The sequence below is a fragment of the Corylus avellana genome, chromosome 1, assembly GCF_965113065.1.
Source record: "Corylus avellana chromosome 1, dhCorAvel1.hap1.2, whole genome shotgun sequence".
Lineage (NCBI taxonomy): Eukaryota > Viridiplantae > Streptophyta > Magnoliopsida > Fagales > Betulaceae > Corylus > Corylus avellana.
In genome coordinates this window covers 46,211,709-46,279,708 of record NC_142490.1, presented here as the reverse complement: position 1 = coordinate 46,279,708, position 68,000 = coordinate 46,211,709, and the positions used below count along the sequence as shown (strand labels likewise).

General features: G+C 37.4%; 11 protein-coding genes, 1 non-coding gene and 1 pseudogene across 13 annotated transcripts; 5 read left to right on the top strand and 8 right to left on the bottom strand.

Moving 5' to 3' along the window:
* Positions 1-3,079: 3,079 nt before the first annotated feature.
* LOC132170110 (putative F-box protein At4g22030) lies at positions 3,080-4,336 on the top strand. The gene has a single exon (XM_059581014.2). The coding sequence runs from the start codon at positions 3,626-3,628 to the stop codon at positions 4,334-4,336; it is 711 nt and encodes a 236-aa protein (XP_059436997.2). The 5' UTR covers positions 3,080-3,625.
* LOC148589948 (putative F-box protein At4g22030 pseudogene) lies at positions 3,083-3,553 on the top strand (annotated as a pseudogene).
* A 1,528-nt stretch (positions 4,337-5,864) lies between the features above and the next one.
* LOC132172141 (dihydrolipoyllysine-residue succinyltransferase component of 2-oxoglutarate dehydrogenase complex 2, mitochondrial) lies at positions 5,865-10,868 on the top strand. Its single transcript, XM_059583591.2, has 15 exons — positions 5,865-5,939; positions 6,050-6,122; positions 6,220-6,297; positions 7,270-7,330; positions 7,430-7,457; positions 7,670-7,740; positions 7,845-7,919; positions 8,055-8,110; positions 8,207-8,251; positions 8,374-8,664; positions 8,801-8,895; positions 9,175-9,265; positions 9,378-9,488; positions 9,840-10,034; positions 10,506-10,868. The coding sequence occupies exons 2-15, from the start codon at positions 6,072-6,074 to the stop codon at positions 10,695-10,697; spliced, it is 1,440 nt and encodes a 479-aa protein (XP_059439574.2). The 5' UTR covers positions 5,865-5,939; positions 6,050-6,071; the 3' UTR covers positions 10,698-10,868.
* An 879-nt stretch (positions 10,869-11,747) lies between these two features.
* Positions 11,748-15,256, bottom strand: LOC132172457 (Glycine cleavage T-protein family). The gene is made up of 4 exons (XM_059583966.2): positions 15,046-15,256; positions 13,478-14,056; positions 12,612-12,730; positions 11,748-12,427 (listed from the first exon to the last, which is right to left on the bottom strand). Exons 2-4 carry the CDS (start codon positions 14,036-14,038, stop codon positions 11,881-11,883), a joined length of 1,227 nt encoding a protein of 408 aa, XP_059439949.1. The 5' UTR covers positions 14,039-14,056; positions 15,046-15,256; the 3' UTR covers positions 11,748-11,880.
* A 1,795-nt stretch (positions 15,257-17,051) lies between these two features.
* Positions 17,052-20,296, top strand: LOC132170928 (orotidine 5'-phosphate decarboxylase). The gene is made up of 8 exons (XM_059582088.2): positions 17,052-17,153; positions 17,238-17,290; positions 17,659-17,899; positions 18,007-18,135; positions 18,224-18,382; positions 18,694-18,866; positions 19,260-19,365; positions 20,024-20,296. The coding sequence occupies exons 3-8, from the start codon at positions 17,681-17,683 to the stop codon at positions 20,051-20,053; spliced, it is 816 nt and encodes a 271-aa protein (XP_059438071.2). The 5' UTR covers positions 17,052-17,153; positions 17,238-17,290; positions 17,659-17,680; the 3' UTR covers positions 20,054-20,296.
* Positions 20,297-20,375: 79 nt separating this feature from the next.
* Positions 20,376-24,823, bottom strand: LOC132170927 (U3 small nucleolar RNA-associated-like protein). Its single transcript, XM_059582087.2, has 6 exons — positions 24,336-24,823; positions 23,096-23,758; positions 22,471-22,920; positions 21,522-21,694; positions 21,146-21,329; positions 20,376-20,577 (listed from the first exon to the last, which is right to left on the bottom strand). Exons 1-6 carry the CDS (start codon positions 24,738-24,740, stop codon positions 20,485-20,487), a joined length of 1,968 nt encoding a protein of 655 aa, XP_059438070.1. The 5' UTR covers positions 24,741-24,823; the 3' UTR covers positions 20,376-20,484.
* Positions 24,824-29,370: 4,547 nt separating this feature from the next.
* Positions 29,371-30,070, bottom strand: LOC132170109 (uncharacterized). The gene has a single exon (XM_088512420.1). It carries the CDS (start codon positions 30,055-30,057, stop codon positions 29,605-29,607), a length of 453 nt encoding a protein of 150 aa, XP_088368546.1. The 5' UTR covers positions 30,058-30,070; the 3' UTR covers positions 29,371-29,604.
* Positions 30,071-32,347: 2,277 nt separating this feature from the next.
* Positions 32,348-34,739, bottom strand: LOC132172771 (uncharacterized). Its single transcript, XM_059584342.2, has 6 exons — positions 34,474-34,739; positions 34,265-34,341; positions 34,152-34,188; positions 33,777-33,978; positions 33,481-33,622; positions 32,348-32,629 (listed from the first exon to the last, which is right to left on the bottom strand). The coding sequence occupies exons 1-6, from the start codon at positions 34,736-34,738 to the stop codon at positions 32,420-32,422; spliced, it is 933 nt and encodes a 310-aa protein (XP_059440325.2). The 5' UTR covers position 34,739; the 3' UTR covers positions 32,348-32,419.
* A 1,839-nt stretch (positions 34,740-36,578) lies between these two features.
* LOC132170768 (L-ascorbate oxidase homolog) lies at positions 36,579-41,055 on the bottom strand. The gene is made up of 8 exons (XM_059581868.2): positions 40,689-41,055; positions 40,384-40,493; positions 38,936-39,206; positions 38,745-38,847; positions 38,145-38,490; positions 37,458-37,826; positions 37,279-37,357; positions 36,579-37,093 (listed from the first exon to the last, which is right to left on the bottom strand). The coding sequence occupies exons 1-8, from the start codon at positions 40,827-40,829 to the stop codon at positions 36,881-36,883; spliced, it is 1,632 nt and encodes a 543-aa protein (XP_059437851.1). The 5' UTR covers positions 40,830-41,055; the 3' UTR covers positions 36,579-36,880.
* Positions 41,056-43,124: 2,069 nt separating this feature from the next.
* On the top strand, positions 43,125-43,197 carry TRNAF-GAA (transfer RNA phenylalanine (anticodon GAA)). The gene has a single exon. It is a non-coding gene; the product is annotated as a tRNA-Phe (tRNA).
* A 4,842-nt stretch (positions 43,198-48,039) lies between these two features.
* Positions 48,040-50,508, bottom strand: LOC132171287 (endonuclease/exonuclease/phosphatase family protein). The gene is made up of 4 exons (XM_059582571.2): positions 49,968-50,508; positions 49,193-49,338; positions 49,013-49,123; positions 48,040-48,717 (listed from the first exon to the last, which is right to left on the bottom strand). Exons 1-4 carry the CDS (start codon positions 50,458-50,460, stop codon positions 48,133-48,135), a joined length of 1,335 nt encoding a protein of 444 aa, XP_059438554.2. The 5' UTR covers positions 50,461-50,508; the 3' UTR covers positions 48,040-48,132.
* Positions 50,509-56,278: 5,770 nt separating this feature from the next.
* On the bottom strand, positions 56,279-62,263 carry LOC132171080 (uncharacterized). 2 transcript variants are annotated; one of them, XM_059582295.2, is made up of 6 exons: positions 62,171-62,263; positions 60,564-61,633; positions 60,088-60,270; positions 57,480-57,625; positions 57,288-57,398; positions 56,279-56,997 (listed from the first exon to the last, which is right to left on the bottom strand). In XM_059582295.2, exons 2-6 carry the CDS (start codon positions 61,579-61,581, stop codon positions 56,416-56,418), a joined length of 2,040 nt encoding a protein of 679 aa, XP_059438278.2. In that variant the 5' UTR covers positions 61,582-61,633; positions 62,171-62,263; the 3' UTR covers positions 56,279-56,415. The 2 variants fall into 2 exon arrangements, with proteins under 2 accessions (XP_059438278.2, XP_059438279.2); XM_059582296.2 differs by having other exon boundaries at positions 60,088-60,252.
* A 742-nt stretch (positions 62,264-63,005) lies between these two features.
* LOC132171337 (O-Glycosyl hydrolases family 17 protein) lies at positions 63,006-66,819 on the bottom strand. The gene is made up of 4 exons (XM_059582629.2): positions 66,430-66,819; positions 65,017-66,333; positions 63,548-63,575; positions 63,006-63,261 (listed from the first exon to the last, which is right to left on the bottom strand). Exons 1-4 carry the CDS (start codon positions 66,494-66,496, stop codon positions 63,075-63,077), a joined length of 1,599 nt encoding a protein of 532 aa, XP_059438612.2. The 5' UTR covers positions 66,497-66,819; the 3' UTR covers positions 63,006-63,074.
* Positions 66,820-68,000: the final 1,181 nt, after the last annotated feature.

The following is a 68,000-nucleotide window of genomic DNA, read 5'->3' as shown; positions in this document are numbered from 1 at the left end:
ATTATGTGTAGTGTTCGTGTCAGATTCTCGGTTTACAGGTTAAATTGTCAGCCCTAATTATATTGCATCAATAATGTTTTTTTATTTTTTTAAATTAGAACAGAAAAATTATAATGGAGGGTCTTTTTCATTGTATAGCCCACAGACCTAGCAATAGGAGGAAATCTATGGAATTGCTTCAAGATATAGAAATTAAAGTGACCTATGTAATCAATGCATGGGCCAAGAATTGGGAAAGATGTTCAGGTTGTTCCTAAGGTATAAATTTTTATCCAATCACTCTCAAAGATGTTCAAATTTTAATCGAATCACTTTCAAATTTTATCGATTTACTCTCTAAGGTTTAATTGTTATTAAATAAATCATTTTGTTAAATTTTTAACTGTATTGCCATATCATATTCAATTAGAAAGTGATACGTGTCTCATTTAATTAAAAATAAAAAGAAAAGAAAAAATTATAAGAATAAATATAAAACCAAAAAAAAAATACATAAAAAAAAAAAAACAATTATAGATCGAGGTGGTAATGACATGGTAGCTAGCATAGTTAGAAATTGAGGAAACTTCACTAAAGACCCCCAAATTTTCACCCATTTTGAAATACCCCCCTGAACTTCAAAATCTCTTAATTTAGTTCCTTGAACTTTCAATTGCTCTCAATTTGGACCCTTCCGTTAATTTAGCTGTTAAAAATTCAAAAAAAGACCAAAATATTCCTGATTTTTGTTTTTTTTTTGTTTTTTTTTTTAAATAAAAAAACGTTTTAGAAGTTGAAATTTTATACAAAAGTCAGGGGTATAAACGTCACGTGACGTTTAAAATTTGACGGAGGGGTCCAAATTGAAAGTAATTGAAAATTCAGGGGACTAAATTAAGATATTTTGAAATTCATGAGGGGTATTTCAAAACGGGTGAAAGTTTGGAGGTCCTTAGTGAAGTTTTCCTTTAGAAATTTAACCAAATGTAGACATGCAGAATAATTTATTTGATAACAATTGAACTCTTATGGAGTAAATTGCTACAATTCAAACCTTAAAAGACCTTGACTACTGACCAATTTGAGACAAATTAAGGGCAACATGTGCAGAGAATCAGAAATAATGGGACAAACACGCTAGTCCATGGTAAGAACCGGATTTTACACGACAATGTGAGGGAGTCTCCCTTATTTATAAAATTATCAAGCTAGCCAATAAGACAAGTTCTTGGTGCAGTTCCATGGTTAATGGGATTCGGATCTCCTCCCATTACTAGAAAAATGAGTTTCTCATTTTTTTGAAATCTTAGCCATCATTTGCGTCTAATGGTCTAAGATATGCCACGTATCCACCAATATCAAAACCCAAAAACAAACCGAACCACATTTGATTATATCCAATCTAAATTAAAAAATTAATTAATTAATTTTTAGGAAAAATATAAAAAAAGCACTCCAAACTACCAGCCGTTTTTGATTTAGCCCCCTAATGTTCCAAAAGTGATAAAGTAGCCCCTAAACTACCAAATTATTGCATTTTAGCCACTCCGTTAGTCAAAACCGTTAGTTTGGACGGAAACTGCAAAATGACGTCTTTTTATTATGGGTAAGTTACTACAATGCCCTTTTATGAAGAAAAAAAATTTGGAAAAAATATAAAAAAGCCCTCTAAACTACCAGCCATTTTCATTTTAGCCCCTAATGTTCAGAAAGTGATAAAGTAGCCCCCCCAACAAAACGACGACGTTTTGCAGTTTCCGTCCAAACTGACGGTTTTGACTAACGGAGTGGCCAAAATATAATAGTTTGGTAGTTTGAGGGACTACTTTATCACTTTTGAAACATTAAGGGCTTAAATTAAAAACGGCTAGTAGTTTGAAGGACTTTTTTATATTTTTCCCTTAATTTTTTTAAAACAAAATTAAGAAGACAATCCTCCAAGGAGGAGAAGCCACCCCAGAGGGAGGTGGGGGCTGCTCGCCGCCACCCCCGCCCATTTGGGATGGTGCGCGGCCACCATGGATGGGTGGAAGGCCACCCCCATGGCCAAGTATAGGGGAGGCCTCGCGCCACCCCCAACCACCAATGGGGGTGGCTTCTACATATCTTAGACACCTAGATGTAAATAATGCCTAGGATTTCAAAGGTGAACATCACTTTTACAAATTTCTCAATTAATGCTATGTCTTCATAAAAAGGTTTGAAGTGTCGGGAGATTTCATATAAGCGATTTGAAGATGTTGTGGGCTCTGATATTAGTGTTTGGTGGTATTGGGCCTTTCTCAACTCCAAAAGCTAACTTAAAAGGTAAGTCTTTCTCCCACACTTAGAAACTGACCACCAAACCCTTCCACAACCGATGTAGGATAATCTCAACAGTAGCCTTATGTGAGAGTTTGTCTGAATTCAACCTATTCAGTGAGGTGTTTGAGCAAGCAACCCGAGTACCTGCACTATTGTATGGAATTTGGATCCAAAGAACCACAAGTATAAAATCTGAAGATGGAATCTATCTCAAATTGAAATGGGAGCTTAAAAGATTATATCCAAATGTCCTAGTCTACCGTAGCAAGCAGCAAGGCCGGAACTACAGTATGGCAAGCCCCTCTAAGCCATCCAAAACAAATTAATTATAAATAAACCTTTAAAAATTAATTTTTATTCCTTATATATATATATATATATATATATATATATATTTAATTTTATTCCCCAAACTAAAAATCTTAAATCCCCCCTTGCAGGTGTAATACTTGATCTTGATTTAACATGGGCGTACGAGTTTTACTACGTCGCTTGGTCTCCGTTGCAGGTGTAATACTTGATCTTGGTTTAACATGCGCGTACAGTTTTACTGCGTCGCATGAGAGGCCCAAGACAAGCGAGTAAAAGTTTAAAATTGAAAATTATGAATACGGAATGGGTCCGGACACTCACTAGGCCGAGTCAAACCACTCAGCCGGTCAATGTTTTCCTTATCTGACCGCTTCATTTGAGTTGCAGTTGGATGCTACAAATAAGACTCAACCTGCCTCCCTACCTCCATTCTCAACCTTCCCACTTTCCCCCTACACAAGAAAAGCTCAGAGAAAACATCAATCAAATGGCTTCAAGTACTCTCCGATTATCTTCATCATCTTCTTGTTCCAGGCAAATCAATGCTGCTATTCATGTCCCTAAACTTCCTAAAGTGATCGCTTGCTTCTCAGTTCCAAAAATACCAACGAGAAAGCTGGTTCAGGAATTGAATAAAAGGGATGGATTCACGGGCATAGTCCCGGTAGAAAAGATCACTACCACATCAACTGATAACAAAATTGCGACTACCCAACTATATGCCATCTTAGAGGCCGCGGCTGACAGGGTGGAGATGCACGCCAACATGGGAAAACAGCGTGAAAACTGGAATACCCTTCTTCTCAACTCCGTCAACATGATAACCCTCACTGCTGCCACCATGGCCGGTGCTGCAGCCATTGGTGGAGCCGGAATGCCCCTTTTGGCTTTGAAACTGTCGTCCACGCTCTTGTATTCTGCAGCCACTGGGATGTTGCTTGTGATGAATAAAATTTAGCCTTCACAGCTTGCAGAGGAGCAACGCAATGCTACAAGATTGTTCAAGCAGATCCAGACCCAAATCCAAACTATGATGGCTCTCGGGACTCCAATGGAAAAAGATGTGGAGGGCGTGATGGAAAAGGTTTTGGCCGTCGACAAAGCATACCCACTTCCCTTGCTAGGAGCCATGCTTGACAAATTCCCTGCAAAGTTTGAGCCATCTGTTTGGTGGCCTTCAAATCAGCAACTCCAGAAGAAAAACAAGTCCTCTCAAGGAAAGCAACGAGATGAGAAGAAGAATGGGTGGAGTGAGGAAATGGAAGTAGAAATGCGAGAGATCGTCGAGGTGGTGAAGAGAAAGGACATTGAGGACTACGAAAGGCTAGGCAACTTGGTGTTGAAGATCAACAAGATTTTAGCCATTGCAGGTCCATTGCTCACTGCCATTGCAGCCGTCGGATCTGCTTTTGTTGGTAGCGGCTCTTGGGCTGCAATAGTAACGGTGGCTGCCGGGGCTTTAGGTAGCATGGTTAATGCATTCGAGCATGGTGGCCAAATTGGGATGGTGTTTGAGATGTACAGAAACTGCGCTGGCTTCTTTCAGCTACTCTCAGAATCCATTGAAGCCACACTTGATGAAAGAGATACGGAGAAAAGAGAAAACGGGAAGTTGTTTGAAATGAATGTGGCTTTGAAGCTGGGGAGAAGCTTGTCACAGCTCAGAGAATTGGCCAGAAAGTCAGCTTCTTCACGTATGGATGGAACCGCCATAGATGAATTCGCTAGCAAGCTCTTTTAATTTAAGATTTGGTGCATAGCGATTCTTTAATTCTTTGACTATTTATACAACCAATTGTTTGTACAATCTAGCTCTAAGAATGACAAAGACAAATGTTGATTCTGATCAAATTTTATCTTAGCAACTTCTTCGAAAGCCAAAAGGAGTGTCCAAAGGAATATAAATTTTCCTTTTAGTTTCTTGCATATAATATATGAACAGGGATATTGTATATTGATTGGTTGAATACTCGGAATTCAAGACATGTGGTCCGGATTTGATAGCTTAGATTATTTAAATTTACATCGAGTGGTTGGAATTGGGCCAATTGGCCCTGGGATTGGAAGTCAGCTCAATTGAAAACTCAGTTTGTCACTCAATTGTGGTACCTTAGGCTGTTGGATATTCTATTTATATGGTTAGAATATTACTTTCTTATCTAATTAAATTTTCTTTTATTTGTTCATTTAAATTTTTGGAAATTACTTATTTAACATGGTAATATAATAGTATAGGCACTTCTTATTTCTTTGATTAAACATATATTAAAAAACGGATCGTTACTCAAATTACCTCTTCAAGCCTCGTGCCAAAGACTTGTTCCTTTTCGTCATCTTGTCCCAATGACTTGAATAAACTAAAAATTCTAACAAACTTGTATGAGTTCGAATCATGTTTCAAAAGCTTGTAAATCTTAAATGAAGTTTGGATTGGTACACTTTTACCTCACGAAGAATAAGTAAGACAGTTCAATTAAAAAATACTTGAGATACTCTAACCCGGCCATGATACCATTTACCAAAGGTCCATTTCGCCTCGGCCTACTTCCGGCCCCATTGGTCTTTAAGCTGTGTTTGCCAAAGTATCTCAAAAAAAATTCAATTATTCCTCTTAAAATTAACTTTAACATTCTTATTTTTTACATCATATCAGTCACTTTTTATTACTATTCAAATAAAAAAATCATTACAAAACAAAATTTTTTGACTTTTTCATATAAAACATTCTTACTTTTTTTTTTTTTCCTCAAATCAATCAAATCTGCTACAGTTTCAATTCATTTCATTTTTCAAGTCCTTTGCCAAACACACCCTTAGGCGTAAGGAGATTTATTTACCCCTCGAGTAGGGTTGTACTTGTGACCAACAATGGGCGAGGACTAATACTAATGGGTTAACTCCCATCCTAAGAGAGTTACCGACCGGTAACTCGTCTTCATAGCTTTCTATTTATCTTAAGAATCCGTCGTTAACTTAAGTATCAAAGTGTTTTTTTGATGACACTCTTAACAAGTCATCTTTGCTGGTTTCTTGTCTCTTCGCAGTCGATATGTCTCTTTAATTAGTTGAACTACCGGCGGCAAGCGATCAACTGTACAAACTCACGTAAAAGTCCATAATTTATGAAAAAGAGATACATATAGTTATTCACATTTTTTAATAATACACTAAAAATTACTCTTGAATTCAAAATTCAATAATAATATTCATTTAAAATCTAATTGTAATTTTTATTCTCACGTTAAAAAATATGCAGTTAGGAGTTAAAAACACATATTCCCTCCTTGTTGTCTGTTAATCAGTGAACGAAAAGCCACCAAAACATTCCACCTTCTCCTCCGCAGGTCCAATCTCTCTCTCGATCTATAAACACAGTTATATCAGATCTGTACAAAAGAGCTAAGCAAAGTTTCTGATTACGAATTCAATTGATTTGTTGTGACAAATGTGTTAGGGAAATTGATACGAGCAATATTATGTGGGCGATCATAAGGCGAAAAGTTGCCAGCGGAGGCGCCTCTGCTTCGGTGAAACTTCTGCTATACACTAATATGGTTCTTTTTCCAGAGCTTTTTCAGTATCGTCGTCTTCTTCTATATTTGTGCGCTTCTTTTTTCCGTTTAGGTTTTCGAACGGTCGTTGCTGGTGGCTCGGCCTGCAACCGCGCAAGCGACGCGTAGCTACACTGCCACAGTCAAAGAGGTAGCTCTGGAATTCGATTAGTCTCTGTGAATTTCATTTGTTTCTTTTAGCAAAAATGAGATTAGGTGACTACTTAGGATTAGCACTCAGATATTTGATAATGTGATATCAAATGCAAAATGGAATTGCCTGCACTTGACCTCCGTGTGGTTTTGTAATGTTCTTTTCGACCTGAGCTTCTGTTTTGTTGTGCTATCGAACACCTCGATCGGGAAAATGGTAAAATCCTAACCATTGGTTTTGATTGAACGGTTCAGATATTACCACCTCAGAATTTGTTGAATTACCGGTGGTCTTAAAAGCTTAAGCCTATAAGAAATAATGAATTTAACTATTTAATTAATGTTCTACTTCTCCCCTTCACTTGTGTGCTTAAACTCCCCTTCAATAAGTCTAGAATTAGGGTTCGAATTCAGGACTTTTACTATGTTACCATGATAAATCTCCAGTTATCAACTTATCCCAAAAGTTTAAGCTACTAAGAAGTAGTGAAATTAATTAATAAATTAACATTCTAATAGAATTTACTACCTTGAGAAGATCTTTAGTTTTTCTTTAATTCATTGTTAAACAATAAGTTGTGTGCTGAATTTGCAAAGTCTGAGCCATTTAAAAAAGAATAATGGTTAGGATTTTAGGAAGTCCACTGAGAGTTACCCTAGAAAATAAGGGGATGCTAATGCATAACGTGCTAATCCCAAGCTTCAACTGATCTTTGATTTTACATCGCTGGTTGGGAGTATTATTTAGTAAGTTGTTTGCCAACCACGTGAGATCTTAGGTTTATCGGTCAGTGCACTGTCTGATGAAAGCAAGTTTATATACATTCTCATAGATTCCTTAGAGAAATTCTCTTGTCCTCTTTCTCATTGTTTTCTGGAATCGTGTTTAAATTTAATATGATGGTGTGCTTTGCTGTCATTCTGAAGCAGAACTTCTTACCTTGTTGTATTTTTACAAACATTTGTGCAGCCATTGCTTCTTGGAAGAGGCTCAAGAATTGTAGGCAATGCTGTTCGCCGTAGTTGTCTAGGTAATCAGACTTTCAGTGACTGTTTAGGCATGTCATGTTGGGATAAAAGATTATTTTGGATAACTGAGTGCCTCTTTTATTGATCCTTTTGAATTGCAGCTTGTCCGGTTAGTTCAAAGACAGCAAGGTCAGCGACTCTTCCTTACTTGCTGCCCCTGACACGTTTTGAAGGGAAATCTGGGATTTATGTCTTTTTTGTTATTTTCTAAGCCTATGCTGTAAAGGAAAGGATCGGAAAAAGAAGGAAGTCATATGTGCTGTAGTTGGAGCAAGTTTGACTTCTCCTTTTCAATCAACTTTTCTGTATCTTATTTCCCTAACATTTTTCATGGTGTATAGGGAAGTTGTGTCATTTCTTCAAACAGATTCTCCTATCTATATGCAGTATAGGTCATTTTCTTCCAATAATGGTACGATATCTTCATGATCTTCTGGGGCATTTTCCTGAATTTGATGCATGTTGGTGTATATTATTGGATATTCTTTAACACAAATGCTCTATCTGTTTACCAAGGTGATCTGGTTGATGCCGTAGTGCCCTTCATGGGTGAATCCATCACTGATGGGACTCTAGCAAAATTTTTAAAGCGTATGTCGTCCTAGTTGACTGTATTTGAATTCCTTTTTCTTTTCGAAAATTTATCTTTTGTGCCTATTTGTGAATAGATTATGACACATATACTCAAATCTCTTATGTGACTTATTGTTGATAAATTGAGAGCAGAACCTGGTGATCATGTAGAGGTTGATGAGCCTATTGCCCAGATAGAAACTGATAAGGTACTTAGTGAAATGGCACTAATATAAGTTTTCCAGTTCTGAACCATTATCAAATCTTTTGATCAGTTCTAACTATTTTACGTATAATACAAATAGGTTACAATTGATGTGGCTAGTCCTGAGGCTGGTGTTCTCCAAAAGGTAATCAGATGGGATGCAGTATGTAATGATTAGAAGCTAGAATACACTATGAATGTGCCTCTCCTTTCTGGTTACATAGGTATTTTGAATTTGTAATGTTCATCTTTGCATTTTTTCTATAGTTTATTGCCAAAGAAGGTGAAACAGTGGAACCAGGTACCAAGATAGCTGTTATCTCAAAGTCTGGTGGAGATGTATCACATGTTGCTCCATCAGAGAAATTGCCTAGCAAGGCTGCTTCTAAGCCATCTGCAGAAAAGAAAAAGGCAGACAAGGATAAACCTAAGGAAGAAACCTCTCCTCCTAAGCCTAAAGCTGAAACTTCTCCTCCTAAGCCTAAAGCTCCTTCTCCACCACGCCCTAAACCTTCAGTAACTGAACCTCAACTTCCTCCCAAAGAAAGGGAAAGAAGAGTAAGTTTTGGAGATCTTCCCTTATCCATCTATTAGTTTATCTTAAGCGGTTCCTTTAAAAGTTTAGTTTAAGTTTTACTTTCATAGGTCTTTTTCCTTATTCAGTTTTTGTTGTTTGCAACTTATATAATTGTAGGTTCCAATGACAAGACTGAGGAAACGTGTTGCAACTCGTTTGAAAGACTCTCAGAACACTTTCGCTATGCTGACTACTTTCAATGAAGTAGATATGTAAGCTTTTTGTCCCAAACTTTAAATCAGTGTGGCTGATTTTTGCACTTCATCGACCCAAGTACCTGTATTTCTACAGAACCAATCCCTGTGACTAAGATGTCTGATGTCTGTGTGTGTAGTCTAAATGTAACCGTAAATTTGTTATCAACATAATGTGCTGATTTGGAATAAAATTTCTTCCTTTAGTTAGGCTGCTTAATATTTATCAGAGTATTTGAAATAATTATGACACATTGCCTTATATATTCCCCTTCACCAATGTGCTATGCAAATCAGGACTAATCTGATGAAGCTCCGCTCTGATTATAAAGATGCTTTTGTTGAGAAGCATGGGGTGAAGTTAGGACTTATGTCAGGATTTATTAAAGTATGTTTTATCATATGCAGTTATTCAGTACCTTTCCATGTACAGATACAAACACATCTACGTGCATGTTCATAAACATTGATTTCCAGTGTTGTTGCTTGTCCTGTTCCAGGCTGCTGTAAGTGGGCTCCAGAATCAGCCAATTATCAATGCTGTCATTGACGGGGATGACATCATTTATAGAGATTATATTGATATCAGTATTGCTGTTGGCACACCAAAGGTCCGTCTCTATTCCAATCATTTCAAGTATGCAGTGACTTGAGAATGGAGTGTTTGGATGTGTTCTGATAATTGAATTCGGTCCATTGACAGTTGCAGAGCCTGGAACTTATATTAGCGGGGCTAAGGCTTCATACTATAGAATTTCTTTTTTTGACATAAGGCCAACATGAACTATTTCTGGAGTAATGGAATAAAATTTTTAACCAAACTCTTGATGCAAAAACAAATATTTTATTACATATTGGTTGTATCTAAAAAGAATGCTTAGCAATAATTGAGATACATATTTTATTCAAGTTGCATTGGTTTTATCTAAATCGGGTCACTTCCACTGAGTTCTGTTTTCTAGGGCCTTGTTGTTCCGGTTATCCGCAATGCTGAGAAAATGAACTTTGCTGATATCGAGAAGGAGATCAACACCCTTGCAAAGAAGGCAAATGATGGCTCTATATCAATTGATGAGATGGCTGGAGGCTCATTCACAATATCTAACGGGGGCGTCTATGGAAGCCTTCTAAGTACCCCAATCATTAATCCCCCTCAGGTATGATACTGCATATACCCGTACTGCTTACATTTTGTTTTGATGATAAGGGGAATTCTCCTTGTGCATCTGCGTGCACAAACACATTAACATGTTGTAGACAACCTCTTAAAATCAGCTGAGTGGAGGCTTGGCCATCTCACATCCTTATTCTAGGGGACTTGCTACCCGTTGGTCACTTCGGAGTTTTTGGCTCGATTCTGTATCAACAAAGATATCAGATATAGTTCCTGGAAATATTAAACTATAGTCATATTTGGGGTACAAGGATTAATACATGATTCATGCCAGTTCCTTGGTGACTTAACTACTCATGTATGTTAACGTTTATACATGTTCAGAAAATGAGTCATGAGATGGTTCCACTAGTGAACATTTCCATTACTTTATCCTGCAGATGCTTCTCTTGTATTCCTTTTACTAATATCTAATCTCTTCACCTATTGTTGATTTACTTTTCTTTTTTGGCAGTCGGCCATCCTGGGCATGCACTCAATTGTGAACCGTCCGATGGTGGTTGGTGGGGAAGTTGTTTCCAGGCCGATGATGTACATTGCCCTAACATATGACCATCGACTAATTGATGGAAGAGAGGCAGTCTTCTTCTTGCGTCGTATTAAAGATGTGGTGGAGGACCCTCGGAGGTTGCTTCTTGATATATGAGGACACCATTGGTTACCTTTCTAATGTCCTTTTTCCTGTCATGCTGTGGTCAGTTTTGGCGAAGCATTAGGATAAGCCTCTAACATCTTGCAAGAGCGGCCTGTTTGCATATGCAAGACTTTGTTATATTATATTCCTTGGTTGAGTTTAACTTTCTTGTTTGGGGCCTCACTTCTCTCTATCTCTCGGATTTCTCCCCCCCTCACATGCCACCATTGGTTATAACTTCCTTTTATCTTTTAAATTCTCAAAAAAAAAAAAAAAAAATGAAGTCGAGGGTAGTTCGAGCAGTCAATTTGAGACTAAATCTTGGCTTACTTTTCATGGAAGGAGTGGGCGTCCCAAGCACGATAACTGGTTGGGTTCAAAAAACTGTAAATGAAGCGTATCAAGTGGGGGTGTTGATAGTGTCAAAACCCTTGGTGGAACTGTGAGCTGAAATCTGATAAAAGTAAGAACCATAGTGAGTGTTGCTGGGGTTAGTTTTTACTACAAGTCTTTTAAAAATTGACATGACAATTCATGTGACATTATTACATTAGTTAAAGAAACTTATTACGTCAATCACTAGATAATTAAGTTTGATTTTTGTTGATGTGACAGTGTCACGTGAATCATTACTTGATTGTGTCTGATCTCTGATGTGATAATATCATGTGGACTGACACATTAATTTGTAATAGAATTACAGCATCACAAATATGTTCCAAAGAATGTATAATAAAAGGACAAGAGTCACTTGAAATCAATGGCCAATAGCCCGTTGGTGGGTTATGTCAAATTATTATGGATGAGCTTATATCTTTAGTAAACAAGGGATTCATTATGTAAGATTAAAACAATCCATCATTATCTTAAGGGATAAGGATCTTCTCTATTTCAAGTGAAATATGAAAATGAATTATTTTATGATCAAGATTTATTTTGTTGCATTTAATGGTTTATATAACGTCTCAGATGAAATAGAGAGGGTCTAATCCATTTCTATCCCAAGTGCACTCAACACATTCCAAATAAGAGTTTTGGTAACTACGAAATTTCATAAAGCAATGAAAAAAACATATAGTATTACATTTCAACTCGGACTTCTTGCAAATAGAAAGTGGAAATTAAAATCGACCAGCAGTCAAAGTTTAGCAAAAACATGTCACAAGATGAACAAATTAGAAATTTCTGGAGTTAATTAGGTTGGCTTGTAGTATTTTGTTGGTACAAAAGGCATTTTCGTGACAACCCCATCGTAGGTCTTTCCTCGAATCACAATCTTAACTTTGGTGCCGGCCTTGTGTGATCCAGATTTCACATACCCCATTGCTATGTTCTTCTTTAGGCAGGGACTAAATCCCCCACTGGTCACTTCCCCAATGCCCTTTCCTTTATCATCCTGAATTTCACAGTGGCTTCTGGGAGGCGGTCCGGAGGAGAAAAACCCGGCACGTCTCACCGGCGGACCGTCTGCAAGTTGCTTGAGTATCACTTCAGCACCTAGGAAACCACCTTCGGCCCTTCTTCTCTTTCCTATGGCCCATGTGAGTCCTGCCTCAACAGGAGTTACATGTTGTTCCATGTCGTTACCGTATAAACAGAGCCCGGCTTCAAGTCGCAGACTGTCTCTGGCACCCAGACCTGTCAACCTTACCTTCCCTTCAGATTTCTCCAAGATTGCTTTGGCAAGATCCACCCCATGCTCAGAAGGAACTGAGATTTCAAAACCATCTTCTCCGGTGTACCTGAAAATCAGAACTTAATCAGGCTTCACCTCATGTTCTCAGTCAACAGAAAAATGCATACAAGCCCTGTGGCAGTCACTAGCTAAAAATTCCAAAAGGAAACTTAGCATTTACTCTCACCATGCAAAATTGTTATTTTTGTTGAGAGAGAGAGAGAGAAAAAAAAAAAACAGAAGCAGCATACCCTGTCCTAGTTAGAAAGCAGTGTGCTCCATTGATGTCCAATATACGGAAGTCCCCAAAGTACACCTTGCTCAAGTCATCTTTCGTCAGGTGCTGAAGAGTTGGGGCAGCCAGAGGACCCTGCACCAGAGAAATTAAAGGAAAACTCTGTATAAATTATACATGCTACTCAATAGAATGGTAAACCAGCTAAAGAAGCAGTGTCTTTTATTCAGAGAGAGTGCAAGCATAAGCACATTTCCTTCCAGAAATCAAAGCAATATGGTTTCAATGACTTATATAGGCAGATATAATCCAAGTTTCAATTGATCAAACCCATTATCTTTCAGCTATTGTGATATAATAGTTCTCTTGCAAATTTTATTTTTTATTTTCATATAATTAAGGACAAATGAAAAAAGGAAGAGAAAAAGAAGAAGGAACAAAGGAAAAACACACATAGCACAAGGCAAGAACAACGTACAGGGTACACTTCTGGTGAAGAAGCCAGCCCATGTAATAAAGAGAAATACAACATGTACCAAAAGAAAATAAGTCTTTGCAGTCTCCTTGAACGTTATATCTAAATAGAGTCTTTTACTCCCACTATCACATTTGATGTGACTTTTAAAATCATTTATTAAATCAAAATTCAATAATGATTCATTCCAAATTCAATGGTGATTTTAAAAATTACATCAGAGAATGTGAAAGTGAGAGTGTGTATAGCATTACTTTAATACATAAAAGAAACCTCAGTAATTGAAGAAACGGAAAGCATTAAACTTGCAGCAGCTGAGATACGCATTCCAAGGTAAGAAAACAATCAAATCCAAGGCAAAAAAACTAAGACACGGGAAAACATTGAAAAGAAAATCTAGGACTGACCTGGAGAGCTAGAAGAGATCTCTCATCATGGATGTGCCATGAGACATCCCCACCTTTGGCCTTGAATGCCTTCATATGCTCCTCAATGTGAGCCAGATCCTTATCCCTACACCCTGCATTGACGACCAGGTATATGTGATCATCCTTGACCTTGGTGATCACTGAATCATCAATTGCTCCTCCCTTCTCATTTGTAAAGACAGTTAGTGTCCCAGTTCCATGGGCAAGCCCAGCTACATCAGCAATGACAAGCTTTTCAAGGAAAGTTACACAATCCTTCCCCTTGAGGCTCAACCCACACATATGGGAGACATCAAAAAGTCCACCATGCTGCCTACAATTCAGAGTAGAGTCCATGATTGAGTCCTTGTATTGGATGGGCATGCTCCATCCAGCAAATGGAACCATCTTCCCGCCATGTGCGACATGGAAGTCATGAAGAACCGTCTTCTTTAGCTCTGCTTCTGCAGAAAAGTATCGGCGAGCTACAGTCTTCTTATCAGCCTGTGCAAGACGCCGGGTTATTGATTGCCCAAGTTGCCACAAACCCCCTCCTCTCATCTTCTCAACAGAAAATGCCTGACCAATAGAATTAGAGGAAGTTTATTATTAAAGCTTCCCAACAGAAACCAAACAATCACATATATTTCTTATTGTCAGAATAAAGCAAGATATTGCCACTTTAGTTTCAAACATTTGTGCAAAAAATTGATACTATATTAATAAAAAGATTGATGATTCCACATCTCATTTTTTTTTTGATAAGTAAAAAAATAATAATAATAATTTTGTATGGCAAGATACTATTAGCAGACCTTTAATAATTGATGATTCCACATCTCATGAAAAACAATAATCAGAAAATTCCTGCTTGTCACTTAGTGTGAGACACAGAAAATATGTTCTAAAAACTAAGCCACCAATGAGAACCAAAAATAACAAAAAGAAAATAAAAGAAAATGGCCAAAAGTTCCAAAGTGGAAATTAAATCAATGTATCGCCCTCTATACGGCATTTGCACAGACAAGTTAGTAGCATTGTGTTGAAACGTGGCCATAATCACCATAATGATATCATATAGAAATAAGATCAGTTTCTAAAATCACGTATGAAAACTTGTCATATATACACTGCTATTAAAAATAAAAGATCTAATTTCAAACGCTATGAATACACCATTTTTCGAATTAACTTCCACAAAACATTCCAAGGCCATGTACATGAAAACATCAAGAAAATCTTCTCCCAAACCCTTGCTCAATATAATCTCATATAATTGTCATTGGGAAGCTCACTTGGGCTATCTTAATGAAGTGAAAACCACGAAAAAATGCCGCTGATATCATACAATCCAACACAGATAAAGAAACAATGAGATTCCTTTCAAACACTAGAATCTCAAACAGTCTTCTAGATCTCAATAATGTTTCTCCACAACACACAGATCTCCTGATATCTCTTATAAAAAGAATACAACATTGAAGCAGAGATGCTTAATGAACAAACCCATATGACATTGAATTACAAAGAAAGAAAGAAACAAAGATATAGACTTGGAAAGCACTTACCGATATGGGTGTTCTTCTTCGTCCTCTGTTATCCTAAGAACCAGCAAATCTGAGAGCCCAAAAGAGCAGCTCTTGCTCGTAATAAAAGGGCTGCCTTTTATATATACGCCTCTGTTTTATCTTATTTATAATATCGATAAAATAATTAAAACAAAGAAAAATGGGAAAAAAATTAAGCGGGTCGGTGGGTAAAAGAAGTGGGTGGAGGAAAGGGTTTCTCTTCGAAGTGGAGACAGCCAACAAAATCCCATCGTTATTGAGTGGTAGTATCACTACCAGACAACTACACCTCATCTCTCTTTTGTTCAACTTTCTTAGACGTACCATGATACCATGCTTTCTTTTTTTTTTTTTTTTTTTTTGGTAAATGTGAAATCTCTTCGAGACAGAGCTACTTTGTCACTTCATCACTATTGGGATAAACTCGAAATACACAATCTCGTCCACAAGAACCATGTTTTGGTTTAGGGAGAACTCGAACAACCAATCTCATAATAAATACTGTTGTTTTTATATTTATAATCTCTAAAGGACTTAATTTTTATTTCATTTTATTAAGTTGTATGCTGAGATGATCTTGTATGTCAGAATATTGTCCAAGGTTACCGTGGGATGAAACATTGACATTGAAGTTTTCATATAAAAGCTTAGTTTATAGATACGGGGCGGACAAAATTTTTCTTCAAATTGAGTTAGAAACAATTATCTAACTTAGTTTATTAAATTAATATTTATTTTTAAAATATGTAAAAATCACATTTTATAAAGACAAGTATCAATTGAATAGATTGAATTAAATGAAATTCTTCTTACCCAATTAAAAAAAAAAAAAAAAATGCTTTGTTCAATTGAGCAATTGAAGTTGTATATGGTCAAATGGGGAGTGTGTTGTAGCCATGGAGCCGACTGCCGAGGTAGGAGATCAGAGCTGGTGACAGACGACCAACAAGTTTGTTGAGAGATCGCTGTGGAGGGCAGAGAAGGAAACATAGTAGTTGTTTTGGTTTGAGTTGGTGAAATGCTATTGGCAGATTAATATTGGCTATTGTGTGGGAAGTGACTGGAGGGAAGAGGGATTGTAGTTGGTGGCAGATAAATAGATAATAGCCTTTCATTTTTATGGTTTATTTTCTTTTATAATAAATATTTTTCCTTTAAATTAAATTGAATTTTGTTCTTAACTCATTTTATTAGTTTAAAATATGTCTTTAGAGCATATGATTTTTGCTTTAAGGACAGATATTATGTAGTTTGTTAATTCTATTAAAGACTAAATTAGAGAAATAACCTGATTTTTTTTTATAAAAAAGAAAAAAAAGAAATCCTTATTGGTATATGGGTTTTGCCAGGTGCATTATATACGAACCTCATATAACAAATAATAAAAAGTAACACAACTGTTATTATGATAAACATAAACATTATTAAATTCTTGAGTACTTTACTATCAGAAACGAAACTAAAAAGGGCTTGAAATCATAACTTTTGATATATATGATAATCCATCTACAATAAGGGGATGAAGGGTACCATGGTCCCTCGCGCCGGCCCGTCCCTACTTATAGTTTCAAGTATCATATTTCTAAAAGTATAAATGTTTGGATATATTACATTCCTTATGCCAAATACCAAAATCTCTAATGCAACATCAAGAAATTTACCATTTAGGCTAATTACCATCGGAATAATATTATATACTATATTTGTATTAGTTATTGGAATAGTTGTTGTTAAAAAAATATAAAATTAAAGAATAATAAACACTATCACATCAACGCAAAAGAATGTTAGAATGAAAGCGGGACGGGATATAATATATAACATTCTCTTAATACCCACGTGTATTTTATTCTCTTTTCGATCGGGCCGGGCCTGAACCTTGTTTGTAGAGTAGTCTTGGGCCCATCATAGTTAAGCTAGTCTGCATAAGCAAAACAACCCCCACGTCCACTGGATTTCATATCACAGTCGTAGGCAGCCAGGAAAAAACATAAAATAATTTCCCAAAACAAAAAGTTTTGGGCTTATTAAGATTCAAAAGCAAAGAATCTTCGGAGCCATTCAAAAGCGAAGAATCTCTGGAGCCATTCAAAAAATTGGTGGTTTCAGTGAGTGCCACAACCTTCCAAGACTCTATTTTTCAATCCCTATTGCTAATTATTGTTCTTTATACTGCTCTTCGGTTCCTGCAGGTTCTTGGGTCAGTTCTTTTCTTTCCAAATGAGCTCATCCATACCCTGAAAAGGTTAGTCATATACACACCTTTGTTTTCTTCTTCTTTTTTTGGTGTAAGCAAAAAAATAACAGAAAAACGCAACTTTTATTGCAAGATTGACTGCATATGATGTAACCCAGTTGATTAGTTTAAATTTTGTGAATTGGGTCATCATAAAAATAAAGTCTTTGTTCATTTTTCCTCTTTTGGTATTTCAAAAGGATCAAATAGTTGAATTAAGTTTAAGAGACTCCAAAGGAAATTGAATGCCACACTTGGAACAATAAGTTTGGGAGATTTCTTGAAATTTTCTAAAATGGAAATTCTTTGCTTTTCGAAAACTATTTGATATATCTAACCCTTGTATTCATTCTGGTATTTGCTTCGTATTTTTGAAGGTTATATTATCATGGTTCAACCATGCTGATCATGTATGCTCCGGGAGCTATAACATTATATGAGGCATCTCCGTGCAAGATTACCCATGTGAATTCCTTGGTTAATACGACCACTATCTGTCCCAGACAATTAAGAAATCCATGTAATAATGCACTCCATACTTCCTCACATTTTTGGGAAGGCCGTGATCAATTTAAGACCCATCATGTCTTGCACCACGTAGCTTCAAAGAGATGGCTGGTATTTAATCAGTGTTGCAACTGCTGGCTGAATTGATTCATTTTAACGTTTAAGTTTGTGGGGTTTTAGTTAAGTGCTTGATATATTTACTGTCTTATCTATCATAGTGCCGGTTGCATGATTCAATTTCGGCAGATGATGATGATGATGAGTACCGCTCCTCACGCAACATAGCAATCAGTTTGTTGAAGCGATTCAAGAATGCTGTTGACCGGGGAGGAGGTGACAACCTAAAAGTATATTCATTGGTTTTTGGTTGGTATTTTATTTATTCTGTTACTTTATTGTCTTGTTCCAAATAACGCTTTTAGTTAACTGTACCAGGAGTTCATCAGTGCTGGGGTGAATGCGTATGCACTGGGCTGTACTGATGAAGGATTAAGGAAAGAACTTAATGATATGAAGGATTCAGGTGTCGAAATTGAAGCAATGCAGAGTTATGGTGGAACCACCAGTTTGAAATCCAAGATTATCTCGGAAGAGGTAAGTCACTTCTGCCTAGTTGAACTTGAACTATTTGCCAGGGTACGACTGTTGAGCATAATTGATTTCACAAGTTATATTATTGTCCAAGGAATATAGTTGTGAAGTTTGTTAGTGCTCTATTCAATTATATCTGAAGCAAAGGGGTTCATCTTTGTAGACTGTGCACTACAGAAGCATTTAACATTGATAAACTTATTCATGAATTAGTATATTTCTAGACGCAGACTACATTTAACATCTTAGTTGGGCACCTGATTTGCTGAATCGTCTGGGAACTGGAATCTCATTTTTTCTATTTCACAATGTAGGTTGATGAGTGCATTCTGTGGTTGAGTATTATATTCATCACCATCTTGTGTACACCGCAACCAACTATTGTTCGGTGGTCATCTACACCTTCAGTGTCTGATGAAGTGAGGCTTCAGTGGAAAGGCTTTTGTGGTGTTATAGCAAATGCATACTTTTTGAGGGGAATGGCATGGTGAGTTGCTTTCAGCACTTTCCATTTCCCTTTTTTACATGAGTTCTACCGAGTATGCTGGTATTGTTGTATTAGGCAGGGAGCTTCCTAGAATGGATGAAGCACTGACATCTTTGTCAATGAAATTTTAAATTACTATTTTCTCATATACTCATTAATTTGACACAGTTTTTCTCTTGCACTTGAACCACACCTCTAATATTGTTTTGCATCTGCATGTAGATAGTAACTCTGTTCATGTCCCAATTGCCTGAGTCATGTTCAATATGCTATCTTTACTTTGTGCTGTGAACCTGCTTTCAAGAAACTATTGGCTGGTGTTTAAATTTCGAGCAGTAAAATCCTTGGTGGAGGCACACTTTTTTAGTTTTTTTTTTCTTGTGTTTAATGCAGGCTTCCAGTAAAGACCCTTCAACTAGAGCAAATGGCAGTGGCGGGACAAGCAGAGGAGCCATCAGTTGTTGCTAGCCGAATGCGTTTAGTGTTTAGCACACTTGAGGTTAGCTATCTGTAACTGATTTTTCTGATAAATAACCAGAGAAAATCAACAATGGCATAAGGACTACTGTCTTAGATAATTTAGCACGAGAAGAGACATCAAGACATTAGGCTTTGTATGCTACTATTTGATCCATCGAATGTAAAAAAAATTGTTTATCTAATGTTCATTGGTCCATAATGTCAATAGTTGCTTTGCGGAGGATTATGGACCTTTAATAGGGATGTTAATTATTGACATGACTTGGGAACCCGACATGAATTCAACTCGAAATTAGCAGGTTATAGTTGATTTATAAAGTCTTATACTCATACTGCGTCATAACTCGCCCCCAACACAAAATTAGTGAGTCGGGTTAATGTTGACTTATATGGTCTTATATATTCATATCTCGACATGACTTAAATTCGGCGTGTGAACATGAATTGTCACCCCCCTACCTCTACACATTTGTGTTTGCCGGATAACAATAGTAAATTAGGTTCTCCACTCAAATATGATAATAGATCAACTGCACAAGTGAAAGTGAGAGCATTTCTATTTGGTGTCTAAGAAATCATGTTTGTCGTTCTAGGTTATTGTCTTTTATTTTTATTTTTTTATAAGTTAATTGTATTTTATTTGAATGTGCCTTTGATGAATTGATTGGCTTGTACAGGTGGTGAGTCCACAGTGGCCTAGAGTATAGTTGAGGAGTATTGAGAAGTTTCCATTTTCCTAGGATCTCAATTGTCGGGCTTCTCGTTCCATTTGAAATTGTAAATTAGTATAGTAGCATTCTGTCCAAAAAGGAGAAAAAAAAACAATGTAGCATAAGATTCCAAAGTAAAAATTCTCCATGTAAAATTTTTCCTATAAATTTGTATGTACTAATAAAGTGCTTCCAAAAATATTGCACATACTTCTGATTTATTTATGAATATAGCCATGGCTGATGGCTCTCTCTCAATCACTCTCTCTCTCTTTCTGTTTGTGTAAAATAGTAATTAATATTAAAAAACAAAATCACAGAAGAAAAAGAAAATGAAATCTTCTCACTTGTGTTGGTTGTGTATATGATTCATCTGTTTCTCTTAAAATGCATTCAAATAATAAAAAAAGATCAAAATTGGGAAATCATCATAAATCTGAAGATGCAATGAACGCAGTTGTGTCTTTTAGAGTCTTTCGTGCACGCCAATGGACAGCAGTAACTGTTTCTGATGTTCCCATCTGTTAAAGTAGTGAAAATAAAGAAGAAAACTGTGAGCTTATCTTGTGAGATACACGAGTTCCATCAATTGGAATGTCTAAAAAAAATAAAAGAAATGCATCAACCTGAAACTATGTCTTCTCATTAGAGAACAAATAGCACAAAAGCATTAGAGTGAGCTCAAAATTAGAGATGACAATTTTTTACACGACCCACAAATTCAAGATGAAATTAGTGAGTTACGATTGAAGGTTTGACTCGTTTAATTATATAGGTCAGATTAAGATTGATCTATATAATCTTATACCCATGTTTTGATGCAACCCGAACCCAACACGCAAACAAGAATTATCCCCTACTCAAAACTTTTGAGTGCACCAACCAGAATTTTAGCAACAATAAACTCAACAAAAAGATTTTTTTAGAGGATATTCTCGGGCTCTGATTTTGAAAATGAAAATTGCAGAGAAGTTAAGCTAGGTGAGCCAAAATTTGGCGAGTTGTTTTAGTTGTCATGGGTGTCGGCTTCTAGAATAAATAAAAGGAATATCCCACACTTCGAAGAATGTAGGGCGGAGCAAAGTTTACCTTAATCTCCATCGAATAGTAATCTTGCCACATGCTCACGTTCTGGTCGTAAGTTGCAAGTGCAGATTCATATAACTTCCGGGCATTTACAAGGCCATCTTTATCACCAGTAGATGCAAGATTTGATTCCAATTCAATGCAGTTTCTGTATGCAGCAAGACCAGGACGCGGTAAAGCAAGAAATCTGCAATTGAAACAGTATAAAAAGTTCAAAATTTCCAGTTAGGGCAATTGCTAGAAGCAAGATTACTAAAACCATGCAAAATACATGTGGTGCATCATGGAGTATAATTTATCACAGGTGGTAATGCAGATAATTTAAAATTTGAGACAATTCTTAAAAAAAAAAGCTCCGTAGCTCATGATCTAGACATACCGCTTATATATCTCCCTTGCATGCTGAATTCCATCCTTTTGAAGAACAAAATTTATGATAGCAGTAGAAAGGGAAAATCCATTATCACTGCCACCATCTTTAGCTAATGAAAAAAGAGACATCTCTACCAACTTCTCAAAAATATGCTTCTGATTTGCAAAGAACTTGAGGGCCTGCAATATGAGATCATGTCAGATAAAATCATCTAACAGACCTTCCAAAGAAGGATACTAGTATGTATACACACGCACAAAAAACATGAATTAGAGTCATTCGACCCAATTCAAGTTGATTTGGTCCAACAAAAACAATTGATACAAGTATTTTCAACTAGAAGTCAAACCCCCAAGCTGTTCATATTTAAGATACTTACCTGAAAACATCAAACGGATTCTTTGTAATGGAACACTTTAAAAATAATATTTGATTTTTCTTAATTTTTACTAGCTATATTATGCATCAAGCTTCCTGCTAATATCCAAACCAAGCACTATATATTTGTGATTAAGGCATTGTTGTGAGCTCAGCATATAAATAATATGAAATTAAGCACAACCAGCAGTACAGAAGTATACAACCACCAAGGCGAACAGGCTCATGAGTAACAAAGGAATTTGAGGTCTCATGAAACCTATTCTGCATATTACAAAGAGCTTAGATAAAACACTTTCTATTATTAGTTCATGAATATTTACAGTAGTGGACAGTTCATTAAGCCATTGTGTAGGTCAACAGAAATCTTTATTATTAATACCAACATATTTTTAGCCTAAGCTTAGAGCTACGAACATCAAAATGCTGAAGTCAAATGACACAATGATACAAATGCTGTGACAGACAATTATAATAATCTTAATTTCTAAAAACTTGAATAATAAAATCTTCTTACTTATCAAAAAAAAATTTCAACAGGAGAAAAGGGAGAAGTATGGGGTAAGTGATAACATACCATTAGCCACAAGCTTTCAGCTTTTGAAACGGACACTTCCGTCAAAACTTTTCTTAGGAGTTCGAAGATGGATAGCAAATCAGCTTTACTTGGAGAAGGAGAATCATTTGTGACGCTTCTAATTTCTATTGAGACCCGTAAAAGCCATAGCTGTACTGAATCTGATAATTTTCCACTGCAAAGCTTTTCTGCCAGTTTCCTAGCTTCGTCCAATCTTCCCAATTGCAAATAAAATGAAATATGTTGGCAAGCAAGATCCTCTGTAATGCATCCCATTGTCTCAGCCTTCTCATATACCGTCAAGAGATGTGACATATAATCTACAGTATGATTGGATAACACAGAATTTTGGTTCTCCTCTTCTTGGGGAGCAATAACACCCATCAAAAACTTTGTATACAGGTTAAACATCATGGCTGAAGGAACATTTTTTAAAGCTTCCTCATAAACCTATGTATGGAAAAAGCATCCAAGGTGACCATTAGATTTATATATATAGAGGCACAAAACAGAAATACATTCAGAATTTACATATATATCTCAGATGTTTGTCTAGCTATCAACAACACAGGAACAATAATTCATACCACAAATGAAGGTTTCCCTAGTTCACAAGGATTTATACCTGAACTGCTATTTGCGTCTGCGAAAGCACGGTTTCTCCTTCACTCATCTCTTGTGTGCTTCCAGGATCAACAATTTCCAGTCTTGCAAGCCAGTCCCAATATTCTGGTTCTGTTGAAAAGTCTCTCTTCATGTCATTTAGCATTTCCTTACGCATTTCTTCTGACTGTGCTAGGTCCATTGCTTCCAATATCTCAAACAACCTTTTTCTCAGGCTAAAACTAGAAGGGATAGCTTCAACAGCTGTACTATAGACAGTCCGTAGAACACTCAATCCTTGCTGTCGAAACAAATCTAATTTCATCTTCGAATCCTTGTTTTCGACATTCAATCCAACATCATTTTCTTTTTCATCTTGAAGAGACATAAATAACTCCTTGTTTTCATCTCTCCATTGTTTTTCATCAACAAGTCTATCATCACGAACCAAAGTTCCCTCATCCTCTCCGAGTGCAACCTTCCGGGCCTTTAACTTATTAAGGTATGTGAGTTCCATCCGAAGATATTCTACCCACAGGTCTTCTGAAGTAGGGCACACTCTCAAACCGCTCTGCATGAGAGCACGTGCCGCCTCAACATTTAAGTTATGGTCGAATTCCCAAGCTGCAGCATAAATCCAAACTCCCGGGACATTGGGATGAAACCTTATCACCTGGGCCAGGACCTGCAAGAAGTTTAGGAAGAGAACAATATTTCCTTAGAATATGAATTGAGACAAAAGACAAAAAATTCAAATGATAAAATCTCTTCTTCTATTGCTATGATATGAGAAAGCAGAGAGCCACACTTAAACTAAGCCCAATGCAAGCCAATTGGATTGATTATAACTTATAAAAACAATAGGATTATTAGGATAAATAGCTGCAAACAGTTTCACTCTCAATCTCTCGTGCTCCAATCCATTTGAAACGAGCAAAAAAACCATACACTGCTTAGCCTAATTTGCCAAATTGGCTTTGCTTGTTGAGCTTTTCCAACAACTAATAACAACTGCAAAAAAATAAAGCAAAAAAGCCTACCTCTTTGTCCCTTTCCTCCAATTTTCACAGCAACCAAACACCGCAAAATGAAGTAATAGAACAACAAAAAGTCAAAACCTCACTCTACAATCAACTGCAACACTTTTAACTCCTTGACCTTATCATTTTACAATCAAAGGCAACACTTTCCTTCACTTTCACAGCAACCAAAGAAAGGACAAACACAAAAAAATAAAACCTTAAAAACAAAAATCTATATACCTTCTTCATCCTGCCATTCCTTCTCTGCCTACAAAACTCAAGGTACCTGAACCACAAACCGATATCGCCCTTAAACCTCGTAACCGCAAGCCGATAAATCTCCACGATCCTCGACACGCCGGCGAAGTCCGAGAAGGACTGCTTCTTTTTCTTGTTGCCCTTGGCCCCGACTTCACGCGCCACTGCCTTCTTCCTGAGGCGGCGGAGAGCGTCGAGCTGGGTCTCGTAGTCAATGTAGGTCAGGTAGTCCTGCTTGAGCGGGCTCGGCCGCTTGAGCCGATACTCGTACTTACGCCGCTGCTTGACGATCTCGGCGATCTCGAGGCGCGTGAAGAGCCCGCGCTGCTCGAGGTCGTCGAGCTCATCCACCATGCGCTCTAGCCGGTACTGCACCACGTCAGCCATTATGATGTGTTTCCTTCTCGGGTCTGATGAGTCGACTTTCTATGCGAACTCGGGAGAGGTTTAAGAGGAAGCTGACGATGAGAGAGCTCTGTTAAACGGCTCTCTAGGGCGGGTGAGATAGAAGAAGCTCTTGCTTGCGATAGGCCTCAATTGGGCCGGGCCAGATTGATCACTGAGATTATTGTGATATGGTGGGCCAATTTGAGCCAGGACCAGCAGGTGATTTGGGCTCAGACCAATTGAGCTGCAGAGTAATCAATCTGGATGGGGCTCCAGGTCCATTATGAAAAATACCTACCAATCTTCTTTTTTATTTTTTTATTTTTTTATTTTTTTTTATTTTTTTTTTAGGTGTCGGCACAAGAGAGGAGAAGGTGGATTCGAACTAGTGACATATACAAGTCTTTTACAGTTTATTCAAACGTGCTAGCGTGTGTTTGGAGCCACGTCAGCCATTAAAATAAATTTAACATCATTCAATCACATGCTGACACATATTAACAAGTTTTAAAAGAGTTATAGGACTACATTTTTTAGTTTTTTATTATGAACTAAGTTTTTCTTTAAAATGGGCTGAAAATTTTTTATCCCTAGTCTACTACAAAAATTTGTCCATATAGCATATAATTTTCATATCTTTTTTAGAATGCATGTGAGAATCACATAGACTAAAGAAAAATGTCACTATAATAAACTAAATTGAAAGAAAACTTTATCCCTTTGTTATACACCTATAGCTTTAACGGGTCAAATAAGGGTTATTGCCTTCTCGGAATAGAATCCTCTCAATTTCAAACAAAATTGAGAAAAATCATTTCATAGTGCATATTGAATTTCACAACATTCCTTTTTTCTAATTTCATTGCGATAATTACTTAAGAGACCAAAGTTTATTGAATTACAATGAAGGAAATGCAAACATTTATTTTGAAACAAAATAGAATTATATATATTGTCTATGTGACATAGAGATGATCAACATGATGAGTTGGTATTTTCCTCTACTACAAAGAATAGGCTCTTTTGGCTTGTTCACTTCAACAACTTGGCAGCTAAAATGAAGCATTCTAAGAGTCTAGGGTTCACCATTAGCATTGGTATCATCACCTCCATCACCTCCAATACTAAACCCAAATCCAATGCCCATGCCGAATCCTATGCCAATTCCATTCTTGCCACCATAACCTTTGCCACCAATTACACCCCCACCGACCCCAAAACCACCACCACCACCCTCACCATGACCATATCCTTCACCTTCACCTTTGCCCTCACCGCCACCGCCACCACCACCACCTCCAATGCCACCAACACCAAAACCTACACCAAAGCCATTACCATGACCAGACCCTCCATTGGCACTAGAGCCACCACCACTGCCACCACCACTACCGCCACCACCTCCTCCTCCTCCTTCAGCGCCACCTGGTCCACCTCCTGCACCAAAACCACTACCATGTCCAAACCCTTCACTAGCACCACTACTACCCCCACCACCACCACCTCCGCCGCCACCACCACCACCACCGCCACCTCCTACCCCAACCCCTGCACCTACACCATATCCACTACCGTGTCCAGAACCTCCTCCAGAGCCTCCACCTCCACCACTGCCACCACCACCACCTCCTCCACTATCACTGCCACCAGACCCTCCACTTTGACCCACTCCTTTACCATCCACACCAAAACTTCTGCCACCCCTTCCAAAGAAACTCCCACAACTCCTCCAATTTCCATACGAGCAATCATCATTATCACCACCGCCATTATCAAACCTCCCCCCACTTGCACCACCAAAGCTACTTTCTTCAGCACCCCGGCCATGACCAGTGCTGCTAACACTCAAAGCACAAGTAATACTCAGAAAAATAAAAGCCACGTAAAGAAGTTTAGCACTCGCACCCATGGCTAGCTAGCTAGCTCTTTGAACAAGCAAGTCTTAGTATGACTCAAGCCAACCTGCCTGAGCTCCAGCTTGTCTCTAATTCTCCCTCTTTATATAAGCACCCAGAGGGCTCGTATAATCATAAACAATTTCACTGGTCCTCCATCTTCATTACTGCGTTTTAAAGGGAAAGGGAAATTGGCAGGAGGCCAATTCAAGAAAGGTCTATGTGATTGTCTAATGTGATAAACTATAAGCTGACAAAAATATCTCGCCTAATTCTAGCAAAAAACACAAATAATTGGGGAGAGAATGCATGTATATTCTAGCAATAGCTCCAGTATTATAATGAACTAGAGATGGTGGAGTAGGTGACTGTATCTTCTTGAAATATCCTAGCGAGAAAGGGAGATGCATTATGCTGCCAAAATATATATAATCTTAGCAAAATAAATATGCAGAAAATCCATGTGTCATTCTTTGTACCTATCAAATGCAGGATTAGGCAGTCGTCGATTCCACCTAAGCAAACCAATAAGATGAGAAAAAGCCATGCGGATGCCATGTGATCATGACCAACTGGGTATGAGACGATCACATAAGGAATGTTTGGGTTTTTGTATTAATTATCATTGGAATTTGGAATAATGCAACTCTTGTTAAAATTAGTTGTTCTTGGTTGGTTTGGTGGTGGCTGGGAGTTGATCAGCTTTGGACACTTGAAGCGGGGTAAATTTTTTTAGCAATTTTGTTTCTCAAATTACTAACAATTCGAACAATAAATGTGATAGAGCTTTTACAAAGACAACCTATTCGAACATAACAGATATCGGGCAGTCTGCTCACCCGCTTGGCGCTTGGACATGTGGACCTATAAGAACTCTTTAGCAATATTAACCGTAAATTGTTAGAGAATCTAAATCACTTTTAGGCCAACCACAGGCAGGTTTGTCCATCACCTTCTCCCTTCTACTTGTCTGTTCCTAGAGAGGTAGAGAAAGAGCTTAATTATAAATGCAGCGCAAAATATTTTAATAAAGATCCGTTTCTTTTGGTAATACCTTTCGAAGATTTTTCTCTTTTCTAATATTGTCTCATTGTATGCAACAATTCGTACATGCACCTTCTAATGGAATATTAGCTAACTACTCCCACTTCAGCAACTCCTATGGAATTATCTCCTACATATATAATAAAGCTGCAAGATTAACATCGATCTCGAAGTGGACTCCAGGGCAACAAGCTTCCTTATTCTACAACTTCTCAGGTTTTCATTATAATTTAAGATGAAAAAAAAATGGAGTTGTTATAACTTTGTATGTTTAATCTAATCATCTTATTAGAAACTGGTTGCATATTGGGTTGGAAATCATTTTTTTATTCAATCCATTAAATTAACATATGTTCAAATACATGTGAAAATTACAGGATCTATTAAAAATACATGATCCTTTCCTCCCTTGTCTTTAACTGTACTGTCAAAAAGTATGCCCAATTCCAGAATTATCAACACTGGAATTCCTTATTACTCTCTCTCTCTCTCTCTCTCTCTCTCTATATATATATATATATATATATATATCCAACTCATTGATTGAGCGGCGGATTTCAACTACCTCAGCCATGCTCGTGACTCATGAAGTAGGTTACACATGCATTCTGTGGGAGAGAGAATTGGCTTATCGACCATATTGTGGGGTGGACATGCATTTTGTCTTCTCTCACTGGGAATCTAAAAACTAACAATTTTCTAATGATTTCTGGATATATGCATAATGTTGATTCCTACATGGTCTAAATGGGTTCAATTTCAATATGAATCTTTTCCATTTTCCTGGTTGTTGAGGCATTTTTTGGTCTATTCTTCATGGTATCCTTGATCTTCAATTTCGTTGGTCTTCGTGATTCTTTAATTCTTGCAAAATAATAGTCCATCAGGAGAACTCGCTGGTGGGGTACCGGTGGGTCTCACTCTGATGCCTAAGTTAGCTTATTTCAAAGTTTGATATTCTCAAGAATGTATTGCGTACCTTAAGCTCTATAGCATATGCCTATATATCATGTAGGTTGCCTGATGATTAGAATGGTAACCAGGCAAGGAAAATGAGATTCAAGAGTGATTGATGAGTAAATTAATAATCTTGTCTCTTGACTGTTATGATCAATGTGAAACCGCCATTGCAATCAATGTGATCTCGGTCATTAATTTGGTGGTTACGAATGAGATATGCGTCTCCAATCATTAATGTGCTTGACCGTTATAAATGAGATATATGCTTGGAAGTTAATTCTTGACTTTTGATATTTTGACCCATATTTTAAAGGTACAACACTAGTCAACATTAACACCAGTGGGCTTTCCCACTACATGGAAGCCCAAATCCTTTATATGCGTTTTGAACATGCATGATCAAAGGCCATTTGGTTTCTCATCATTCCAGGCAAATAATAAAGAAAATTGTTATGATTACACGTGATAATGTAAAATTATTATTTATTTCAAAAGCTTAAGTTGATATAAATAGATAAATTTAATAATTTAAGATATCCTTTAACAAGTAATTCTCTTTGTAACAAAGATCATAAGGATCGGAATCCTCTCAATTGTAAATGAAATTGAGAGAAAAATTGTTTTATAGTTTAATTTTTGCTTTGTTTTGTTACATGTAAATTATGTACATCATGCCACTTCATCTAAACAATATGTTTAAATAACATGAAAACATATTCACCACGAGACAATATATTCACTACGCGCCTTTATTCAACAATATTGCTGCATGTTTATCGACTAAAAAAATAAATTAAAGTAAAATAACTCGGGGGAAATAAGAGGAAGTTTCAGCTTATTTCCTCATTATTTACTCATAGTATTACATAATATAATGAAATATGGGACTCGTACACCAAACAGCATGATCATCATAACAAGACATAAATAGTAGCAGCATTGGTAGAAGCACACAGACTATGAACTCAAGGCAATCCACCTCCAAACCCTCCGCCAGCTCCTCCACCATATCCACCGCCTACTCCGCCACCGATTAGGCTGCCACCGCCGCCGCCACCAAACCCTCCACCACCTCCACCTCCAAGGCCTCCTGCTCCTCCCGACCCAAACCCACCTCCAGCTCCACCTCCAAAACCAGAGCCACCACCTAGCCCACCCCCACCCCCACCCCCACCACCAAACCCTCCACCTCCGGCTCCCCCCAAGCCAGGACCCCCACCAAGTCCAGCTCCACCACCCAAGCCGCTCCCACCGCCCAAGCCACCACCTCCTATCCCACCGCCAAAGCCAGGGAAGTGGTGGAAGAAATTCTTCTCTTCGTTAAATGCACCCTTTTGACTCACAAGCTTCCGAGCATTAGTGGTGCAAATAAGTGCACCAAGAAGCACCACCAGAAGAAGCTGCTTAGAAACCGCCATTGCTGAGAGAATATATTCCAAAGAAAATGTTTGATGTGAAATGAGGCTGGGGAGTGGAGAATATATAGCCGTTTGAGAACTGAAAATGAGGGGAAGGTGGCGGTTGTGAAGGTTTTAAATTTGCGGATGCCGTCATCTATAATCCGTGCTTCTATAGTTAATTGGGCCAACTGCCATAGCAAAAAAGAAACCCCCATCCCATGTTGATGAGTTACCTGGATTTGTTCATATAACCATATTCATTCGCCTTTTCGTTGATCTTCACATTTTCCAATTTCACTTAAATTCTTTCACCCAACTCTCTTTCTCGGCCATCTTTTTGTGGTTAGATTGAAAATTCCTACAATATCATTACCTAATTGAGAGAGAGAAAGGCCTGAAACTAGTCTTTAATTAATTTTACTGTGTTGAAGTGGCACTAATTAACTCTTACATAAGCTAATGTGGCACTTATGTAGATCAAAGGGCCTCTTCCAGGAATTCCCCATTGTAATTCTCGAGACTTATGTTCAATGATCGTTCGGAGGCCGTCCAAACGGCCTCCATCCAGAGGCCTCTCCATACAAAAACCCGAGGCGTCCATTCGTTGGCTATTCGATAGCCGTCCGAAAGCCTATCTTTCTTTTCAATCATTTGCTTTGTTTAGGTTTCCTTTTCAGTCTTTGACTTGGTTGAGTTTTCATTTTCAGTCTCATATTTGGATTTCAGTTTTCTTTAGGACCGTCCGAACGGAGGTTTGTTCTGTTCAAAAGGCCAGTCGTTTACGTACTTTTTAGTTCATTTATTTTAGGAACAGCTCAAATGGGGATATGTCCCATTCGAATGGCTAGCGTAAAAGTCTTAACCGACTTAAACTCCTTTTACTACTAGGGTTAGGAGTTTGGGGCTATAAATATATGCTTATAGCCCCTAAGAACGTAGCTTTTGATTATATGTGAGTTTTTATCAATAAGAAGTCTCAGAGTTGAGTTTCTTCTTTATTTTCCTTCAAACCCTAGAGAGTATCTAGTGTTTAGAGAAGATTTATTAGATTCTTTAATCATATCAAGATCTAAAAATACCTATACATTCTTTATTGTTGTTCTTCTTTGTAGCACACTAAGTCGCGCTACATTAGGCACTAATCAACCCTTGTTAGGAAAAAAAAAAAAAAAAAAGGTAATGATATATAACGCTCACAAGGCAATTTCAACCAACCATTAAATTTTTTATTTTTTTTTATTTTTGGACAAATGATTGATCTAATGGTAAATTGAGACTGCTACATATTTAGCATTACTAAAAAAAATTCTAGTGATTAAATAGTAGTGCTACATCATCAAAGTAAGATAAAAGTATGATAAAAATGTAGTGTATAATGTTGGAAGTCCCACATTGCTTTGGTATTAAGGAGATGGGTCATTTATAAGGTGAGGAAAAACCTCAACTCTTGAGCTAGCTTTTGGATTGAGTTAAGCCCAAAACTCATTTCTAATATGGTATCAGAGCCAAGTTCAATTGGTTGTGGCCCACCGTCTCCTATTGTCACACATGTTGGCTTGGATGTCCTCCAGCCACACGTGAGGGGGCGTGTTGGAAGTCCCACATTGCTTGGGTATTAAGGAGATAGGCCATTTATAAGATGAGAGGAAACCTCAACTCTTGAGCTAACTTTTGGGTTGAGTTAGGCCCAATACCCATTTTTAATATATATAACATTACTCACACTTAATTTGTTGATGTGGCACTATCAATTAACCATTTAAAAAAATAAATAAATAAAAAATCCAAAAATTAATTAACAGTATCACATCAAAAAAGTTTAATAAAAATGAGATAAAAATATAGAGTATTGCATGCATGCGATCTCAACCTGTAAACAACATATGAGAGCCAAGGACTACTAGCTAGCTAGCTCACCTTAATCTCCCAAGCTTCTTGTGCCACCCATTCTTGCTAATCCTTATAATTTGATAAAATTGTTAGGGTTGTTTTCTAATATTAGAATATTAATTAAATTATTAAATTCATTTATTCTTGTTGGCCTTATAAGTTTTTAAGGTGACTTAATATTGAATCAAAACATATATTATGAGTTAGCACCTTATCTTCATAATTCACATTTCATTGTAGTTAAACATTTCACATAATAATCAATCTCACTTATTAATGGAAAGTTTGAACCTACACGTGAAGAGAAAGTTAAAATGTTAATTAAATTTATTAGTTTCTATTAACTTAAGTTTTTAAGATAATTAGTGACTATATACTTAACACCTGATTTAATATCTTGTTAAATAGAGTATGGAGGACTATATCAAACAAGGAGGAGACAAATTTTGAAGTTCCAAAACTGTCAAAGTATATAATTATGGGCATGATTTTAAGCAAGAGTGAGCTCAAGAGAGACATCATTGATATGATCTGCACTTTGGTTCAGCTTCAACAAAGACTCTGACGCTTTTGAGTTCATTGATAAAGAGATTTTGCAATCATCCATTCGCTCTATATTCTCTGTCAAACTTTCCAATGTTTGATGATTGCTCTTGCAACCCGAAGCCCCTAGTAAGACTCTTTTTTGCTCATTGCTCCCCTGAAAGTATGATAAATATGGAAATATAATTTAGAGCCATGACACTGACACCCACACGTGTTAGAAGAATTTCATAATAAAATAGAAAATTAAAGAGAAAAGCAGAAGAAATAGAGAAAATATAGAGGCAAATTAAGAATGTTTGGATAGTTCGGTGTTATATATATTGCTTATGACCACCTACATTTTGCTCTAGCTTATTGCTTGATTGATTTTATAATGCAAATGATTCTTACTTATACAATACTAGTAAGATAATTAATCAAATAAATCATCAACTAACTATAGAATAAGTGGTGATTTAATATAGTATCAGAGCAAAAGTCGTGAGTTCAAATCCTAACTCCTACAGTCTCACATACATACACGTAAGGAGAGTGTTAAAATGCTAATTAAGTAATTAAAGAGTAATGTTAAAAACTACATTTTATCCCTCAACTATCTCACAACGTTGACGTGGCAACCCTAACCCACCCTTGGATTAGTAAAAAAAAATTCAAGAGTTAGTTGGACTACCAGGTTAGCATTGTGGGATAATAGTTGTAAAATAAAAATATGGTGTTAGCCTTAGTCTTAATAGAATATGAATAAGGTTAAAAACCACATTTTTATCTCATAATTATTCTACGATACTAATATGCTAGTCCTATTTAACCCTTAGATCAATAAATATTCTTAAAAAATAAAAAAATGACTAGAATTGATATATGAGCATTGTGGAATAATTGTGCAATAAAATATGATATCTAGTATTATTCATTAAATACACCTCTTCCATTTAGCTTATACTTTTGAGATAAATTAATGGTGATTTAACACGTGTGTTTGTGAGAGTGAAAGAGAGAGAATACTTGATCGATAGCGCGGTTCTTGAGCAGATCCTTGAAGATGATGTAAGAATCTGGTTTCTGCTCCCATGCTTTGCTTATTATTTCTTGGCATGGTAATTGGCCCATCACTTTGTTTGCAATCCACATTTCTTGCTTCTCCACCCTGCCACCAAAGTCGCCAAAAACTGAAATACGTATAATTTGACTCCCATTTTCAGCTGATTCTTATTCTCATGAATTTAAGAAGCTGTCTGGATATTGTTGGATTAGAGTAGTCATATTAATTATAAGAAATATAATATTACAAACAGACAAACCATTGGGAAGCCATGCTTCTAGTCTTGAGAGCAAGCTCGTCTTTGCAGTAACTCCCACTGCTGCTGCTTCTGAACCAGAAGGAGTTGTTATCAACCAATCCCTTGTTCTTTTCCTGACGATTTTGTTGGCAACAGCTCAAGTAACTTGAATCTGGGATACCATGTGCCTTACCATTAATCCTCTTCGCTGCCATAGCTGCTTCTGCGCACAACAAACACCACACATGCATATATACAGATTAAAGAAGAGGTCGCCTTGGATATTAATTATATATGTTTTTCAAGTTCTGTTTCTAACAACCAGATCTTGGAAAATGTCCAAAAATTGATCAACAATAACATCTATTCATAGTAAACTTGTGATTTACATGTTACCTTGTATCATCTGCTCATGCTTCATGCTTCTATACATCTGTAAATTATAACAAGCACAATTGTTAGAAGATTATCAAAACCATGAGCACTTTTGTAGTTAAATAGATCAAAACCTGAAGATGGCTCTTTACGTGCGATATGGTAAGCCCCTTCACATTCATTATCTGTAAAACCATCTTCGGAGTAGCTCCTACAGAAATTAATTATATCCTGATTCCTTAATTTGTTGAGAAAAAGCATATATATGTAACGTTACTTTTTTTTTTTTTTCTTTTTTTTCTTCTACTTTTGGTAATTAATTAAAGACATGCAGCTAGCTTACTGTCTTCTCCTCCAAGACGTTCAACCGCATGCACGAAGCAGTGATGAAGCTCAGGCGTCCACCGAAGCCGAGGCATTTTTGATCGAACATACGGCCTAACAACGGCCGATTTCAACCGAATCAAGCTTATCTCCGGCAACTTGTCGTCCATACGCTGCATAGAAACTCTCATATGGGATGGTAATTGTGAAGGGTATTCTTCGTTGTCAAGAGATGATGATGATGGAGACCCTTTAAAAGAGCTCTCGTCTTCAACCCTCTTCATGATCTCCTAAGAGAGAGAGAGAGAGGGTTGGCCTAGTCTGCAACAGAAGAGAATAAATACTGAGACTCTCTGTTACATAGTTTTGGCCTTTTGTGCTTCTTTTTCTTACTCACAGGCTTAGAGGTCAGTTAAGTCCTTCGGAGTTTTGATTGGAGAAGGGAAAATTTTGACACGCAATTTCAGGCTTTGTTTTATTCAAAAATGCCTTCGTGATTGGGTGAAAATGAAAGGTGAAATTCAAAAGCAAAGTTCAAACTAAACATATTCTTCGTTCTTTCCTTTTTTTCTTGGGTCTTTTCTGGATATTCTTTGTCGTCAATAGAAAAGGAAGAATTGAAAGAAATTATTAACTTACATTTACATCTTACCCATTAAATAATTAAATTTACTTATCAAATTTTGTTACTTAATTTTTTCACCCATAAATAATATGTCACATGATATTCATGCGAAGCGTCAAGTGAATTTATAAGACAATATTTATATTTCATTGTTCGATAAACCTCAAAAACACGATCCTATCCGGCCGCAAGAATCGTGAATCACTTTAGTAATACTAACCAAACGAGTTGACCAGTAAAGTATTAATTTCATATACCAAACCGTTTTTGTTTAAATTCTCACAAAATTGACTAAAATATTCAAACCATCAAACGTTATAAGAGAAGAATTAAAGGCATCCACAAAAAAACAAAGAAAAACCAGACGTTAAAAGCATAGTTGTGACATAAGCAGTGCATGTCCTTAGGGAAACATACCAAAGACTCCATAAATTCAAACAAACTCCCTTTATTCCGCCTGATCGAAAGACTGTCTACTCAAACACACCCCCACGTTCACATTCCCATTAATCTCATCGGTAATATATATATATATATGGAAAATGATGATCATCACTAACACGACAGCACGTGTAGTGCCACGTAGACAAGCTTCGCATGTCGGCCTTCCTTCTCAGGGGGACACGTAGACATTCTAGGCGTCACGGCGGTCGGGCATTGGTGGTCATGTAAAGCGCACGCGTGATTTACATACATATGTATGGTTGCATGAAGGCATGGCATGGCATGGCGGGAGTTTCTGTGGAGAAAGCCAAAATGGGTGAAACCAGATTCGCATGTCGGGACGTGGGGTAATTCCATCCATCCATGGCCATCTTTTGCTGACAGAAAAGGTGGAGAGTGCAGAAGGAAGCGGTTTCGAATTGGGGAATATTCTCTGGATGCATTGCCAGAAGCACGGACAAGTGTTTTGTGATATCGTAAGCGAGAGAATAATGGCTATGGCGAAAAGGAGGTCGAAGAATATTGAAAATAGAGAGCAGACTTGTCCGGAGCTGGGAGTAGAGCAGCCACGTCACCTATACATACATATATTATTACTTATTATCATATCACACTTATATAATGGGCTATTGTCTGGCAAGCCCACATAACCGTAACACTAGGCCCACTTAGCCCAACCATTAACCCGTTAACCCGGAATCACTAAACACTCCAACTATAAATCCATTCCCATACCCACTATCCTACAAACCCAAGTGTGCTCTTGTCAAGCATGATCCACAAAGGGCCCAGCTAAATATTAGGTTCTAACAAATGATAATGATCATGGTTATTACAAAGGTGAATGTACTAATCCTAATGTTTAGGAGGATAACAAAGCTTGACTACTGTCATACCATGGAAAGATTTTCTGCTTAATTTGATTTTCCAGTATAAATCTCAGTTGAATTAGTACTATAATTACTTTTGACAGAGTGATGGCATAGACCCATCTTTGTTAACGACTTTATGTTTTTGTTCCAACACAAAACACTCTTAAAAACACGAACTATTTTCACGTTTATGCCACGTCAAAATACATTAACAAACATACCTACATCTCCAAAGATGATAAAGTTACAAATCTAACAATAATGGTGTTCAGATGGACAGTGGAGATGAAAGAAGAAATTCTACAAACAATACATATTGCCTATTCTAAGAGTCATTGAGACAGAACCCATATGGGGGACAAATGAACAATAGAAATAACAACTAACTCAAAGCTCAAGTTGAGCTCTTGCATTATTAATTTACCGCCTACTTCAGACTAAGAATCATGCCACCCTCTCGTGACAATAATTTATGTCTAGCCACTTCAAAAAGGTCTCGTACGCCTGCCTCTCGCCCTTCCACAAATCAGGGCATTCCTCGGGATTGGTAACTCGTCTCTCCAAGAGTTTGCAGGGGAGTAGACCCGGAGATAGAACTGCTGACCCAAGTATTGTCTGGCCCAGTTCTCAGACCTTATGTTCCACATCCCCACATTGTCCAGAGCTATGTAGATTGCAGTCCATGCTCTGGGATACACCTGCATTCAATCACAAACATAAACAAAACAAGAAAAATCATAAAACTGTAACACCCCAATCCCACATTGAGAAGATGAGTAGCTCATTACTCATTAATTCCTTATTAGGTGAGACAGAGAGTTATAAGTGATTCTAAGAAAGTTTCAAATTGACTAATCATTTTATAATGAAACTTTTCTCGTACCTGAGTAGTGGAGCGGGCAACTGTGTCTCTCAAATTGTAGCGTGCTCTACTTGCAGGTGTCCATTGCCCTCCATCCATTCTAGTCATTGACAACAAACATTGTAGCATTGAGATATACAAGCTGAAAGATTGTGGCTTTCCAATGCAAGTATATAATTAGTTGGAAAAGATATGCTTACCCCACAACGAAGAAAGAATAGCCATCAATGTGCCATGACTGGACGGTGTCCTCCCAATTTTGGAACACAATTTCAACATATTCTCTGAAATTAGCACCCATAACGGATGTTTGGAGGTAGGCATTATTTCCCCCCGGGGGAGATGTAGGAATGGTTCCAACGCTAAAAACTCCAGGGATCTTGAAGAAGTCAGCAAGTTTAAGTGGGGTGTCTGCCGGAACAAATGAGACACCATTTACTGCATATCTCTGCTTGCCGTTAATATAAGGAGCAGAGTTTGCAAGCATGATTGTGCGGCTAGTCTTGATCATTCCATAGTGGTAGGAGCCTTGAGGATTAGGTCTTGGCCCACTCGCAGTCAGATTCCAACTGATTTGAGAGAATGAAATATGTAAATGAGATATTTTGTTCTGCTAGATAAGAAATCATTAAAAGATTCCACAAATAATCTAGCTAGTTTCTTTGAGGTGATTGCTTCTCTACTCTCTAGAAACATTTAGCATAAGTATATATCAAAGCACCACACTTTATGTGCTAATATGCATGCGAGGCAACATTCTGCTGCAACAAATATTAAAATGGAAAGAATCATATGGCTCGAAAGTTGGTGAGAGAAAGAGTATGAACCCAAAAGGCAAATTGAAAATGCCAGTAAGAGACATAAGAATCTGAAAGAAAATAAATTACCGGATAGATCTGGTCTGGCTAACGGACGAAGCAATCTGAGTGGTAGGCCCAACAGGGACGGGACCAGAAACTCCCTTCTGTGAATAGCTGTAGTGAAGAACGGCTGTTGATGTCAGCACCCGAGTGGTGAAGCGTGAAGAAACTACAATGTAGTAATCTTGAACAGGCTGATCAGCTGTGACCAAGACAGAATATGACTGGCCAAGATGGATATCAAGTGAACTGTAGGTGTTCTGAAGCGTGTGAGACCCTTCTACCTCTATCAGTTTCATCAGGTGTCCCTGAATTCTGAAGTTAATTGATGTCGTAAGCCCCACATTTGATATCCTCAGCCTATAAGTCTTACCTGCAAACAAATTATTGAAATAATGTGATCCCTAATTATGAGATTAATTATAAACATGTATATCCTAACTGTACTCGCTCCTCTAGTTTTATTTTTGTTGCCAAAACCGTGTATCAAGTAATTCAGAGATCTAATCATTAAGTTCATAATTCAGATTGTGGACAACAATGAAGACAAGGGCAGTAGTTATGAAAAGTTCAATGGCTAAGAGCAATTGCAGTGAAGGAGACAGAGAGAAGTACATTAATAGACACCTTGATCAACAGTAAACGTGTAACCATTTGATCCACGACCATTGATGAGAAGTCCATCAGGGAAGGGGAGATTGTGACCACTGTCCAAGAATCTTCTCAATATCTATAAAACCAAAGTGAAAATATTAAGGAAACAAAACCTGTAAACCAAGAAAGTGAAATGACACTAAGGATCTGGTGCCCCTGCTTACGTGTTGCTCTCTCTTGAACCAGTCCCCAGCTAGAATGGTGAAGTCCCCGGCAGGAGGAGGGAAGGGAACTGGAATCCCTGGACGGCTCCATATTCTGATGCCACCAAACCCTCCGGCAGCTTTCTGAAATCCAAAGGATGGGAAGTAGAAGTAGCTACCGATCTGATCCTTCACTTGGAGAACATAAGTGAAGTTCTTTCCCGGTCGGATTGGACAGTTAGTGCCATAAACTCCATCCTGCCATGAGTTCCTTCTCTGCTGTATGCCATCCCTGTAGACATGAGATACGACAAAGTAGTCAAATTCAATATCGGTTGCTCAGCATTTTGCTCCATAACCCCACAGAATGGAAAAGCTGCATATTGTATGGCAGCTGTGAAATTTAATACTAAAGGCCCTACTCATTCATAAAGGATATCAGCTACCCCATTGGTGCACACCATCGACCGTTGAAAAGAAGTGATTCAGATGCCTTAAACCTAATCCGACACATTTAGTTAAACGAATCATACCTCTCAACCATCAATTATAACCTATTAATTTTGTGTTGCGTTCGTATCGAGTTTGTGGACAGTATAAAAAATTACCAGCCTAAATGTCGTGTGTCGAGTTTGAATCGTATTGAAGCATGAGTGTAAAAAACTATATCATTAGGTAAGCAGGGTAAGATTCAGGACCTGAATTTGACCTCATCTTAAAAGGGTCATTAATTAACTCTGATATACCCATTTTTACTATGTAAATGTAATATAGTATATAATTATTGTAAAATAGATGTGGGAATACACAGATCTAGCTCGTGGAGATTGAAATTTATCATATCTCATCAGCTGCTCAAACTCATTTTTTTTAAAAGGACTTTTGAATAACCAATCAATGAGTCCTTGGAGCTGTATAAGATAGAAACTAGAAAGTTAAAGATCTAACCACAAACCACCATTCAAACAAAGTCAGGTTCTAAAAGTTAATGTCTGTATTGACACAAACGTGCCTTTAACTTCTTTAGATCATTAGATGTAAATTAACAAGACCCATCCCGACAAAAGTCACTATAAAGGGAACTCTACTTTTATAAGATTCTCGTACAAAAGCACCCCTCAAAAACAGAAACTATTTCGGGAATCCAATTATTCCAAAACAGAAAAATCGATTTTTATTAATTAAAAAAAAAAAAGGTGTAATTCTCTGTTTGGTTGCTGAGAAAGAATAGAAAATTGCATTGGGGTTATATATGTTTTGAACTGTGAACAGTTACTGCTCACTGGTTGTTGCCAAAAGTTTTACAGTTTCAGTACAAAAAAGAAAGACATTTTCTTTCCGAGGGTATCAAACAATCAAACAGCTAGACTTATACATTTTACTCTCTTTCATTTTTCGTTTTACCGCATTTTTTTCCCCCGTGTAAAGAATATAAAGTAATCCAAACAGAAAAAGATAATGCTTTTTACCAAGAGACGAGGAATGGCTCCCTTAGGTAGTTGAACACATTGATAACCAAGTTATCATTTGTAACAGCATCGATCTGAGGACCTGGGAACTGCCCATTTATCAAGATACCCTGCAACATTTCTCACATTTACTCAAGCATCCCAGACATTAAAAAAAAAAAAGCATTTTTCGTAATTCCGACGCAAAAATCTAGCAAAAGAATAACTTTTGGTTTCAAAAAGCAAGAAGCATTTTCCAAAGATCAGCAGGCAAGAAAAAAACAGAGTTGAAGAGGCAGAGCAAGAGAAATGAACTCATTAAGTACCTGCTGCTTGACACCAAGAGGGTAGATGTCGCCGTACGTGACTTTCCACGTGAAGAACCGATATGGGTCTTCACCATTAACGCCATGAACAACCGCAAGAACCAGAGCAATGAGAAAACAAAAAGCCCTGCATTCTCCCATTGCTCTTGTTCTGTTTCTAATCTTTTAGAGTAACTGCTTAGAAAGTGAGTTTAATGGAAAACTTAGATCTCCATAACCATAAACAAAGAAACTTTGCACCCCTGCAAAGAAACCAGATAGAGGTGATGGGTGTCTCTCATTTCACTCTCCAAATCTGACCATAAATATATTCTTTCAAGTTTTGTCTTGTTGTGAGCAGAGCTCACCATTGCTTTTGGGAAGCAAAGAAGCAGAGGAAGATGGCTTGTGAGCTGTCAGCGTGTTTCATCAGTCTAAACACTTGAGTGCGTTCAACATAGTATGGTGGATGGTCCAGCTCAATCACGGGCCGCTCATTCAGTATGATCTGGTATTATTTTGTAGGCCCCACTTGACATGGACGGTTCTTGATTGGTTTAGAACTTCAATGTATTGGAGGAGATAAAGTTACAAAGCTACCCCTTTCACGTGCACTTATTGGGTGCTGTCCTAAATGCAAATATTATTCCCCTCAGATCTTTTGGCCATGAAATTTATTGGATTATGTTTATTTCATTCAATTATTTGATAATCTTTTTGCTGCTACCATATCTACTGCTACTATGAGGCATAGAACAAAGGCAAAGTTAGGTCAAAATTTATTACTTGGAGGACAGGCTACAAGCATTATGCAGCCCCATTGATCATGTCCATTTTCTGGATCAACTGTTCCTTGTAATTCCATTCAATTATTACGGCTATGTTTGGCAAATGAGTAGACTAGAAAGAGGACTCAAAGACCCAAAACCTACCCTACATAAACTTGGATAAGTTTACCGAAATGATGCTGCAAATTATTATTATTGTTTAAATGTCTTGCATATAGCCTATGTTAAGCCCATAAAGCACATCTGTCGAAACCCCTCAAGCTATCAGGACACCAATGCCGCCCGGCTAAGGAGAAGCCCAAGACCTACCCTGTTTTAGGAATAAAGTATACATCAATATTTCAATAGAATGTACCATAATTAATTTTCTCTTTACGTAAAATATTTAATTGAAATAGAAGGTAAATGACAGAGTCAAATACTATATTGTATTGGTTATCTTTTAACAATAAGGACCTTTGACTAAGTACAAACTCGTAACTCTTACTCAAACTTTATAGATAAGTACAAATTCATAACCTTTACTCAAACTTTATCAATTTCTTTTCTTTCTTACCTTTATCAACTTAAGAGGTGATTCTGTCGAATTTCCGGTTAAGCTTTCTAACCTTTTATCCTCTTTTCATGGTCTTTCTGAGTGCCTTGGTATTAACTATTCACCTGCCAAATTTGAGTCCAAAAAATTCCCATACCTCCATAATGATGCCCACCAGTAAGAAAGTAGATAAAGAAGAAAAATGCTGCAGAAGGTGGAGGGAGTATACGTGAGCACCAAGTAAGTTTGTTGTTTTTGAGAAATAAGAGGTTAAATAAAAGTACAAGGCATGGTGTTCTGGTTGACTCAGGTATCAAGTAGACAAGTACAAATACTTATTGATTTCTTTAATCTATAAGCTGTCGGTGCTATTACTTTTAAAATCAACTGCCCAATTGGGTTTTAGATCCAATGTCTACGACCCTTCTATCGATCTTCCCTGTTCCCCCCCTCTTGGGTGTCTTCTATTGATCTTCTAGTTTTTCTAGAGACGCATTATACCATGATTGGATCCATACCCACCTATTTGCTGAGTTTTTCAATTACTTCATGTTTGTACTTTTCACCTGGATGAAGTCATTCATGATTTTTTTTTCAATTATCAATGCTATATAATAGATTGATATATATGTGGAATCATTCAACGACTGATTTTTAATATTATATCATGGAGTTATATGCAACTATATAACAGTTTATTAAATAGTATTTATATTTTATAAATAGTCGGAGATGAGTGTAAATTGCAGTCATGGGGAGGCTTTTTTTTTTCTTTTGTGGATTGAGATTTTTGGACAATTTGCATGTTCCTGCAATTGAATAAGCAATTGTCAAAGGCCTTTAATAGGATCTATTTTTCGAAACAAGGCCTCTGAATATTGCACACGATCCCCTGCAATTTGGGCAAGAGGATCTATCTCAAGCATGAGTTTAGGCCCTAATGAGATTAGTGGGATTTGGTCCAGTTGGTTTGTCTTATCATTTAATTTAATTGGGCCATTGGGGGATGTAAAAATATTTTTCTTAGAAAAAAAAATTCGGTGAACTTATCAGTAAGTTATAGGTTATCAACCAAATAAGAGTAGGACGTGGTGTTATAGGTTAAATATATATAAGTAAGGAACTTATCAACTAGCGGGGATAGCTCAGTTGGGAGAGCGTCAGACTGAAGATCTGAAGGTCGCGTGTTCGATCCACGCTCACCGCATTTTTCATTCTTCTACTCTTTTTTTTTTTTTTTGTTCCATCCTTTGTTTGCTCTTCTGTCTCTCCAAGCCAAATATCATTCAGAGAAACCAGTTTTTTGTCACTTTCAGACATACCCAATTGAAGAAAATTCATTGACAGCTAATGCTCTTTAAGCAGCTTTGTTCAGCATACAACTTCCAAAACATAAGAACTAACATGGGTGATATCAACAAGGTGAAGGTCAAACTTTTGGATGTTGATACTTCAAGGATATACCAATTCCCTTATAACCAACAACCATCTTCATATGCACTAATCTCTATATAGAGAGTTTACAAATAGAGGGGAAGAAGTATTTATTTCTTTTTATGGCAAATGAAAAAGTGAGCTTGATTACCCAAGGCCCCTATGTGAGTTTTTCAATGGCCATGAGTCCCTCTTTCTTCTCTCTTATCTCTGTGTCTCATGTCTTATTTTTGGTATTGGTGTAGGTTATACTGGGCAATGGGTTGCTAATGCTCACAATATTGAAACCTCAAGGGTATATAACAGGCATCAAGTATGGAGGAATGGACAACCTTTTAGACCTCAAATCAACTGAATCTAGCAGAGGGTAATCTCCATAAAATGTTGGAACTCTAACTTTGTTTTTCATTTTGTTTTGGCTTCTTACTCTTTTTTTCTTTTTTGAGAGCTTGGCTTGTTACTCTTACCTTTACTCTATGTGCAGATATTGGGACATCAACTGGAGTTTGCCAGGGGGGCAGGATAGATATCAATTGTATGCTTTGTTCTTCTATGGTCCAAAATTTGTTACACTTGGTGATGATTTTTAATCTAAAAAAACACAGAACTATGATCTGCAATGAGCTAAAACTTATTCTGTTCTATGACATAGATTCCGTGGGGCTGAATATAGTGTCATCCAGATGAGTAATGACCGTTTAGAGGTTTCATTCAAGAGTACATATGATCCATCAACTCCAGGAATCAAGTTGCCGCTCAGTGTGGACACAAGGTTGTATTTCATGACATAAAGCTTCTTGTTTTTCTTTACAATTAATCTGCAGAGTTATTCCAAGTTTCTGACATACAATCTTCTTTTTAGATACATATTAAAGAGTGGTGTTTCAGGCTTCCACTGCTATGCAATATATGAGCGTCCTCCTGGATGCCAACCCTTTGATCTTGCTCAGACAAGGATGGTGTTTAAGTCGCGAAGAGAGAAGTAAAATCTGTATCTTTACCTATTTCCAACTCTGATGCTTGTAAAATCTATGTTGACTGATCAGTGCCTCATGAAACTGGAGTAGGTTCCACTACATGGCAATTACAGATGAGAAGCAAAGGATAATGCCAATGCCAGAAGATCTACTACCAGATAGAGGCAAACAACTGATTGTTCCAGAATCAGTTTTGCTGATAAATCCCATTAATCCTGATCTCAAAGGCGAGGTGCATGCATATATATAAATATAACCAACTTTTTTTATGTTGTTGAGTAGACTGTGTGCTAGAAATTGGCTTATCTTGTATGTGGCTGAATGCAGGTTGATGACAAGTACCAGTATTCAATGGACAACAAAGATGGTGGAGTCCATGGATGGATAAGTTCTGGTCCCATTATAGGATTCTGGGTCATCTTCCCTAGCAATGAGTTTCGTAATGGTGGTCCTACCAAGCAAAATCTCACTGTCTACACCGGTCCAACCTGCCTCGCTGTAAATTTCTCAGCTCTAAAATTGCAGGAAGATGCAAATTCTATCATAAATTGTCTAAAGCAGTTGATATACTGTAAGAAAATTTTGAGACTTCAGTGGAATAGCGCCAAGTAAAATGATAGATATCATGCATAAATCCATAGGCAAAAGAAGTACTATAACTTGAATCACAGTTGTTGGAAAAAAAATGCAATATCTATCAAACTATAACTGAAGTATGAATCCAATTCCAATGGGAAGAATTATATTATAGTTTTAGCTGAATTTTGTGGATTTTTGGTGCAACAGATGTTTCATGGAACCCATTATATTGGGAATGATATATTAGCACATTTTGAGAAGGGAGAGACATGGAGGAAGGTGTTTGGCCCAATCTTTGTATATCTTAACTCAACTGCAGATGTATCAAATGCTTACAACCTATGGACAGACGCCAAAAAGCAGGTACCTTTTCATAGCATTGGCTTAATTGCACCATTTAAGTACATCTCAGTGGCCCACATCTGGCTTTCAAGAACAAAACAGAAAATGTAGGCATACCAGTAGTTCTTCTCTGTTAGAACTCAGCCTGGTTTTCCATAGACTTCTTACTTTGACTTTTTTTTTTTTTTTATTGCTTTCTGGTATGCAAAGAATATGACTGATCAAATACTCAAAACCATGAGAGTTCATTAGGTTATATGGGATTTGCTCTATGGAGTTTTTACTAATGGGGTTGTTCTCATGATTGACTCATCTTAGAGGCTGCTTGAAGAGGCAGCCTGGCCCTATGATTTTGTCTCATCCTCTTATTATCTTCCTGCTAAAGAACGTGGTTCAGCATCAGGAAGACTGTTCGTTAAAGACAGGTAATGACTTATTGTCTCTAGGAAAAGGCCATTCACATGAGCTTCAATAATTCCCTCTGCTTTTCAAAACATTCAAATGGTGACATCACTATGACTACCTAAAAGTAATATTGTGGGGGCTGAAAGTGGCAAAAACTACTAGCAGCCTTTTTGAATGCTGTCTATTGTACTTGTCCATAGCACTGCTGGTCCTCAGACTAACTGCTGTTCATTCTCATTGTAAACATTCACCCCAGATATGTTTCTGATTCTCTTATCCCTGCCAAATATGCATACGTTGGTCTCTCAGCTGCTAGAACTGAAGGAGCCTGGCAAATAGAAAGCAAGGTAATAACTAAATCGCAAATGTGAATGCTTTCATTGTACTGATCTTTCACACTTCAGTGACAATAAATTTCCAATTAATTCAGCATATTGAATGGCAAATCTAAACGTTATAGGTTTCGCGTGCACGTAGGATTATCAGTTTTGGGTTCAAGCAGATTCAAATGGAAGTTTCACAATCAAGAATGTTATTCCTGGGGTCTATGGACTCCATGGCTGGGTTCCAGGTTTCATCGGTGACTACTTAGAGAAAGCACAGGTGACCATCTCTGCAGGTACTTTTCAGTTTTCATATAACTCCTGTGCTCTTTCTTAAAGTAGTTTACCTCCAGCTCATCCAAAACTTGCTTTTCCACTAGCTGATTGTGGACTATATAAAATAAATAAATAATATATATATATATATATATATATATATATATATATATATATATATCACATGAAGAAATGTTCTCAAGTACTCATGGTACTCTGTTTTGGCATACATAATATTGTAATTCAGGTTCAGAAACACAACTTGGCAATTTGACCTTTGTTCCCCTCAGAGATGGTCCCAATGTATGGGAAATTGGCTTTCCTGATCGTACAGCTATTGGTTACTTCGTTCCTGATGTGAATCCGATGTATGTCAACAAGTTATTTCTTTATAGTCCTGAGAAGTAAGCAACTTTGGCCTCTCTTTTGTAATACGTATTATATATTCCAGATTTGGCTTGGGTGTGCTATAGTTTTTTTAAAAAACTATTCAGATATAATTTCACTCTTTTTCTCAACACCTAAGCCAAACCCATATATTCCTTAACCTGCATATGTATCAACATACAGGTTCAGGCAATATGGCTTGTGGGACAGATATACTGACATACACCCAGAACTTGATCAAGTTTTTACTATAGGCATCAGTGATCCAAAGAAAGACTGGTTTTTTGCCCATGTAGACAGGTGTTTCCTTCTTTCCTTTACTCGAGAACCTAATGTAAATGCACTTTCACCTGTATTTCTATTACAATAATATGAGCAGGAGAGGCATATGTTGGTTGGCCAAAGTGTTTTTTCTGTTCTTTTGAAATTTTGCACTTCAAAATGAACTTTTTGTCTTGACATTGGGAGTGAATTTTTACAGAAAGGGAGTAGATGGTAAGTATCTTCAAACAACATGGAAAATACAGTTTAACCTTGATTCACTAACCAGTGGAATTTACAAGCTACGACTGGCCATTGCATCAGCAACTCGTTCTGATCTTAAGGTAAAGATTGGTGAAATTGTGAGAAAATCATATCCCTCAGTTTGCTCAATTTCTGTAAGTTTTTGCCTTTAATACTGTCTTGCAGGTCCATGTCAATTATATGGATGTAGAACATCTGGTGTTCCAAGTTCTGAACCTAGGGACAGATAACACAGTTTGTAGACATGGGATTCGTGGATTGTACCGACTGTTTAGCATTGGCGTTTCCTCATCATTGCTGGTCAAGGGAGATAACTCCATATTTCTCACACAGGCCAGGGGTGGAGACGCACTCTGTGGAATCCTCTACGACTATCTTAGACTAGAAGCTCCTGCAACTTCAGGAAGATATGAGAGGTTGAATGAATAAAGGCAGGGGATAAAGCCTAATTCAAACAAGACGAACATTGGCTTAGTGTTCCTGCCATGGCAAAGGAACATAAGAACTTCAACAAAGATATCTCTCGTTTGTTCTTCCTGTGCCTGCCTACCACAAAACTTGTAATGACGGAACTTATTGATAATAAAAAGTTTATATTGTAATTGTTTTAACACGCTGCCATTCAATATTACTAGAAAAAGAAGAGAACAAACAATTAAGTTATGGAAAATCTGTGAATTGAGGCTAAGGATGACAAGACAAAATAGTCAATTTAACATTCCAGTAGATACCCAAAAGTACATCATTCTTTCCAAAAAGTTGCATACAGATAGCAAAACTAGATGCCCCTCATTTACATCATTTTTTGTTTAAATCTATACAAAACTGCATGTAAAAGCATGCACAGAAGCATCGACAAAAAGAAGCTTCACCATATTCTTCACCAGAAACACACTACTGTTTAGAAATGGTTAAAAGCAAGCCATAATGATCACTAGGCAGAACAGGAAGCTCCAGCTTCTTGATCTCTTTCCTCACTTTCTTATCCTTGCTATATGATAAGCCTGGTATCGCATCCATCCCAATCATGTCAATTCCACTTATCTTGAAATCACAAAGATTACAAATAAATCGATCTAGCCGTTTCTGCAGTGAACGGTTACCAGCCAACATTTGGTTGGACTTGGTATCATATGTCCATCCTTGTTCCCCTGGCCTCAACTCTGGCCATGCATCAACCCATCCATCAGGTAAAGGAAACTGACCATCTAACTTGTCATCCCAGTTCATGTCACCACCAAAAACCACGTTTGGATTCTTGTTGAGAAGGTTGACTGCCTCCTTTGCCTGCTCTACACGTTCCTTACTATACATCTGATCCCATTTCGGGGGGCCTGGGCAGGGGCTCTCAAGATGGCTAGTAGCAACAACCAAAGTTTTGTCCCCCAGAACTTCAACCTCAGCAATAGATAGTTCTCTTCCCATTATAGAATTGCAAAAGGCTTTACAGCTAAAAGATTTCACAGGCAGTTTGCTTAACTGCATATCAATTAAAGGGCATGTGACATGTTAGTAGCTCATAATCATCAATTAAATAACTTACCAAAACAAATCATCAACTAAACAAACCCCGCAACTTGCTAAATCAACAATGCCTTATTTCACACAATACCAGAAATCCTGGAAAAGCGGTTGACAATATAATAGGTTTTGGCAGCAAGCATAACAGGAAAGACGTCTTATCCATTGAGTATTGCATATCAAAAGCATGTTAATACTATGATAAATAAACATACAGTATGAACTTTAGTCTAGGAGGTGATCCAAACCTTACCAGCATGCAAAAGTAAGCTTTTGAATTAGCAATCTCATGTGAAACAGAGCAATGATATGCCTTCCACCAGCTGGATTGGCGAAAAATATCATATATATTAGGAGTAACCTCCTGCAGATCAAAGTGGCCATAACTGAGATTTATTCATATATAAAGCAAATCTAGAGAGAGATAGAGAACCTGAAAACATATGAGTTCAGGAGAATGCTGTTGGATAAGGTCACCAAGGGCTTTCATCCTCTTATGCATTTCCAGGTCTTCTCGAAACCAAACGTTGTAGCTCAAAATCTTCAACGAACTAGATACTGTACCTGAACCAGTCTCCTCTGCCACATGTTTAATTGAAGTCCATCACATTTGGTCTAAAGTTCACCAATTATACAAGTCATAGAAAACTAAACACGCATTAGAAACCAAACATTTCCAGAGAATAATTTCTTGAGTTCCACTAGATTGATATCTGTTTGTCTATAAGGTAGATAACTTCTAGCAATTCCCACAATTACCAATCACGATATTGCCACTTAAGGGGCAAACTATAGCTTGTCAAAGAAAGAAACCATATCACGTTTACACTGCCCAGCAATTTAACAGCAACAAGTAACTTTACCCTAACAAAGATTGCAAATGCAAGATAGCCCATCTACACTAATAACACGGGAAAACTAATGAATGAGTAACAAAAGATGCACATTTATACCACTAAAGCATAAAACACAGCAAACCCATTAAAACTCACAAGCCAAAACACAAAAGCCGAACTTTACCCTAAGAATCTCCAAACATTGCCGACGCAAGATAACCCCTTTACACTAATAACAGACGAAAGCTAACGAAACTAATAACCATTGCATATTTGAACCGCTATAGCATAAAACAAAGCAAACCCAAAACCCACAAGCCAAAACACCAAAAAATCCAAACTTCCAAACACCCAAAGAATCAAAAAGCTCACCCAAGACAGCCACCGCCTTATTCGACGCCTTACGCCCTCTCAACCCACCCAATTCAACGCAATCCTCGTCACCCACAACTGGGTCCCGCACCTTCCTCTTGCAACGCTGCAATGGCAAGAAAACGGACCCCACCACCCCAGACTCATCATCATCAAGATCAATATCGTTCAAATCATCGAAGCTCGATACCGAGGCCCTAGTGCCACAGACCTCGCAGTTCGAGCTCTTGTAATGGTTCAAGAAAGTGCAGGCCTTGCATGGCCATTTTGGGGCTGAAGGAGAAGGTGGAGATGATGATGAAGAAGAAGAAGAAGATGCTAAGCAGATTTGGCATGTGGGTTTTTGAGAAGGAGGGTTGATGAAGGTGCATTTTTTGCAGGCCCAAGAAGACATTGGAATCAAAAGGAGACGAGAGGATTTTCTGGGGTTTACTGTGAGAACTCGAGTGTAGAAAGGGAATGAAAATCTGTGTTTTATAATTGAGAATTCCATTTCGAATTTCTTGCCGCTTTTGCTGTGCGCCCCGCTCGGCTTCGTTGCAGTTTGTACTCTGATTAAAGGTGTCGTTGAATTAACACGACAAGTCGCTTAGGTGCACGTTTTGGACCCATATTCGCCCTGTGGGCCTGTGGCTGTGGTTCAATCCAGACAGCATGGTTGTCTTTTTTAAAAAATAAAAGAATATATATATTCTTTTATATGTTTTATGATTATCTTCAAAAATATTTTTCTGTCGATAATGTTTTGAATGTTGTCAAAAAGAGTTTTACCAAAGAGGATAAATCTGTTATCAGATCTTCACATCCTCCTATTGAAAACACTCTTCTTGATGTTAACAAAATTATTGTTAAATGTTCCCCTTTCAAAACTCATGATAAGGATCCTATTAATAACGATAGGAAAATTATCGAACAAAATAATTTTTGTGCCCAATCTTTGCATATTTTAGGACAACAATTGGACCGTATCGAAGAGAAAATTCTCTCTCTCTTCTGATCCAAAAGTTTCCTCTGCTCCTTCAAAAATTGAAAAACTTCTGATTCATCTCCCTGATTTGAAAAAATCTTCTGGTTTAAAAACGACTTCTCAAATGAACCTTGAGAAAGTTAACAAATTGCTTTCTGAATTAACTACTGCTCATGCCAGTTCTTCTGGACAGAACTTTGGCATCAAAAAAGTTTCTTCTTCTGATTCTGAAACTTATTCTCAAGAATCTACTGATTCTGACATCAGAATTCTTGAACAAAACTTTGGCAAGACTAAAATGGAGCCTAACCTCCAAAGGATCTTTGACGGATCTAAACCCTTTAATCTTACAAATAATTTTTATTCAAAACCCACTCTTCCTAATTTACAATTTGAAGAAAGATTTCTCCAATCCCAATTCTCTGTTTCTGCCGATAAATTGTATGAATGGAATATCGATGGTTTGTCTGAGCAAGAACTGCTTAACAAGACGAATCATAAGTCCATGGTTGCTAACGCCTATCTCACTAATCACAATAAAAGCCAAGCTGATATTGTGGATTTACTTGCTACTGGTTTTTCTGGTACTCTTAGAAATTGGTGGGACAATTATCTCACTGAACTGAGAAGAGATCTAATCAGGAAAGCAGTAAAGAGTGATGAAGAAGGATTACCCATTTTCAATGAGCAAATTGGTATGGGTGAACCTGATGGTGTTAACTCCTTGATCTATACAATTATCAAACATTTTGTTGGAACTCCTTCCAATATCATTTCTCGTATTTCTAATTATTTGAACAATCTTCGATGCCCTACTATGTCTGACTATAGATGGTATCAAGATGTCTTTCTTTCCCGTGTCATGGTTAGACCTGATAGTCAAAAACCTTATTGGAAAGAAAAATTTATTGATGGATTGCCTTCATTATTTGCTCACAAAGTTAAAGATGAATTGATCAGTTCTGACACTGGTCTCATTGATTTCGAAAACTTGACTTATGGTGATTTGTTTTCAACTGTCAAAAAACTTGGTATTAAGATGTGCATCGATCAAAAGATGATCCGACAGCAGCTTAAGAACGCCAAGAAAACTAAGTATGAAATGAGAAATTTCTGTAAACAGTTTGGATTACCTCCTATTGCTTCCTCCAGAACGCAACGGAAGAAATCTAAAGCTTTCATGAAATCACCCCCTCCATATTACAATAGCCACAAGAAAAGAAAATTTAATACACCTAAATTTTCTAAACCTCCTAAACGGAATAAAGAATCTAAATTTGAAAAATATTTTTCTAAAAATAGATGTTTCAATTGTGGAGAAAAAGGACACTATGCTGACAAGTGCCCAAAACCGACCAAAAAGATTAAACAAGAGATTAATGCTTTAAACATCCATGACGATGATAAGCAAAAAATCTTTAGAATTTTTCAAAACAATGCATTTTCTGATTATTCTTCTGATAATGATTTTCTATCTTCCTCTAATTCTGATTATCACTCTGCTTCTGATATTTCTGCAAATTGCGTTAATATTGGTTGTGCAGAATCTTGTTGCAACCCAAAAACTTGTTCTGTTCTGACTAAATCAGAATAACAAGAAGATTTGCTTCTTACCTTGATTTCAAAAATTGATAATCCTGATTTAAAAGAAGAGTATCTTATAAAACTTAAGAAACTCATGATTATAGATGTTGTTGAAAAACCTGTTAGCACTAAAATCTCTCTTAAAGATACCTTGAAACGATTTTCAAAACAAAAATCCAAGGTAGTTACTATCTCAGATTTGTAGCATGAGATTAGTATCATCAAGAAAGACATTGTCAACTTGCAAGATGTTAATATTGAAAACAAAGATTTACAACAAAAGCTTTTGCTTTTAAATCTTAACCAATGTTTTCCACCAAGTGTTTCTGATAACGAAACAACTGAGCATGACGATGAGGCTGAATCCAGTCATAAATCTTTGTCCAATGAAGTTAAGATTGTCAGTATGATCAGTAAAATTGTTCCTCCGCGATGGTATTCAAAAGTCAGAATTACCATTTTTCCTGATTATGCTTTTGATGTTTTTGCTTTGATTGATTCTGGTTCTGATTTGAATTGCATTCAAGAAGGATTTATTCCTAGTAAATATTTTGAAAAATCCACTCAGAAATTGGACTCTGCAAGTGGAAACAAATTGCACATTGATTTTGAATTAAATAATGCTTATGTCTGTTTTAATAATGTTCATTTCCATATTCCTACTGTTCTTGTCAAAAACATGGGTGAAAGGGTAATTCTTGGGATGCCTTTTCTTGCTTTACTTTATCCATTCTCTGTTGACGAGATTGGTGTTTCAACTGTTAAATTTGGTGTTAATATTCAAATACCTTTTGCTTCAAAATTTGAGATTGATGTTAATAGGATGGATATTAAGTTTAGACAGTCTTTAGATCTAGAGTTGGATAAGGACCCTATCCCCATCAGAATTTTATCCTGTTTAAACACCCCTTTGACGGTTGTGTTTTCCCAGAATTCTTTGTTCATACCTATTCCCAACACATGGCGCATATTATTATTTCATTTTTGCAAAAAATAATCTTGACATTATTTTGCATATATTTTATAAAAGTTTTAACCATTTTGGTTTTAATTACTTTCCTTTTGAATTTTTGCAATGCCACTATGGCTAGCAAAAAGGATAAAGAAAAAATTGGTTCAAAAGCTCTGACTATAAAAACAGAGTCCCCTCTTGCTTCTTCTCTGCCAATTTCCTCTGTTACCATAACCAACAGATTTTCTCTCTTCTATCATGATTCTCAAATGTCGTACTCAAGTACACTTGCCTCATCTTATGATCCATTTTCTGACAGATCAAAAAATCCCTTCATAAGGTATGATAAAACGTCTGCCTATATGACTCTCCCTTATTCCCAGAACTTGTTATTTGTCGAACTAAATCATTCTTCCTCTTCTAAATCTGCCGGAGATATTGCCCTCTCCTACTTTCCCCCAAATTTTCACTGGATTCCTGAACATCCCCTGAAAAATTTGACCTATTATTATGCTGTCTTAAATTAAACTGATTCTGTCTCCTTCAAAGCTATTCCTGACAGGAATAATCCACAAAAGATACTTTATCATAGTGTCTATTTTAAACGGATTATCACTGAAAAGGAATGGGGTAACCATCCCTCTGTCTCAAAATCCATTAACGGATTTTTTTTTCCTTTGTACTTACTATGATTATGTCGATGCCTGGTTTAAATTCTTACTTTACCAAACCTCTGTTTTTGACCACTCTTGGTTTGTTAATTTTGACAAGAATTTTACCGGTATCCTTCCCCTCTGGTTCTCCAGATGGTGGAACCAATTTGGCCTTCTTCCTAACATCCTCCCTCTCCAACTAGTTGAAGCTTTCAAATTGTTCAAAAACAACTACAAAGTTGATTCTTATGGTTCTAAGTTTCCAACTATGCTATATTTTGTAAAAAAAAATACAAAATTCCATGGATTCTGAAATGGCAATATCACCTTTCAGAAGACAAGATCCAACGACAATGATTTGTCCAATGGTGGAATAAATGCTCACTAATTGATGACATTGTTATCTCTGTCAAAAATATGTCCCAAGCCTCCAAGGCCCCTGCTTTGCCACTGACGGCTAAATCCCCACTCTTGATTACTCCCAGCATATTTTCCTCCCCAAAAGAAGAAAAGGAAATATCCCCTGTTTCTTCCCCTTCTATTGCATCTAGCTCTTCCAAGAAGAAATCTTCTTCTAAGAAAGAAAAGATCAAAGCCCTTCTTACTGCCCTTGAAGATGATTCTGACAACGACGACAAAGAAGAAAAATCTGCATCGTCCCAGAAGCCCCTTCAAAATACTTACTATGAAGACACACAAGAATACTATCCTTACCCAGGGATTGAAGACTTGGAAAAAAGCCTCTTAACGGCTCTTCTTTGGACCATAACGGCCACAGTTTTCTCAAGAAAAAGAACTACTACCATTCCATTGACGGTTGGTTCCTAATTCACTGTTCATTACTGTTTGAAGTTACTGTGCAAAATCACTGTTCACTTAACTATTCAAGATTTGTCTGCCGACACTACAGTGCCGACAGCAACTGTTCAAGATTGGTTGCTTTCACTATTCCTAATTGGCATCGGACATGCCTCGACTGTTCACATGTGACCACATTAACGCGGCATCTGCTTTTACTGTTTTGCTCATGATTGTATTTTGTTTTATGGAATGTAATCAGCCTATATAACGGGCTCCCCTCCCCCATTGTAAGACAGAGGTTTTCCAGAGGTACTCTAACTTCCTCATAAACTTTCTTGCCATCCCTTGTCTTAATATTATCCTGTCTTCTCCTCTGTCACTTACTTCAGTAAGCACTATCACTTACTCTTGTAAGCTTTGTCTAAATCTGTAACGATTTCAAGCTTAATAACAAGCTTTGTTTATCTTATCAACTGTCTTTAAATTCTTATCTATATTTTGATTATACAACTGTCATTATTGCCTTCTTGGACGGTTTTACTGCTTTGATTTAAATTATCTTTGTTGCATGTACATCACTCTCCCCTACTCCCTGCATCTATATGCATACTGCGCTTCCTCCCCCCCTTCGTCTATTTTATTTTATATATTCTTTTATTTTAACACATGAGAAATGTTATATATCACCTTCCAAATATATATATATATATATGCAATTTCAGCACCTATCTTAATAGATCAAATTTCTACCTTAAATATGAGCAAACTAATCATTTACTTGAATAGACAATGCTCATAATGCAACTCTGTTAATCATAGAACTCCTACTATGAATTATGATAGGCAATTTTGAAGACCAATGAAATTGATTCAACATATTTAAACAGAAAATAATGAAATGGTGTGGTATAGAGTTTTATTCTTATTGCTTATTTCATTTCCCATCTAAGCATTTTAAGTACCTAAGATCTCATAAAAAGAAGAAAGAAAAGAAAAAGAAAATATATCCTTCATGACAATTGCAAAAGCAAAGGGTAACACAAGCCTGGTCACCCAAGTTATCTAGGATGCAATTTTCCCCTTTGTTTCCCTCTTGATCAAAGTTTACAGTATTGAAACCACCATAACTGAAGCTCAGAGTAATATCTGAAAGCAACAAGGCATTTCATTTCCATCTAAAAGATTCCACAATGAAGAGCAACCAAAATACTTAAAAGACAGACCAAACAAATAAAACCAAGACAGTAAGTAACAGACATGCATACAAACAACATTAATAATAAAGTCTTCCATGATATAAACCATACCAACAAAATGCAGAGTGTAGTTACATAACATAGCAGTTACATTACATAACATAGCAGTTACATTACATAACATAACATAGAAACGGAATATTACAAAAGCAGCACACAACAATACAACAGCATCACAGGATTGCAGAAACAGCAGTAACTTCTCTTGAACCAGTTATCATGCCAAACCAATGATTTACTGGCTATTAACCTTCAAGAGCAAGCCATAATGATCACTAGGCAACACAGGGAGCATCAACCTCTGGACCCTATTTCTTACCCTCTTTTCCTTGCAATATGATAGTCCTGGTATAGGTTCCATTCCTATCATGTCGATTGCACTTAATTTGAAATCATGCAAATTGCAAATGAATCGATCTAACCGCTTTTGCAAAGGCCGGTTAGCAGACAACATCAAATTGGAACCGGTATCATATGTCCATCCATTTTCCCCGGGCCTTAACTCTGCCCAGGCATCAAGCCATCCATCAGATAAAGGAAACTGCCCATCCAAATTGTCATCCCAATTCATGTCACCATCAAAAACAATGTTTGGATATTTCTCAAGAAGGTTAAGCGCCTGCTTTGCCTGTGCCACGCGTTCTTCACTGTACATCTGATCCCATTTAGGAGGGGCAGGGCAGGGGCTCTCAAGATGACTTGTGGCTACAATCAGCGGTTTTCCCCCTACTTCAATCTCTGCCATGCACAGTTCTCTCAGCATTATAGAATTGCTGAACATTTTGAGGCTGAAGGATTTTACTGGAAGTTTACTCAACTGCGAATGACAAACCAAGTTAGACTCCCACTCTCCCTCAAATTGCATTAATTTGGAATATAGAAGAATAATACATCTTGAAAGCCGTAACCCAAAGAGAGTGCAATATATAAGCAAGATATAATATAGAAGAAAAATCACAAGAACAACCAAGTAATAGGCTTGACCTCCTTAAAAGGTCAAACGGAAGTGAAATATGTGATCCATTAGACAGCAATTTTTTTCATTAAATAAGCTTGCAATTGCAACTAAGTTCAACCTAGATTTGAAAAAGAAGAATAACATCTAACCTGCATGCAGAAATATGGTCGTGTAACAGCCATTTCATCTGAAATTGAGCAATTATATGCCTTCCACCAACTTGATTGCCTAAAAATGTCATATATATAGGGTGTAACCTCCTGCCCAGCAAACATTCTAAGCATAAATATGATAAACAGTTAATTGGAGAAGACCTATGTGATGAAACCCAAATGACACACCTGGAAACAAATGACATCTGGAGCATGCAATTGAATAATGTCACCCAGAGCCTCCATCCTCTTATCTCTCTCCACATCTCCAAACCAGACGTTATAACTTAGAATTTTCAGTGTTGTACTCAAAGCCATAACCAAACCAGTGTCCCCTGCCACACATTTGGGTTTTAGAACTGCCTTATCTTAATATAACAAAAGATTCCGATATAGCAATATGGATATTAAAATAAGCAAGATGGAATATCTGAGTTAGATGTGGCCAGTAAATACGAGAAAACAACACGCACTAAAATAACTCTTTATGATTGGCATCAACATCTTCCATTCTTGCTGGGAACAGGGCAGGGAAAGGCATGATTTTGTAACCACTTTATATTTGGATACTATTGCCACAATGCGTTTAAATTTATCTTTTACCAGTTTCCACTCCAATTAGTTGTCTGTGCTTTTGGCACTTCAATTCTGATTTTTGTTAACCTTTTTCAAATAAAATAGACACAATCTTGAAAATACTTCAGCTTTCATTACAAGACCAAAAACTTTGAAAACTTTCATATTCTATTTATTTTGTTTTATCAGAGAAATTGAACACAAAACTGATACGGTATCAATACATGTAACCAACGAAAATACCGCCAAAATGAATTCAAGAACCAGTCCGGTAGTTTGTTCTGTTGTTGCTACCTAATTACGGAATTAGGCAGTTCCTTCTTTATTTGAAACCTAGGGAAATATTCTCTAGCTAAGAGAAGAGTCCGTTTGTCGGAAGTCTTAGTATTTGCCTCACCACCCTAGTTGGCCTTGAGAGCTGACACACTCTTAGGTTTCTGGAATCAGTTGCAGTGTACTTGATTATAAAGGATATTTCCTCTTTCCCTATAAAATAAATTCCCTAATTATCGTTTACACATATAATAATAACATAGTAAGCACATAATTGACGAGAAGTTTGGCGAAAACAAAAGTGCAAGAAATGGTCTTATCAACAAACATCAGAACATAACACATCACCATCACCCATAAACATGTTCTATAAATGAGAACTGGAAGCAAGTCTTGAGCACCACCTTACAAAAGAAAGAAGATTTGCAAATTTCTCAAGGACATAAACAGAGTAAACATTAAAAGAATTTTAGTCCCAACAGGTACTAAAAGATTTTTTTTTTTTTTTTTTTTTTTTTAATTTAGTAATGGAAAATTTTATTTAAAAAAAAAAAAAAAAAAGTAAGGCGCTTCTAAGTACACAAGAAGTTCATAACTAAAACGAGCAAAAGAAAAACCAAAACGTAACAACAAGAAAAAACCACCCACAAACCCACAAAACCCGAAAAGCCCTCAAACCCAAAACCCTAAGAGCACCAAAAGCCTGAATCCCATACGAAGGCCACACAAAGCACTCAAAGCTAGAAAGCATGAGCTTTGCCTTTCCTACACCTAGAGGACGCTCCCTTAGAATCATAGTTAATGAGCACTCTAAATTCAGAAGCTCCCTTCTACCCTTTTACCTTCCAAGGGAGAACCACTTCAAAGTCTTCAATCCCCTCGCTTGAATCCCCCATCATAGTCCAATCTTAGAGAGTGACAGGGAGAAAATCACCCAAAGGGTAAGGAAAATATACGTCCTCTTCATTCCAAAAATCGCCCTCCCTGATCCCTCACCACCAACTTCGAAGACTGTCCAAAAGCAAATCCAACCGGCCAGTTTTTGGGATTGAACCAAGTCTGTCTTCTTTTCAACAGCAATAGGGAGCTGAGCAATCGGCGAAGCCTGGAGACAATCCAAGCCCAGCATTTCTGAAGGTGGAGCACTGAAAACCAACACTACCTTGACGATCCGGCTATCATCCATATATAAAAATATGTTGTCCTACAACTTATAGTTGTAACACTTTGCAGATTTAGGAGTCGGCAATGACAAGGACACCAAAACAACCGGCAAAGCATACTCAACAACCAGATCTCTTCTGCCAAGACAACCGGCAGGCTACCTAAAGACCCCAATACCTACTGGCGACATCAGGGCTACGTCCGGTAAGCCCTCCAGCCTTGGAAACCCATTGGTGCACACTGGTTCACACCCAACCTAACAGACATCTTCCTCCTTTGGTGCCGGCACCACAGCCAAAGATTATTGGGAAATCTATCATATTTCCCAGAACCGGTAATACGTGAAAATTAAGAAGAACACAAACAAACAAACAAAAAAATTAAAGAACATAAAGATTTACATGGTTCACTACTAAGGGCTACATTCACAGAGTTTCAACGAGGTTTCACTATTTTTGAGGGAGACAATACAAGAGGCGTCAATAATACATTCGTATGAAACCGTAGTTAGAAGCAACTATAAATATGACCCCATGAACTAAGCCTCAGAAAAAATCCCATTTCAACCGTAGGGCTTCCAACGTCGAACCGGATAAACTAAGCTCCACATCGCCTAACAAAGACAACCCAACATTTTGGTCTACACTAGACACTGTCACCATAGCCATGATCACCACCGCCGCCTCCTCCATGGGATCAAAGCTCATACTAGGTAAGCTGGAAACCCCACCTGTAATAGTAGGGATCGCAAGATTCTTCTCAAAAGAAGGCTAAGGATCCATACCTGTCAGATTGAAGTCACCTTCCTTACGCAAGCCCAAAGCAACCGGTGGGGGCTGGGGGTTGAGAAAGCCTCGCCGGAGAAGACTCCTCGCCGGAACAGCCTCCTTCACTGCAGGGAAAGGGTCTCGAGATGGAAGCGGCCTCTGCAAAAGGGCACCTCTATCACCTGGCCAAGTCATCGAAGCTGTAGATTAATATATTTTTTGTACTCACATAGAACAGATCATTAAATGGAATTAAAATAAATTGATATTTATGGAACTGATTTAATCAACTTTATTCATCTGCACTGTCAACATTATATACTGTGATAAATTAAAAGAGATAGATAAAATGACAAGAATCAGAACAACTCCTTTTTTTTTTTTTATGGAAAGGGGAGGGGGGAGGAAGTAATTTTAGAGCAACTCATAAATGTATGAAACTACATATTCCAATGTGAAGACGGAATGCTTAGGGACTGAAAACTAGACAAACCTTTTCTGGAAGGAGGCAGATACGTCCCACTCTCTAGTGGAGATCTACCAAAAAGATCAGACTCCACTTGATTCGTTATGTTAATCATGTATTGATAGTGGTCAATAGAGAGAGCAGTTTGATTGTTATCTGGGGTCAAAGATGATGCAGATTTAGATGAGGAGGAAGATGGCTGAGATTTTTTGTCTGGGCACTGCATAGGCTTCTTGATAGATGGCTGACACCCACCAGATTGATGAGAATCCTTACTACTTCCACCCGTTCTCTTTGTCTGATCATTCTTCTTCTTGGCGGGACAATCCAGCTTCTGGCACCCAGTTCCATAGCAATAAAGACATTCATCTCTTCCTGTCTTGCTCTTATCGCTGTCCTCAAATGATAGAGATGACAATTGAGCCTTAATTAGTCTATGCTCCACAACTAACAACTCTCGCATAGCTTCAGAAACACTGGGAAGAGTGGAACGTTGAAGTATATGCTTTCTAGTAGGCTCAAATTCATCTGGTAAAGCTAAGAGAAGCTGCAGTAACCGAGACTCCTCACGGTACTTATTGTAGCTCTCTAAATCACTCAATTCCTTTGGCTCCATCTCAGCTAATTGCTGCCAATAACATTGCATGAAACAATATAGTCCTGTTATGGGGAAACCGCTTTGTTTTACAGCCTGAATCTCCATCTCAAGCCGATACTTTTTAGCAAAATTGGACTCATCATCATGGGCATATAACCTGGCCAAGTAGTCCCATGCACTCTTGGCAGAATTATATTTCGCCAAATGTTTTCGAAGGGAATGATCAACATACATTTCGATAATTGACAGAGCTGTTGCATTCATAGACTCCCATTGCTTTAGCAAATTGGCATAACTCTTATCTTTGGGGTGAGGACGAGTCACTGACCCACTGACATGGTCCCATAATTCTCCTTCCAACTCGAAATTGCGCATCATATATGACCATAATAGATAATTGGTTCCATCCGATTTTAGGCAACCAGCATCATCCGAGTCAAAATCCATAATCAAGAATGAATATCTCAATCGAAGAGCAAAGATAACCCAAATCTAACACCTACAAGATTATAAGCATGTAAAGACAAGAAATATCAACAGTCAAAAGACATTCTTAATGCACCATTAATAGTAACAATTAAGATGGAGCCATCAGCCATGGAGGACAGAAACAAGAATTTGACTTATGCGGATTGAGAGGACCATAACTGTTTTGTTTTTCTTCGTTTCTTTTTCATTTTTCTTAGAAGACAAACAGTCTTCATCCACAATTCTTCAAAACCATAAATAACATCCAGTAACTCATATTAACTACTCATACAACTGATAGATAAAAAAAAAATCTAAATTCTCATTTCTGTGAAGAAGAAGAAAAAAAATCCAATTCGGTAAAGAAAGAGAGCCAGGCCTTCTAACAGATAGATAAAAATCTACGATCAGACAACAAAATTGTTAAGAGAAAGTCTAACATAAAACCAAACAACACTTTAGTTAATCCTATAATATTATCCAGCTGTGTACTAAACTGATAATAGAACCTACACAATGTCAAAATGATTCCAACAAACAAGAATTATAAAAGTGGCTCTGGAGTTACCGGGTTCAGAGGACCATCACAGGCTCTGGAGCTGCTGCTGCTGCTGCTGATAGTCGCCAAGAACTGTGGAATTTTGTTTTCTTTTTTCATAGACCAAAAACAGTCTGCATGCAACTGCAACTTTACTCTCTGTATAGAGAAGTCAGGTACGAGGTAGTCGTCAGCGAAACAACTCATTGACTTTGACCGAAATAAAAATTCTTTGACATGGCTGGACGTATTAATAACTAATTTTGCTGGTTGGACTATTAGTAATTTGAATAACAAATATTAAAAAAAAAAAAAAAAAAAAAAAACTGAGATTTACCTGTTCAAATAGCTAAATCGCTAATCCGCCATTGGACTTATTTTTGCTTTGGTAGCTCGCCATGGGCTTGCTGGTTATTTAACATAATATGATGGGCTATAATATGCTCGAGAACTGCTGCTTCATGGCACATTTTAAATTACAGGTATGCCATGAAGCAGCTCATTTTACGGAAGAACTGATTGTAATTGTTGTAAATGATCTGTTAGAGCTTATTGCATTCTCTATCTAAAGTTTAGACTACAAAACTCACTTTTTTTCCTTTATTGCATGTGATTCTTACGTACATTTACTTGATAGCCGCTCGAGTGGAGCGCCAACGGGAGACCCAGCTTGACGTGGTTCAGGTGATTCAATTACCAACCATCTTAGTTGAATCTTTCCCTCTTTAGATTATTAGCTTTTTGGTGATAAGAACAATTTCAAGTGTTCTTTTCAAGTTCCTGGCTTCTTGTTTGCTTATAGTCAAGACGTGGTTCTTCTGTACTACATCAAGAACACTTTTTTTTTGTTCCAAAAAAAAAAAAATAGCACCAGATCATAAGAAAGATTATTACAAACTAAATTACATTTCAAAAAATTGTTCTATTTTTTACCTCACCATGGAGCCATAAAAGAAATGAACAACAAAATATTGAAAGCTATAACTACCAAAACGTGTAACCCCTTGTTGATTGCACTTATTCTGCAGCTGCCCAAGGTGACCATGAATCTTACACTGTCGGCTGCACCGCTTGTTACTGTCGAGTTCACTACCTGTCTTGTCTTATTGGTTACCATCTTACTGTACACAAAGTTAAATACACTTTGCTAAGAACAACATAATGCAAGTTCAATTAAAAATTGAAAGTTGAACTGAAAATTGCTGCACAAAACTACATATTGTACTTATTATATTCATGGGAAAACAGTAACGCTACTCTTCACACTGGCCAATGTAGTGTGTTTTAAGAGATTTCTCATATCAACCACTTAAAACATGGTAATAAACAAATGAGTGTAAAAAGAGTAGCATTACTCATTATTATATTCATGGGAAAGAGTAAGAATAAAAGCCAGTTTTTTCTCACCTTCCAGGATATATACAGCCCCCGTGACCTGCAAATAGTTCCCCAAAAGGGAGGAAACAAACAAAAGCTCGTATTATATGGGGCAGATAAATAAGAAGAAAATGTACAAATAATGTGGAGCCCATTTTGCCCGAGGCAATCTCCATTAGATGCAGGGCAATAATGGATGCTCATGTAATGGAATTTTGCTTGCAATAACATTGCAGGAAAGCGACCTCATGCCCAAGGCAATCTTAACCAGGACAACATTTCTAGAATCTTTTGCAGAGCCTGGCCATATATATATATGGGGTTCACAAAGGAAGAGCATTGTTGAGAATCCTTCACATTTCCAATTAGGAAATGCAATTACCAACCCCTTCTTTCCGCATTCCAATCACACAAGAGACAATGAACCTCTGCCAAGTGGGTGCCACACACCATTCAGTCTCTGAAGCCATCAGAGTGATGCCCTGTGACCACTGAATTCTCTCCGTGTCTGCAGCCGTGGAGCATGTGTTGTCTCCACTAGAAAGTCTGGAATGTAGTACTTTACCACGGTGGAATGGAATTAGCCAGCAAAGCAATCAAAGTTACTAGCTAAATGCTTTTTCACGCCTTTACTAGCTATCTAGGTTTAGAGGATTCTCATTGAGCTCTTTAAATTTGACTTTTCTTAAAAAATTTGAAAAAACTTGTAAAAATAGTGTTTAACAAGCTTTCTACTCTATTTCAAATTTAACTTTTAATCAACAAGGTTCTCCAAATACAAAGTGTTCAAAAAGTGAAAGTTATTTAGTTTTTTAATCTTATATATTCATTTTCCTTCTCCCTCTCATCTACCAAGAACAAAAAAAAAAAATTAAAAACATAAGAAAATAATAATATTTAACTAAAGTAGAGGAAGATATAGAATTTGATATTTGGTTCATTTTAAAAGTGACTCTTCAAATTTAACTTTTATTTGAAGAGCTTAATATGGATGCTCTTAAGGCCGTAATTTTTAACACTATTTACGAACTCGACATGAATTCAATACAAAATTAGCTGACTAGAATTAAGGAGAATGATCCGTTTAATAAAATGAGTCAAGTTAGAGTTGACTTATATAGTCGTATAACCATGTTTTAGAACTAGCAATTTTTGACACAATCCAAGCCGAACCTAACATGAAATTAGCCGGTTATGGTTAAGAGTCTTATATGTTTAATTAAATGGACTAGGTTAGGTTTTCCTTATATAATTTTAAACTCATGTCTCAACACGACCAAACCCGAATTGATAACCCAAATTTAGCCACAAATGGCCTCAAGGAACAGAGGAAAGATCATTCCTCCTCCCTCCTCAAGTGCCTAGCCAAATTGGGGTTCTCATTAAATACCAAAGTTTCCAACTTTAGCAGCTAATTGCAGCATAATCACAGTAAATTCAAAGACAAAAATCTCAAACACCAAAATCCTTTCAAAGCTAAAACATAATAAAACACTTACTAGGGTCAGTGGTGGTGATCATAGCCACACCCTTGAAGTCACAGGACCCGGCAGCCTTCCCTTCCTTCTGGTAATAGCTATCAAACGCATAAGAAGCGTGGTTCTTCACATTATTAGGCTGATAACAATTCTCCCCCGGCTGAATCTCCGAGCAATTGGCCCTTCCGGGACCGCACGCCCAATCCAACGCCGCCTGCAATGTCTTGGAGTCCACCCCATCCATGACCACACAATACGTCTGGTTCGTCGTATCGTTGGCCAGAAAAGTCCCACTTCCCGAAACATGAAGCAAGTACACCGGCGTCGAATTCCCGTAAAACAACCCCCAATTCGCCTCCGAAACCGGCGGAGACCTCAGGTCCTCGTTGAAGAGCTCGTATATGTACACGCTGGACGTGATCTCCGGTCGCAAAGGGGTGCCGCTGCGGTCAAGAATATGCTTGATCAGGTTCGAATTATACGTATCCGCATTGTCAACCGTGGCGTACGGCTCTTTGGAGTCACCCTTTGAAGGCCAGCCACTCTCGGTGACGAGGAGCGGAACGTCGGTGACATTGAAGTTCTTCATTGAGAAATAGGCGGCGTCGATCATAGCATCGAGCACGTTGGTGTAGTGGAGCAGAGTGTTGGGATCAACCATTTCTTTAGAGGGTGTCAATGGCTTGAACAAAGAGTTGTCTAAAGGAACCACGCCTTTGTTCTGCATAAAGACATAGTAGGGATAAAGGTTCATCATCAAAGGGGACCCAGTTCTCGAAAGGAACTGAAGCAGAGGAAGGACAACAAAGCTCAAGCTTTGGTTAAAGAAAGCTTGAGAAGGTGGGAAAGGATCAAGAACTATTGAGGCGGCGTGTGGGGTCGAAATCTTGATCTGGGTGTGAAGGTTTGCTGCCACTAATGCGCTGTAGAGTCCCTCAATGGCTGGGAGAAGAAGAGGAGCAGAGGAGGGCACTGTGGTCAAAACCTCGTCGCCTACCGCAATGGCTGTGATGAGGGTCTCGGGGTAGAAAGCGACGACATTTTTTCCGATCCAAGCCGCCGCCGTGGTGTTGGAGGAGCCAATGGCAAGGAGCTGGTTGTTGGGCACGCTGACGATGACGCGGATCTTTGTGCGAGCCAGAGCTTTGAGAAGGTCGGGGTCTGCATCGTAGATTCGGATATGGGAGATCTTCTGAACTTGAAGGAAAGAAACTAAAGCTGATGGCGATACTAGATTGGAGACATCGCTGCCAATGTTCACTCCCACAAAGGGTTGAGTGTCTTGATTCTGCGCTTTTTGCAGCTGCTTGATTTTTGGCAGTAATGGCGGAGATTCAGCTGCAAGAAAGAACATCAACAATTGAAAAGATAATGAGAAAACTGTTGGTTTCTTGCCTTTTTTTTACAAGTGGGTTTTGTTTCTTTTTCATTTACCTTGTGAGACAGGGGAAAGGAAAACAGAGAGGATGATGATCAGAAGGGTAAGCTTAGAAGTTGCCATTGTCGAAGAGGGGATTGAGCTTTACTTCCTCACCCTCTTGCTCTGCTTCAGCTACAGATCCTTGCATTATCTTCCAAGTTTTCTTCTTTTCTTTTGGGCGTTTTTTTTTTTTTCTTTATTATTTGTGGTTTTGTTTTGTTGGGGGTGGGGGAGTTTGGTGTGTAAGATTTGGGTCTGACAGACCCGCAAGAGATCTACAGTGTGAAGAAGAGAGGAGACACTCTCAGACACAGAAAAGAGGACTCCGTGTGGTTTGGGGTTTCTGAACTTTTCTGCCTCACAAAAGATGCTTAGTTTTAGCTCAACATTTTTTTTCTTTTTCTTTTCATTGTATTCACTCAAATAACCCTGTGAAATCAATTAGCCGACAGTCTTATGGAAGTGACGTCCTCTGTCGCTTTCCCTTTTGCCTTTTGTGAACTTGGGGCAAAAAGGTCATATACATTTTTTTCGCTTTTGGATTTTTTGGCCCAATAATTGGGAAAAATTTCCTAAACCCTAAAACTGAAAACTAAGAAACACATGGAATAACATCTTTTGTTTTCCCTCCCTTTTTTTTTTTTTTTAAAAAAAAAGGAAGAAATGTTACGTGTTTTTCTAGTGTTCTTCTGGTGTTCTCTTAATTATGACGTGACTTTTAAAATTACCAATAGATTAAAAGTCAATAATGATAATTTCAAATGTAACGATAATTTTAAAAGTCACATCACAATTAAGAGAACACCAAAAAAACACTAAAAGAATACTTAGCATTTCCCTTTTGTTAAATGAACAATGCTGCTCCTCTTCACGCTTAATTTATACTGTTCAATTCCAATTTAACGTGAAAAATCACTTAAAATACGTTGAGTGAGTGAGTGTATAGAGTAACAAGTAACTAATAACACAAAATACTTGAAATTATTTTTTTTCAAATAAAAAATGAAAAAAATACACCAACCAAGACAAGCTAAAAAAAAGAACATATATTAGCTGTTTTGGAACACTTTGCAGCAGTAAGAAGGCACTGTGGGAACATGTTTGGGGGGGGGGGGGGGGGGGGGGGTGGGGGGGGCTTTTGTGAGAGAGGGGTTTGGAGATTTGGAGTATATTGTAAACTGAATCATGTGGAAAGGACGATAAAGGCAAATTTCTATGGACATTTGAGAGGGTTATTGAATTTACAGGCTGGCCTTTTCAAAGAGACGTTACTGCAGCCGCTTTTATGGTCTGCTTTCATCAAGTCTTACACGTTTTGGACTTCACCTTCATCAACGTCTTTTCACGGATGAAATGGACCCGCCTCTTCCTTCATGCCTCTCTTTTATTTCATTTTACACCCAATTTTGCAGCATATAATAATATATAAATAATTTTTTTCTTAGCATTCTTAAAATGTTATGGGCAAGTTTCGGTGCACGTTTTAGGAGTTTAAAAGTTTATTTTTTAAAAAAAAATACATGTTTAGTAAAAAAAATTAAAAGCGCTTTTAAGAGTTAAAAATTACCAAAACGCATTTTTGGCA

Excerpts from the sequence above, each read along its gene's own strand:
- LOC132170110 (XM_059581014.2), top strand. The coding sequence starts at position 3,626 with ATGATGGCTCTCGGGACTCCAATGGAAAAAGATGTGGAGGGCGTGATG.
- LOC132172141 (XM_059583591.2), top strand. The coding sequence starts at position 6,072 with ATGTGGGCGATCATAAGGCGAAAAGTTGCCAGCGGAGGCGCCTCTGCT. Across the intron at positions 8,111-8,206 it reads CCCAGATAGAAACTGATAAG|GTTACAATTGATGTGGCTAG; the intron begins GTACTTAGTGAA and ends TAATACAAATAG. Across the intron at positions 9,266-9,377 it reads TTATGTCAGGATTTATTAAA|GCTGCTGTAAGTGGGCTCCA; the intron begins GTATGTTTTATC and ends GTCCTGTTCCAG.
- LOC132172457 (XM_059583966.2), bottom strand. The coding sequence starts at position 14,038 with ATGAGAGGAGGGGGTTTGTGGCAACTTGGGCAATCAATAACCCGGCGT. Across the intron at positions 12,731-13,477 it reads GATCTCTTCTAGCTCTCCAG|GGTCCTCTGGCTGCCCCAAC; the intron begins GTCAGTCCTAGA and ends TCTCTGGTGCAG. Across the intron at positions 12,428-12,611 it reads TGCTTTCTAACTAGGACAGG|GTACACCGGAGAAGATGGTT; the intron begins GTATGCTGCTTC and ends TCTGATTTTCAG.
- LOC132170928 (XM_059582088.2), top strand. The coding sequence starts at position 17,681 with ATGCTGATCATGTATGCTCCGGGAGCTATAACATTATATGAGGCATCT. Across the intron at positions 18,136-18,223 it reads GAGGAGGTGACAACCTAAAA|GAGTTCATCAGTGCTGGGGT; the intron begins GTATATTCATTG and ends TAACTGTACCAG. Across the intron at positions 19,366-20,023 it reads TAGTGTTTAGCACACTTGAG|GTGGTGAGTCCACAGTGGCC; the intron begins GTTAGCTATCTG and ends TGGCTTGTACAG.
- LOC132170927 (XM_059582087.2), bottom strand. The coding sequence starts at position 24,740 with ATGGCTGACGTGGTGCAGTACCGGCTAGAGCGCATGGTGGATGAGCTC. Across the intron at positions 23,759-24,335 it reads GGAATGGCAGGATGAAGAAG|GTCCTGGCCCAGGTGATAAG; the intron begins GTATATAGATTT and ends AACTTCTTGCAG. Across the intron at positions 20,578-21,145 it reads ACTATTCGATGGAGATTAAG|ATGGGAACATCAGAAACAGT; the intron begins GTAAACTTTGCT and ends CTACTTTAACAG.
- LOC132170109 (XM_088512420.1), bottom strand. The coding sequence starts at position 30,057 with ATGGCGGTTTCTAAGCAGCTTCTTCTGGTGGTGCTTCTTGGTGCACTT.
- LOC132172771 (XM_059584342.2), bottom strand. The coding sequence starts at position 34,738 with ATGAAGAGGGTTGAAGACGAGAGCTCTTTTAAAGGGTCTCCATCATCA. Across the intron at positions 33,979-34,151 it reads GCATGAGCAGATGATACAAG|AAGCAGCTATGGCAGCGAAG; the intron begins GTAACATGTAAA and ends TGTTGTGCGCAG. Across the intron at positions 33,623-33,776 it reads AGAAGCATGGCTTCCCAATG|GGTGGAGAAGCAAGAAATGT; the intron begins GTTTGTCTGTTT and ends CTTTGGTGGCAG.
- LOC132170768 (XM_059581868.2), bottom strand. The coding sequence starts at position 40,829 with ATGGGAGAATGCAGGGCTTTTTGTTTTCTCATTGCTCTGGTTCTTGCG. Across the intron at positions 39,207-40,383 it reads GAGCCATTCCTCGTCTCTTG|GGATGGCATACAGCAGAGAA; the intron begins GTAAAAAGCATT and ends TCATGTCTACAG. Across the intron at positions 37,827-38,144 it reads AGCCAGACCAGATCTATCCG|TTGGAATCTGACTGCGAGTG; the intron begins GTAATTTATTTT and ends CTCTCAAATCAG.
- LOC132171287 (XM_059582571.2), bottom strand. The coding sequence starts at position 50,460 with ATGGAATTCTCAATTATAAAACACAGATTTTCATTCCCTTTCTACACT. Across the intron at positions 49,339-49,967 it reads TAAGGCGGTGGCTGTCTTGG|AGGAGACTGGTTCAGGTACA; the intron begins GTGAGCTTTTTG and ends AACATGTGGCAG. Across the intron at positions 48,718-49,012 it reads AAGCTTACTTTTGCATGCTG|TTAAGCAAACTGCCTGTGAA; the intron begins GTAAGGTTTGGA and ends ATTGATATGCAG.
- LOC132171080 (XM_059582295.2), bottom strand. The coding sequence starts at position 61,581 with ATGGATTTTGACTCGGATGATGCTGGTTGCCTAAAATCGGATGGAACC. Across the intron at positions 60,271-60,563 it reads TCTGCCTCCTTCCAGAAAAG|CTTCGATGACTTGGCCAGGT; the intron begins GTTTGTCTAGTT and ends ATTAATCTACAG. Across the intron at positions 57,399-57,479 it reads CAGATGTCATTTGTTTCCAG|GAGGTTACACCCTATATATA; the intron begins GTGTGTCATTTG and ends TTTGCTGGGCAG.
- LOC132171337 (XM_059582629.2), bottom strand. The coding sequence starts at position 66,496 with ATGGCAACTTCTAAGCTTACCCTTCTGATCATCATCCTCTCTGTTTTC. Across the intron at positions 63,576-65,016 it reads GATCACCACCACTGACCCTA|GTCACGGGGGCTGTATATAT; the intron begins GTAAGTGTTTTA and ends AACTATTTGCAG. Across the intron at positions 63,262-63,547 it reads GGCTGTATATATCCTGGAAG|TAAGATGGTAACCAATAAGA; the intron begins GTGAGAAAAAAC and ends CTTTGTGTACAG.